The sequence below is a fragment of the Suncus etruscus genome, chromosome 3 (genome assembly GCF_024139225.1).
Source record: "Suncus etruscus isolate mSunEtr1 chromosome 3, mSunEtr1.pri.cur, whole genome shotgun sequence".
Classification (NCBI taxonomy): Eukaryota; Metazoa; Chordata; class Mammalia; order Eulipotyphla; family Soricidae; genus Suncus; species Suncus etruscus.
Window position 1 is genome coordinate 36,123,181 of NC_064850.1, and position 71,409 is coordinate 36,194,589.

The 71,409-nt window shown below is 45.8% G+C and overlaps 2 protein-coding genes and 1 non-coding gene across 3 annotated transcripts; 1 reads left to right on the forward strand and 2 right to left on the reverse strand.

The window, feature by feature from the left end:
* Nucleotides 1–548: 548 nt before the first annotated feature.
* On the reverse strand, nt 549–38,481 carry ATXN3 (ataxin 3). The gene is made up of 11 exons (XM_049769874.1): nt 38,432–38,481; nt 30,373–30,537; nt 30,070–30,114; nt 25,946–26,031; nt 25,007–25,073; nt 24,693–24,780; nt 17,272–17,404; nt 16,129–16,292; nt 13,608–13,704; nt 4,564–4,658; nt 549–876 (listed from the first exon to the last, which is right to left on the reverse strand). Exons 1-11 carry the CDS (start codon nt 38,453–38,455, stop codon nt 785–787), a joined length of 1,056 nt encoding a protein of 351 aa, XP_049625831.1. The 5' UTR covers nt 38,456–38,481; the 3' UTR covers nt 549–784.
* LOC126005549 (U6 spliceosomal RNA) lies at nt 6,868–6,974 on the forward strand. Its single transcript, XR_007494599.1, has one exon. It is a non-coding gene; the product is annotated as a U6 spliceosomal RNA (small nuclear RNA).
* A 13,908-nt stretch (nt 38,482–52,389) lies between the features above and the next one.
* Nucleotides 52,390–55,252, reverse strand: NDUFB1 (NADH:ubiquinone oxidoreductase subunit B1). The gene is made up of 2 exons (XM_049769914.1): nt 55,102–55,252; nt 52,390–52,503 (listed from the first exon to the last, which is right to left on the reverse strand). The coding sequence occupies exons 1-2, from the start codon at nt 55,236–55,238 to the stop codon at nt 52,467–52,469; spliced, it is 174 nt and encodes a 57-aa protein (XP_049625871.1). The 5' UTR covers nt 55,239–55,252; the 3' UTR covers nt 52,390–52,466.
* Between the last annotated feature and the right edge of the window lie 16,157 nt (nt 55,253–71,409).

Sequence of the window (71,409 nt, forward strand, 5' to 3'; positions counted from 1 at the left end):
GTTTGCCTTGCAAGCAGCCGATCCAGGACCAAAGGTGGTTGGTTCGAATCCTGGTGTCCCATATGGTCCCCCATGCCTGCCAGGAGCTATTTCTGAGCAGACAGCCAGGAGTAACTCCTGAGCACTGCCGGGTATGGCCCAAAAACCAAAAACCAAAAAAAAAAAAAAAAAAAAAAAAAAAAAAGGCTGTTGAAAAATAATGGTGAATAAGTAGCAGAGAAACTGTGATGAGAGAAAAGAACTCAAGAAAACACCCAAGGGCATGGTGCATACTTGGTAAGGACAAGTCTTCTGGCCTATTGCTACAACCAACACACAAGCTCTGTGTCCTAAAAGGTGAGTTAGGCTTAAAGAGACACTAGAGCAATCCCTCAAGGTGGAAATAAGCCAAAGTACCTACACAGAGGAAGAGAAATAGCATCATGTGTGGATAGAGTTTTGTGGCAAGAACCATTACTGGTCTGTAAAAAAGATCCAAGGAAAAAAATGTCCTTAAGTTTAGACATGTTAGATATTGCACACTCAAAAAACAAAAACATTTAGAAAACTATTTTCAATGTCTTTAATTGCTGAATGCCTCTTTGGCTAGTATTTGGAGGATCATTTTTTTTATCCTACAACTGATGTACTTTTCCGCTTTTGTCATATTTGTTTGCATACCAACAGTCTTATTTCCTCTGTTGACACTGTTCCCTTGACACGTTACCAAAATGGACCCGTTGCTACAGTCACACAGGAGAATGTTGGAAAGTATGAGTATCTAATAAGATTTTGAAAGGTACTATTATTCTCCTTCTGTTTTGAAATTATTTCTCACAGTTTCTAAAGACATGGTCACAGCTGCCTGAAGCATATCTTCTTCACTCATAGAATCAACTGTGGAAAAAGAAAACAAACAGTTCTTAGAAAGTTCTGGAAAACTCTCAGTAATCAAAAGATAAACCTTAGAAAATGTGTTTCTTTTTTGTCTTGTTTTGTTTGGGAGCCATACTTGGCAGTGTTCAGGTCTTACTCCTGGCTCTGCATTCAGGGATCTGTGCTGGCAAGGTAGAGAGACCATGTGGGATGTCATGCTGGGGACTGAACCTGGGTCATCCATTTGCAATGCAAATGCCCTCTCTACTATCAAACTCCAGGCTCTTAAAATGCTTTAAAAGGCTGATGTGCATATTGAGGCCCAGGGACTGGACAGTGCAGTGCTTTTAAGCACGGGACCAAGAGCACATCGAAGTCCAACTTGGTCCCGGCAGCATACTTTCTCTCAGGCACCATAGCATGATGATGTATTACTATTGGTGAGCACCACACCAACCTGGCACGCACTCCCAAAATGTGTGACTAGCACAAGTGAAGGAATGTACCCTTCGGGGAGCACCGAGGCCAGCATACAACTTCTGGTCATAGAAAACATAGAAGGGAAGGGCAGTGCGAGCAGAGAGAAGAGAATAATGATTTATTCACAGGAAGTTACAAAGAGAGTTGAAATGGAGGGGGCTGGAGAGATAGCATGAAGGTAGGGTATTTGCCTTGCATGCTGAAGGACAGTGGTTCGAATCCGGCATCCCATATGGTCCTCCGAGCCTGCCAGGAGTGATTTCTGAGCAAAGAGCCAGGAGTAACCCCTTAGCACTGCCAGGTGTGACCCAAAACACCAAAAACAAACAAACAAACAGAGTTCAAATGGGGGTCCTGAGTACATTTGGTGCCAAGTGTTAAACGTTTTGTTTTTTTAGGGGGGCCACATCTGGTGATGCTCAGGGGTTACTCCTGGCTATGCCACTCGGAAATCACTCCTGGCTTGGGGGACCATATGGGATACCAGGGGATGACCTGCGGTTCGTCCTAGGCTAGCGCAGGCAAGGCAGATAGATGCCTTACCGCTGGCACCACCACTCTGGCCCCACCAAGTGTTAAGTTAAACAACTACAGCTTCAAGGAAAATCTAGATAATGGGGCCAGAGAGATAGCACAGCAGTAGGGCATTTGCCTCGCATGCAGCCGATTCAGGATGGATGGTGGTTTGAATCCCGGCATTCCATATGGTCCTCCCAGCCTGCCAGGGGTGATTTCTGAGCGTAGAGCCAGGAGTAGCCCTTGAGCACTGCCAGGTATGACCCAAAAATCAAAAACCAAAAAAGAAAAAAAAAAGAAAAGAAAAGAAAAGAAAAAATCGCTCCTGGCAGGCTCAAGGGACCATATGGGATGCCAGGAATTGAACCAGGGTCCATCCTGTGTTGGCTGCATGCAAAGCAAACACCCTACCACTGTACTATTGCTCCAGCCCCTTTACCTGTTATTTAGCTATACGTTTAGCTGCACTGAACGTATGGTATATAGCATACATGTGTGCAAGTAGTATAGATTATAAAAAATACACTACAGTGTACTACGTATGACAATTGGGGCCTGAAGAATAGCAAAGATGTTAAGGCTCTTGGCTGAGGTCAGTTTAAATCCCAGGATCACATTTAGTCTCCCAAATACTGCAAGGATGGCCAGAGTGACAGCACAACAGAAGGTGTTTGCCTTGCATTCGGCCAACCTGGGACCGACCTCAGTTTGATTCCAGGCATCCCATATGGTCCCTTGTGCCTGCCAAGAGCATTTTCTGAGTATAGAGCCAGGATTAGCCCTGAGCATTGCCGGATGTGGCCCCAAAACAAAACAAACAAACAAACAAAACCAAAAATCAAACACTGCAAGGAGTGACCCCTGAGCACAGAGCCAGGAGCAGAATACTGAACAGAGCTGGGTGTGCAGTCTAAGTACTCAGCATGGCAGAGTTCCCACAGCATGTAGTACAGCGTCTGGAAAGCCCATATGTGGAGGTTCATTCTAGTCCCCACAAAGGCAGTCCAGGACAGTCAGCCCCGCTTCTCTTCCTCCCATCTTCCCTAACCATAGGAGGCCAATCATTTGCTCTCCCTCTCTATAAATCAAACTTAAAACTTCCCCTTCTCCAACGTTATACAAATAGAATGAGATCTTGATGAGGCTGGAGCAATGACACAGCACGTAGGGCATTTGCCTTGCAAGTAGCCGACCTGGGTTTGATCCCCAGCATCCCATATGGTCTCCTGAGCCTGCCAGGAGTGATTTTTGAGCACAGAGCCAGGAGTAACCCCTGAGCACCACTAGGTGTGGCCCAACTCCCCCCCCCCCAAATAAAATAAAATAAAACCAATAGAATGAGATCTTGGGAGATGTTTTTGGTTGGCTGGTTGGTTGGTTTTTCAGCTCATACCTAATGAGGCTTTGGGTGTTCCTCCCAGCTCTAGTGCAGGGGAACATGCCTGGAACCAAATGTCTACTTGCAAAGTCTGTGTACCAACTCCTGGAGCTCTCTCTCAGAGGCACACTTGTTCTTTAGAATTCTGACTGACTGAATGACAGGGCTGGAGGGATGGCACAGCAGTGGGGCATTTGCTCTGCTTGCTGCTGACCACTGACGGACCCGGGGTCAATTCCCAGCATTCCATATGGTCCCCCAGGTCTGCCAGGAGTGATTTTTGAGTGCAGAGCCAGGAGTGACCCATGTGCCATCGGGTGTGGCCCCCCCCCCACAAAATTAAAAATTTAAATTAAAAAATAAAAAATATTACTGAGGCAAGGGATTTACAACACCATTAAATTCTGCAATGCTCCATCACCACAGTTTCCATTAGAGACCCCGATCTGAACCCCAGTCCCCAGATTACAGTCAGCATCTGAGCACTGAGAGCCCTGGCTGCTGCTTCCTTCCTTTCCTGCACTTGGCTGCCATGCTGACTTCCAGTTGAGGTGCTCACCAGGGGTTTTTTGAGCACACCCAGCAGTGCTCAGGCTTCACCTCAGGAATTATTCCTGGCTGTCTTGGGAGATCAGATAGGATGCTGGAGATTAAACCTGGGTTGGTTGCACACAAAGCAAGTACCCTACCTGCTGTACTACTGCTCCGGCCCTAAACTGTTAATCATTTAAAAGTAAAAGATCCATTGAGTGCTGTTGTCTGCCTGCTCCTGACTCCAGAGAAATTTAATAGGTGGAAAATTCACTCATGGAGTTAGCCCAGGGGCTGGAGAGGCGGTACAGTGGGGAGAGCATTTGCCTTGCATGCAGTTGTCCTGGGTCCATTCCCTGGCATCCCATCTGGTGCCGAGTCCCCCCAGGAATGATCCCTGAGAACAGAACAAGGAGTAACTTCTGAGCACCACCAGTTGTGGCCCTCCCCCACCAAAGAAGAAGAAAACTAAAAAACAAAAAATGACATGAAGTCAGCACAAAGGCCAGCTATAAAACAGTGATTAAGGTGCTTGCCTTGCACATGGCCGACCTGGGTTTGATCCCCATATGGTCATGAGCCCCACCAGGAATGATTCCTGAGTACAGAACCAGTAGTAACCCGAGTATCACTGGGTCTGACCCCAAAACAGAAACAAAAGCAAAAGAAATCAGTACAATGAAAGAGGGAAGAAAATACCTGTATAGTCGAAAGCACACAGAGCTCAGCTTGTGTGAGATTAGAGGGTCTCACGCAGGTAGAGGGTCAGGTAGTATGTGTGATGCATGATTAGAGGAACATACCTAGATCACTGCCAACGGCATCAGAGCTAGTGGTCGGCCTTTCAGAAGGGTGAACTTGTTGCCTGGTAGGGTCCCGCTGCTGATGTTGCTGCTGCCTGAAACAGTCCAAGGACTACAGTGAAAATCCTGGAATCCACACAGAAAACTCCCAAAGTCCACCAGGTTTAAGGTTACTCACGTGGAGTAAAAAGTGCCACAAAGCAAAGGCACTGGCTCAAACCCACCACCCCAAACCAAGTTTCTGGGGCTGATGCCAGAGTCTGAAAGTTGCATGACTCTAACCCGGAAAAAAAAACTGAGCAATCCAACAAATTCAGATTGTTTTGTTTTGTTTTGTTTTCACCAAAAGGATTCACCAGTGGCTATTTTTCTACAAATGTATCAGCCTCTAGACTCCCCATCTTGCTGGAAACCACCGCAAATAAATCACTTTGAGAAAGATGAATATTCTTGCATTTCCCAGTGAGACAACACTCTCACTGTGGCCAGCTCAGGCGTCATCCAGAGTTTTACCTTTTCCCCATCTGTGATGTTCTGCAGTGCTCAGGCCCTCCTGCTGGCTAGAACTGAAATTCTCTCCCCACACTATCATCACCACACAGCAAACTACCAAGAGCATCAACCGTGGCTTCCCCTGTGTCTGCCTGTGCCAGTCAGTGGCTCTTACCAAACACTTGAGGAAACAACAGCTATTTTCAGTGATAGCTGCTGCTGCATGAAAGAAAGCCATCTCTCCCAAAGGAAAACACCTATACTTGGAATTGGCATAATTACTATAATGTAAATATGGAGAGGGTCCCTGGATCTGGAACATGGACACTGCATATTTAGACTTCAGGAAAATCTTTTTCGCATTATGTATTTTTGGTTTTGGCCATACCTGGTGATACTCAGGAATCACTCCTCGTGGTGCTTGGGGGATCATATGGGATGCCAGGGATAAAACCTGGGTCAGCTGTGTGTCAGGCAAGCTATTGCTCTGGCCCCCTTTCTAGGATTTTTTTTTTTTGATTTTTGGGTCACACCTGGCAGCTCTCAAGGGTTACTCCTGGCTCTATGCTCAGAAATCGCTCCTGGCAGGCTTGGGGGATCATATGGGATACTGAGATTTGAACCACCATCCTTCTGCATGCAAGGCAAATGCCTTATCTCCATGCTATCTCTCCGGCCCCTTTCTAGGAAATCTATCTGCAAGTTATTCCCCAATGTTTCAGCACTGCCAATTATTGAACAATCTGAGTTAAGGGTATAAGAAGTTCTAGTTGCAGGGATTTTTTGTTGTTGTTGTTGGTTTTTGTTTTTTCTTTTTGAGCCACATCCAGTGACACTCAGGGGTTACTCCTGGCTATGTGCTCAGAAATCGCTCCTGGCTTGGGGGACCATATGGGATGCCAGGGTATCGAACCACAGTCCATCCTAGGTTAGTGTGTGCAAGGCAAACGCCCTACTGCTTGCGCCACTGCTTTGGTCCCTCTAGTTGCAGTTTTAATGGAAAAGAAAAACAGATAACAGTCTGAATGAGAAGTCGTAACCTTTTTTTTTTTATCAACTAGGTTATTTGTACTAGATTAAGTAATTATACTTTTAGAAAACTTCCCAGGTTTTTTTTTTTCCTTCAGAGACATCCTTTTCTGCTCACAGGTCATGCATTCATCTATCTTTTTAAATTACTACTTTAGTTTCATTATAGTAAAGTTTATGGGACTGATGAACAAAACCACTGCAACCCTTGATCTCTAGGGTGCCAACGACCCTCTCCACCATCCCCATGTTACTCTTGTCTGGTCTTCTCCCATCACAGCCTGGTAAACCATTTTATGACCCAGGGCCAAGGGCTCATCATCCTCACAATATTGCCTATTGCCTTGTCCTGTCTCTACATCCCAGAGACAAATGTGATCATCCGTTATTTGTTCTCCTCCCTCTGATTTATTTACCATCATGAGATTCCCTCCATTGTCATCCATGTGGCAGCAAATGATTTGATCTTTTCCATTCGCCATATAGTATTCCATTGTGTATATATATATATAACAACTTGTTTATCTGTCTGCTCACTATTGTCAGACATTTAGGTTGCTGCCATATCCTGGCAATTGTACTAAGCACTGCAACAAACATAGGGAAAAACTGCAAGTGGCCAGAGAGATGGTGCAGGGAGTTAAAATGTTTGCCTTGAACGGGGCTGACCCTGGTGCTGAGTGTCACCAGGGTTCAGTCCTGAGCAGAGCCAGGAATAGCCTTTGAGCACCTCCAGATGAGACCCCCGTTTCATGCCACCACCCAATGTTGAAAGGAACAATAGTGCTTGCTTTGACAGCACATATACTAAAATTGGAACGATACAGAGAAGATTAGCATGGCCCCTGTGCAAGGATGACACGCAAATTCGTGAAGCGTTCCATATTTTTATGACTGTGAAAAAAAATAAAGAAAGGAACAATAATTTTAAGTTACCCAAACCCACAAATAATGCTAGCACATTTTTCTCGAAGGTGCCTCTTAAGTCTTCTGTTTTAAATGTGAACAGTCGAAGATAATAGAGGTAAGCTCTGAGGGCCCAGGTACCAGACTAGGCAGTGTATATGAGCCCAAGCACCACCAAGAGGAACCCCACTAGGTGTCGCCCAACTGCTCTCTCGCATAAAGGTGTTTCGGGTTTTTGTTTTTGTTTTGTTTTTTTTTGGCTTTTGGGCCACAGCCAGCGGTGGCGCTCAGGGGTTACCCCTGGCTCTGCTCTCAGAAATCACTCCTGGCAGGCTCAGAGAACCATATGGGATGCTGGGAATTGAACCCAGGTTCATCCTGGGTCAACTGCGTGCAAGGCAAATGCCCTACCCCTACAAAAATATATTTAACTTAAAGATGAGCAAAGGTAAGTAGAAAGCCTGTCTAGAGTACAGGCGGAGGTGGGGTGGTGAGGAAGGAGATTTGGGACATTGGTGATGGGAATGTTGCACTGGTGAAGGGGGGTGTTTTTTACATGACTAAAACCCAGGGGCTGAACTGATAGGACAGAGGCTAGGCAGAATGCTTGCCTTGCATGCTGCTGACCTCGATTCAATTCCTGATTTCCTATATGGCCTCCTGAGCCCTGCCAGGAGTGATCGTTGAGAAGCCAGGAGTAAGACCTGAGGATCACTAGGCATGGCCCCAAAACAACAAGGACCAGAGTATAGTATAGTGGGTATAATGTTTGCCTTGCTTGCATGTTGCTGACCGGGGCTCAATCCCCAGCATCCCATATGGTTCCAAGTCCACCAGGAGTGATTCCTGAATGCAAAGCCAGGAGAAAGCCTTGAGCATCACCAACACCGAAACAAAACAACAAAAACTAAATTTATAAAAAGTGATAACTGGGGGCCGAAGAGATAGCATGGAGATAGTTGCCTTTCATGCAGGAGGTCATTGGTTCGAATCCCGGTGTCCCATATGGTCCCCCGTGTCTTCCAGGAGCAATTTCTGAGCCTGGAGCCAGGAATAACCCCTGAGCACTGCCGGGTGTGACCCAAAAACCAAAAAAAAAAAAAAAAAAAAAAAAAAAAGTGATAACTGGGGCTGGAGAGATAGCGCAGCGGTAAGGCGTTTGCCTTAGACGCAGAAGGACGGTGGTTGGAATCCTGGTATTCCATATGGTCCCCCGAGCCTGCCAGGAGCAATTTCTGAGCATAGAGCCAGGGGTAACCCCTGAGCGCTGCTGGGTGTGACCCAAAAACCAAGGGAAAAAAAAGTGCTAACTGAGACATTTCCCAATCTTGAGAGCATTCTGGCCCTTTCATCAGTGATGCTACTCCACAGGGAACATTCCAGCAGGGTCATCACCAACTGCCAGTGTGTGCCCAAGCCCCAAGTACCAGAAGACACTGTGTAAGTGCTAACACTCTGTGCACCAGCTAAGCACTCCTGGAAGATTTTTGTTTGTAAAGAGCTGTTTTTTTTTTTTTTTTTTCTTTTTCTGTCTGAGACTTAAAAGGCAAACATGATGCATTGTCCTGCTGCTATTCTGGCAGGAAAACCAGGAGAGCCGGCCCAGGAGGCTGCCCTGGGTGTGGCAGTAAGGCCTGACTTCCTGTTCCCATGTGCTGGCTGCTTCCTGGTAGATGCTGCAGCAGAACATTCCTAATCTCGACACCCATGAATTCAACTGGAGTGACATAGTTCCTCCGACTGGCTCTCCTTGGTTACTCTGGAGCCTGCCTCAGAGCCCACACACCAGACAACTCTGTAATTCCTGCAGGTACTGCTTCTCTGCTTCAGGCACTGCCAGCAGTCTGCTTCTCAGACTAAAACCTGACATACAATGTTATGCCTCTTAAGTGGCAGTTAAGGTATCAATAACCACAAAATCCATGAAAGCAAAATGTGGTGAAAGCACATGAAAAGCACAATTGTATTCATTTGTTTCTTTCCTTGGGAGCCACACTGGCAGTGCTCTGGAATGGCGGGGAATCGAACCTAGGTCGATCATGTGCAAAGAAAGCATCTTACCCATGGTACTATCTCGTCAGATAGGAAACATCATTTTAGTAGTAGAGTTTACACCAGGGCCTAAGCAACTCCAGGAACAACCTACACATGGTACCATGAATAGCCCCTGAGTTCTGCCAGGTGAGATCCCAAAGCAAAAACTAAATCCGGACCATTTTGCCCAGAGCAGACACTAAGGAATCAACATGCACCGTGCATGGGCAGAGGTCCCTGCAGCTTTACAAGCACTAACTGATCTGACATTCAAGCCCAAGTAAGACAGACTGTAAGTAAGTAAGACTGTAAGTAAACTGTGACAAAGATAACGAGGTTGTCTTGCCTTTACAAGGTTGGGGTTTACTGTCTGGGCAGTCAGTGACAGATAAAACAAGTGTATAGACATGACTAAAGATCTTTCTTTTCTTTTTTCTTTTGCTTTTGGAGCCACACCTGGCAATGCTCAGGGAACAATAAGGAATGCTGGGATTGAATTAAGGTTGGCTGCGTGTGAGGCAAGTGCCCTCCCTCTGGTACTATCACTCCAGTCTCTGATTCTGAAGATATTTCACGATTTTTTATTTGTTTATTTGTTTGTTTTGGGCCACACCCGGTAGTGCTCAGAGGTTACTCCTGGCTCTGCACTGAGAGAGAGAAAGAGAGAGAGAGAGAGAGAGAGAGAGAGAGAGAGAGAGAGAGAGAGAGAGAGAGAGAGAGAGAGAGAGAGAATGATCCATTGAAGGTGATGTGATTAGTCAGAAATTTTGGTGAAAATCAATCCAGCTCTTTCCTTAGTGTGTTCTTCTTTGTCAATGGCTCCTATGAGATTGAAAATATGTGACACTAGTTTGAAAAAATCCACAAAATATCGGGAAGTTAGGACTTAATTTGTCATATCCCCAAATGACTCTAACCTCTAGTTCTCAACACCTACCAATATTTTTAGTCAAATGAAGAGGAAAAGTGTGGGGGCTGAAGAGACACCACAGCAGATAGGGCACTGATTTGGCACACATCATCCCATAAGGTTCCACCAAGCTAAGCCAGGACTAAGCCCTGAGCACTGTCACGCCAGGTACAAAAATTGAAAAGGAAAGAGTAAAAAGCCCCAAACTGGATACTACATAACACACCTTACCCCCTCCAAACTGCCCCATCGGAGGGTGGGGGACAGAGCCATGTGCCCCCATTTCACAATGGTGAAAAGACGAGAGATGCCCCTTCCAAGCCACATCTGTCTGGCACAGTGCAAATAGTGCCTCCATGTGGCATGTCACCACACCAGCCTTCCTGCTGCGAACACTTCACATTACCAAGTGTGCCAGTTTCCTTCCTTCTGCAGAAATCTCAGAAATTACCCTGGGAGGCTTGGTGGAACACTGGAATGCCAGGGATCAAACCTGGATTGACTGCATTCAAGGCAAGTGCCCTACCCACTATGGTATCTCTCCAGCCCCCAACTTTTTTTTGAGGAGGGGGGCCACATCTGACAGTGCTCAGAAGTGACCCCTGGCTCTGCACCCAGTAATCACTCCTGGAGGTGATCAGGGGACCATATGGGATTCTGGGGATTGAACCCAGGTCAGCTGTGTGCCAGGCAAATGCCCTCTCCAGTGTGCTATTGCTTTGGCCTCATGTGGCCGGCTTTAAAGAAAAGTAGGAAAAAAAACTAATGAGGAGTGTCAGAGTCTGTCTGTGTGACTAGAACAGAACAAGCACTAATTATCATGAGGAGAGATTTAGCCTTTCATTTTGATATTTCTTAAAATAAAATTTCCAGAGTGGCAGTTTTTTCTGATTAGTTTTATGTTAAACATTATTATTTCATAACATAGGATCATTAACGACTAGAATTATTATGGTTACTATTTGACAATACCATTTGGCCTTTTTTTTAAGCCTGTCTATTTTAGGCTCATCAAGCCCCTCTGCTTCCTTGAACAATCTTGTCTGCTTCCCTTTTAGTTTCTTTGCTTGGCAACATTTCCACTCTCATCTGGAACACATCTATCCCTCTTCTATCTTTCTCTCCCCTTACATTTTTCTAAATAATAAGTTTCAAATAACTTTCTAAATAGCTTCAAAACCATCTTGTTTCCCAACCCCCCCACAAAAAGGGCCCATCTATCTATTTTAGAGACATAATGAAGTTATTAGATAAAACAATAGGATGATTTTTTTTTTTTTTTGGTTTTTGGGCCACACCTGCCAGTGCTCAGGGTTACTCCTGGCAGGCTGGGGGACCATATGGGATGCTGGGGATCTAACCCCAGCCTGACCTGGGTAGGCCTCCTGCAAGGCAAACGCCCTACCTGCTGTGCTATCACTCTGGCCCCAAGCATTTGTTATAGTTAAGAGCAGCTCTGTGGGCCCGAAGAGATAGCACAGCGGTGTTTGCCTTGCAAGCAGCTGATCCAGGACCAAAGGTGGTTGGTTCGAATCCCAGTGTCCCATATGGTCCCCCGTGCCTGCCAGGAGCTATTTCTGAGCAGACAGCCAGGAGTAACCCCTGAGCACTGCCGGGTGTGGCCCAAAAACCAAAAAAAAAAAAAAAAAAAAGAGCAGCTCTATGATGGGAGAGCTCAAAAGCTGCAGGGGTCCCCACTGGAAAAAAACAAGATTCCTTGAGTCTGGGTAACAGATAAACAGGGATTCATTATCCTGATTCTTCTACTTACAAACTTTAAATGTATCATAAATTAAAAAATCTAGAAGTTAGTTTTAGAATTGAGAAGGAAAGTGAAAAGCACTAATAGGTAGGTACTCTTGAAATTTTCTATAACTACATCCATTAATCTATCACTGAATAAAGACTAGAAATATCTCACATTAAGAGGATGTCAGTTGATCAGAACTTTCCTTCACATACTTCTGAGTTGTGACTTTAAAAAACAAACAAACAGAAAACAGGAGAAATATTAGCTTCACAACACCAGCACAGGTAAAGCGCTCAAATATTTCTGATACACTAATGCACTGTCAGCTAGGACTGCATGATGCTTCTGTCTTGGTTTTGGTGATGCTGAACCCTGAGAGCTTGTGCTCCTCAACCTTGAGCAGATGCAGTGAACTAGCATGTAAGATTCAGCGGGAAGCCTGCACATTTGTTAGAGACTCTGGGACCTTTCGAGGTGGCATCAATTTTTAGCATTAAAGAGCGATAAAGGGAACACTGTTTGGGCAGGACAATTTCAAGAAAGGCTATTTTAATAGGGTGGGGTTTCTTCTGGGAGTACCCCTATCCAGCCAGGTCCGCAGAGTGAGATCTACAGAGCTGACAGCACAGGTTTCAGGTCTGCCCCATGTCTCTGATGCCTCTTATACCACCCAATGCCCCCAAAGTCAACGTAAGCAGAGCATTTCCCACCACTTCCATTGTGGAGCAGTCCCGGCTGCAAACTCAGTCTTGTTAGGCAAGTGACCAAGAAGTACCTTGGATCACTGGGGCTCTGCTTTTTGCCTTGGTCTAAAATGCTATTATCCACTTGAAAACTGAAAATGTCAGAGGATCCCTTCAACTTATTTCATCTAATTCACTAGTATGGGGACAAAGTTTTTCTCCTAAAACTGATTTTCTTTTTTTTTGGGGGGGGGGGGGGTCCCACACCCGTTTGATGCTCAGGGGTTACTCTTGGCTAAGCGCTCAGAAATTGCCCCTGGCTTGGGGGGACCATACGGGACACCAGGGGAGATTGAACTGCGGTCCTTCCTTGACTAGCGCTTGCAAGGCAGACACCTTACCTCTAGCGTCACCTCTCTGGCCCCTAAATCTGATTTTCATTCTAATCTTTAAAAAAAAAAAATCCAAATGTTCAATGGATATTTATTTATTTATTTATTTTATTATTATTTTTTGGGGGGTTTTTGGGCCACACCCGGCGTTGCTCAGGGGTTACTTCTGGCTGTCTGCTCAGAAATAGCTCCTGGCAGGCACAGGGACCATATGGGACACCGGGATTCGAACCAACCACCTTTGGTCCTGGATCGGCTGCTTGCAAGGCAAACGCCGCTATGCTATCTCTCCAGGCCCGGATATTTATTTATTTATTTATTTATTTATTTATTTATTTATTTTGTGGTTTTTGGGTCACACCCGGCAGTGCTCAGGGGTTATTCCTGGCTCCAGGCTCAGAAATTGCTCCTGGCAGGCACGGGGGACCATATGGGATGCCGGGATTCGAACCGATGACCTCCTGCATGAAAGGCAAACACCTTACCTCCATGCTATCTCTCCGGCCCCTTCAATGGATATTTAAAAAGGAGAGAAACCTCAAAAGAAATATCTTAAGTCTAAGCTGTAAATTTACAAATAGACAAAATAACCAAAGTCAATACCAAACACATAGTTTTTTTTTGTTTGTTTGTTTGGTTTGGTTTTTGGGTCACACCCGGTGATGCTCAGGGGTTACTCCTGGCTCTGTGCTCAGAAATCGCTCCTGGCTCGCTCAGGGGATCATATGGGTTGCCAGGATTTGAACCACCATCTGTCCTGTATTGGCTGTGTACAAGGCAAAAGCCCTACCTCTGTGCTATCTCTCCGGCCCAAACACATAGTTTTAATATTGTACCAACTACTTTACTTTTCAAAGTAGGCTTCTCTTCTTTTCCGTAGCTCTTCTGAAGTGAGATGTGGTCCTGAAGTATGTGGAACATCTTGGCATAGATTTCTAGAACTACCTGAAAGCAAAAGAAAATGACAAGGAGTACCATCATTTAGTTTCCAATTTAAGTATCGATAACTTGTATTTACTTGAACCATCTTCTAAAATGTTTTCCTCTTAGAAATATTCTGTTCTGGGGCTGGAGCAATAGCACACCTTGTAGGGCATTTGCTTTGCATGTGGCTGACCCGGGATTAATCTCTAGCATCCCATATAGGTCCCCTAAAATCCAGCCAGGATTAACCCTGAATGTTGCCCCAAACCAAACAAACAAAAAATTCATATTTGGTGGGTGATACAACAATTGAAGGTTTCTAGAGGCAAGAGAAAGTGAGAAATAGAGACTGAGACAGAGAAAGAGAGCTTGGTGGGTTGAGGAAACCTGGCCTCTGCACAAGCCCTGTTGGATGTGACCCTCAAAGAATAAATAACAGGGGTTGGAATGATAGCACAGAGGGAAAAGTGTTCATTTTGTATGCGGCTGATCCAAGTTGAATCCCCGGCATACCATATGATCCCCCGAGCCTGTCAGGAGTAACCCTTGAGTGCCACCAGGTATGGCCCAAAACCAAACAAAACAAAGTAATAAACAACAACCAAAAACTCACAAATATTTCCAGCTTCTCGATTAAGAACGGCACCAGCCAGATCCTAAACAAAGTGTGAAATACAATGGGAAGAGTAGTAAAATACCTGCACAGAATGAACAGAGGAATTGCTCTCTGCTGGTTCGGGGGTGAACTCATCAGAAAGCAGACCCTGAAAATTCAAGACCCCGAATCTGATCCCCACTACCACTTGGGTGGCCGCCAGAGCATTCCCAGGTGAGGGCCAGGCGTGGATCATACAGTCCACAGTGCTTTTCTCTGGGAAAAGCACGGGGTCCTCGACACCACTGGGAAGGACCTTGGAGAAACAACCACTACCTCTGCAACCTGGAGCTCATCCAAGCTGACTTGTCAATAAATAAAATTGGGAGCTGGAGCACCAGGATAGTAGGGAGGGTAATTGCCTTGCATGTGGCTGACTTGAGTTGATACCCTGGTATTCCCTGACTGCCACCAGGAATAATTCCTGAGTACAGAGCCAGGAGCAAACCCTGAACATCACCTTAGTGTGGCCAAAGCGACCCCTCCTCGAAAGCTGCTGGTAACAGAGTTTCACGCATTCAATGCACCAACTCCAAACTCACTACCAGAGAGCACGCCCGCCCCATGAGCAAGTTTCCTTCCTCAGGAACATTTACCCCTGCCAAGGCTCCCTAACAGAGCACTCACTTCTCTGCTAATGAGCTCAAAAGGCAGGCCCAGACCAGAGATGAGGAGTACAGGGGACTCAGGTGCTTACTTTGCATGCAGCCCTTCTAATTCTAGTTGGAATCCCTGATACTATGTAATGTTCCTGAAACTCCTCCAGGGGTCACTCCAGAGCTGAGCCAGAATTAGTCCCTAAACTCCCAAGCTCCCCACTCCCTTCTCCCCAACAAATGAAGCAGTCAGTCAGTAATTGCCAGAAGGTTGTAAGATCAATATGCTATCTTAGTGAGATTTTCCTTTATGCCCAAGAGTTTTTCTGGGCCAGGGAGTGAGTGTGGCAGGAGGTGGTCTGGCAAACACCTCCAGGAAACAGCCCTCTAGTACTTGACCCCCCCAAAATGCCACCAGGTATGGCCACATCCACTCAAATAAAGAAAACTTGTCTATATTCAGCAGACCTGGGTTCAATCCCCCAGCACTGAGCACCACCAGATGTGATCCCTGAGCACAATGTCAGGAATAAGCACTGTCAGGTAACCACAAAATTAAAAAAATAATTTAAAAATCGACAGCACACACACACACACTCACACACACACAGAGCTGTTGTTGTTGTTTTTTAAAGAGATAACTAGAAAACATATTGGTGCTTTGGACAAAGTTTAACTGACCCCTATAAATATTAAGCTTAGTTTTCTGTTGCTAGTACACAAATGCAGTTACCAGAAATAAAAATATATTTCGGACCAGTATAAAAGGTTTTAAAGTCGTTTAAATTCAGAACAGTTTAAAAGAAAGTTGAGGGATTGAGAGATAGTACATTGGGTAGGACATTTGCCTGCATGCAGCCGACCCAAGTTCAATCCCCAGTATCCTATACAGTCCCCCAAACACTGCCAGGAGAGCTTCTTTAGCAGAGAACCAGGAGTAACCCCTGAGCTTTGCCAGGTGTGGCCCCAAAACAAAAGAATGCTGGTCATGGGCTTGAACATACAGTCCAGTTGGAAACTGGCATGCACAAGACCTGGTTTCCATCACTGTCACTGCAGGGCAAAAATATGCATGTTGACTGTCCACAGCCATGGTGTCCACAGTGATGTTCAAAGGATGACATGAAGGAGAACAAAAAGTGGGATGACCCCATGGTCCCATGGCCACTCCAGTCCCTGCCGGCATGTCCCAACCTTGCATGCTGAGCTGAATAGCCCTGCGGAGATCTGCTTCTTCATCTTCCAGGTCAATCTCTTGGCGACTTAGTGCTAGAGCCTTCTGCAGGTCTTCCTCCTCTTCATCTGCCACTGTATCTTCATTATTTTCTGAGACTCGTTCAAGATCAGTCTTCTGGAATCTAAAGAACAAAGGCGCTGACAGCAATTGCTAGCCAATCTTTTTCTTTCTTTTTGTTTGTGGGCAACACCGGGAAATGTAAGATAAGTGCTCTACTCACTGCACTACCCTCCTTACCTTCATCGCCCATAAGATATAACAGATGGAGGTACCTGAGAGATAGTACAGCGGTTAAAGTGCTGGCTTTGTATGAAATCGACCTAGATTGGTACCCAGTACTGCATATAATCCCCAAAACACTGCCACGAGTGATCTCTGAGCATCAAACTAGGAGTAAGCCCAAACACTGCTGTCTCCTCACCCAAAGATATAATGGTATGGTATTTATTTTATTTTAATTTTTAATTTTTTGGTTTTTGGGTCACACTCGGCAGCACTCAGGGGTTACTCCTGGCTCTACACTCAGAAATCTCTCCTGGCAGGCTCAGGGAACCATATGGGATGCCGGGATTTGAACCACCATCCTTCTGCATACAAGGCAAATGCCTTACCTCCATGCCATCTCTCCAGCCCCCTTTTTTTTACTTTATTTTATTGATTGATTGGTTTTAGGGCCACACCCAGTAGTGCTCAGGAGTTACTCCAGGCTCTGCACTCAGAAATTGCCCCTGGCAGGCTGGGGGACCACATGGGATGCTGGGATTTGAACCACTATACATCCTGGATCGACTGCATGCAAGGCAAAAGTCCTACTGCTCTGCTATCTCTCTGGTCCCTGTGATGGTATCTATAAACCATGAATTTCATCTAAGTCAAATGGTTTCACATCTTTGGGGGAAAATAAAGCCTAATAATACACTATATTGTGACTCCAAATAAAGTAAATCAAGGAATAGATTGAAGTTTGAGAAATACATTTTGTGTAAATATAGAAAAAAATTTACCACTAAAAGGACCATGACCTGAATCAAAGTGTGAATGGCGGTGCTATATGACAACACTCTGTCCGTCCATCTGTCTGTGTGTGGGCTTCAGTTTACCTCTGTTCCTTCATCTGTGCTAATTCTTCTCCAATCAATTTTGGTCTCTGCATCTGCTGGACCCTGACCATCTGTAGAAGTTGGTCAGCTTCACAATCTGGCAGATCACCCTTAACAACAAATATAGAATAACCTGCAAGAAAGAAAAAGCACAGTAATGCAAAACTGCTCTGAACTGGGACAACAGGCAGTAATAGCACAGCAGATACTGCTGACCTGGGTCAGAACCTCGATATTCCACAGGGTGCCCTGAGTCTGTCAAGAGTGATCCCTGGGCCCGGAGAGATAGCACAGCGGTGTTTGCTTTGCAAGCAGCTGATCCAGGACCAAAGGTGGTTGGTTCGAATCCCGGTGTCCCATATGGTCCCCCGTGCCTACCAGGAGCTATTTCTGAGCAGACAGCCAGGAGTAAACCCTGAGCACTGCCGGGTGTGGCCCAAAAACCAAAAAAAAAAAAAAAAAAAAAAAAAAGTGATCCCTGAGGACAGAGCCAATGGTGAGTCCTGAGTACCACTGGGTGTGGCCTCCAAACTAAAAACAAACAAACAAAAAAACTCCTCTGCAGAGCTGGCAGAGTGTGGAGCACCCACCCCTGGGATCAAATGATCCTGACAATGGCTCGGGCTTTGAGCTTCGTTTTCTTCACCTGCAAAATGAGAACAGTTGTCTCCTAAAGAGACTCAGTGGGAAGGAAGGAAATCATGTCCAATAAGGCCCCTGCTAAAACAGCACGTCGGGCAGCAGCTACTCAGAGCAAAAGCAGGCTGAGTTCTAGCCACAGATGACACTTGTCCCATCCTCAGAGGCTGTATGGGGACACTTTCAGATCATGCGTGAGAGGAGTTAAAGCACACACAGACACATACCTCTAACTGATCACAGGAGATGAAAAACCTATACCCCAAATCTAGGTAAAGAATTTAGACTGATTTGGCAGATGTGGTCCAGGGGCCTGAGCTATTGCAACTAAGGTATTTGCCTTGCTTGCAGTCAACTTGGGTTTTGATCTCTGGTAACCCCTATGGTTGACTGAGTCTGCCAGCAGTGACCCCTCAGTGCAGAACAAGGAGTAAGCCTTTACCATAGCTGGGTGTGACCCCCCCAAAGCCAAAAGAAAAATAAAACAAAATAAAACTGGGATCCAGAAAGTGGAGCTTTCCACCAGGACAAATCACACAAAAACGAAACATATCTAAGCTAGTCTAATCAATTTACATATTCCTGCCAATATTTTTTTCTTAAACCTTGGTGCTCACAAATATCCTTAGTGAGTATTATCAGCTCATGAAAAAATCAAAGATCACATGGACTTGAGACAGTAAAACACTCCCCAGTGGGGAGTGACCCCTGAGCACCACACTGAGAGGAGTCCCTGAAACAACACCAGATGCAATCTGATCAAAAAAAAAAAATCGGACAAGATAACGCAGCACATTTAATTCATATTTTCCCTTTCCAAGGACAGATGCGTCAAGTCAGGGATGGAGCATGTCATAGTCAAACTGTTTCCAGATAGATCCTAGAGTAAACACCAGCTCCCAAATGAAGGGCAGGCACTCCTGCTCAGGAATACAGTCAAATTCAGGTGACAGCACAAATTTTCTTTCTTCCACTTTTTATTTTTGTGTGGGTGGGGGGGAGGTCCATACATGGCAGTGCTCAGGGTTACTCCTGGCTCTGCACACAGGAACTACTTCTGGCAGTGCTAGGAGAACCATATGGGATGCTGGGGATTGAATCTGGGTCAGCTGTGTGCAAGGCAAATGTCCTCCCAACTGTATTATTTCTCTAGCCCCTTGGTGTAGATTTCCAAATTGCTTCTAATTTCTTTCTTTTTTGGGGGGGAGGGGAGGCCACATCCGGAGGCGCTCAAGGCATTATTCCTTGTTCTACACTCAGGAATCGCTCCTGGCAGGCTTGAGGGACCATATGGGATGTCAGGAATTGAACCCGGGTCCTTCCTGGGTTGGCCACGTGTAAGGCAAACACCCTACTGCTGTGCTATCTCTCCAGACCCAATTACTTCTAAGCTCCCTGCCATCATCTGTATTGCAGTGCCAGGGATCAAAAGCCCAGGTCTTCCTGCACTGCCCAGGGAGCTCTATATCACAGCTTTTCATTCAGGATGCCAGAAGCCATTAGAGCAGGGGTCTCAAACTCAATTTACCTGGGGACTGCAGGAGGCAAAGATGGAGTGAAGCAGGGCTGCATAAGGGATTTCACAAAAAAAAAAAAAAAAAGAAAAAAAGTCCTCAAATGTCATTATTAATAATTTTAATTATTTCTTCTGAACATGAATAGAACACTGAGTGAAGATCATGAACAGTTCTTCTGAACATGTATCTTTTGCCTATTCTTTGCTGCCAGAGACTTGACAGAGCTTCTTCTCACAAATCTGAAACATATTTGGCTTTAGGGAGGAAGCAGTTGAAACCCTCAGTATGGCTTGAAGATGATCATCCTTAAGTCTAGACCTGTACTTTGACTTATTGAAGTTCAATGTGGAGAATAACTCTTCACACAAATATGTGTTTCCAAAAAGGCACATGGTGCGCTTGAACATTCAAGAAAGCTCAGGGAAGCTGGGGGGCAATTCTCTCAAAAATTGCCCATGCATGCCTGCTTTTCCACTAATCTCCCTGAACTTGGCTTTGAGATCAGAGTTGCATTGCAGGTCAATGAACTCCATTTGAAGAAGCACAGGAGGGGCATCTTGCACATCAAAGGAAAAGGGGTCCACAAAAATTTGGAAAGTGGCTCTGTGCTTTTTATCTTATATTTTTTTTTGGTTTTTGGGCCACACCTGTTTGACGCTCAGGGGTTACTCCTGGCTATGTGCTCAGAAATCGCCCCTGGCTTGGGGGACCATATGGGATGCCAGGGGATCTAACCATGGTCCTTCCTTGGCTAGCGCTTGCAAGGCAGACACCTTACCTCTAGCGCCACCTTCCCGGCCTGGCTCTGTGCTTTTCAAAGTCTGCAAATCTGTGATCAAATTCCTTCTCTAGCTTAAAAATAGCATCAGCATATTTCTCACCACTGAATGGTATGCCTGCATCCACAAGTTCCTTGCATGCTGGGAAATGGCAAAGATTTGTCTGAGAGAGCTGGGATTTCCATAAAACAAGTTTTGTGGAGAATGCTCTCACATTGTCATAGACAGCACTGATAAGCTGCCCCGGGCCTTGTAACATCTTGTTTAGTACATTCAGCTTATGTGTGATGTCAACAAGAAAAGGTAAGTCCATGAGCCATTTGTGATCAACTCAGAAACAGCATTCCCATCCTTCTCCAGGAAGGCTTTCACTTCTTCTCTCAACTCAAAAAATCTTTCCAGGACATTTCCCCTGCTGAGCCAATGTACCTTGGTGAAATAGAGCACATCTCCATATTTTGACTCCATTTCCTCTAAAAAAAACACGGAACCTCCTGTGTTTTAAGCCCCTGGATCTGATTTGGTTGATGTATTTCACAACAACAGATATCACATTGTCACACAGCAGGCATTTACTGCAAAGGGCCTACTGATGGATAATGCAGTGAAGAGCAATGGCATTCTCTACACCCTCCTCTTCAAGTTTTTTTTGAACAAGTGCCACCAGTCCATTTTTCCTCTCTGTCATCAATGGTGCTCCATCGGTTATTATTCCAACAAACCTTATCCATGGCAAACCTGCATTCTCAATGGCTTCACACAGATGCCAAAATATCTCATTAGCAGTGGTCTGGCTATGCATTGGAATTATTGTGAGCAGCTCCTCTGTCAATTCAAAATTGCAATCAACACCACAGACATAAATTGTGAGCTGTGCAGTGTCTGTTATACCTGTGCCCTCATCAAGAGCAACTGAGTATGCATCAAAACATTTGGCTTTCTCACACAGTTGATGATAAATGTCACTTGACATGTCAGAAATGTGCTCTGCCGGGCCCGGAGAGATAGCACAGTGGCATTTGCCTTGCAAGCAGCCGATCCAGGACCAAAGGTGGTTGGTTCGAATCCAGGTGTCCCATATGGTCCCCCGTGCCTGCCAGGAGCTAGTTCTGAGCAGACAGCCAGGAGTAACCCCTGAGCAATGCCGGGTGTGGCCCCAAAACAAAAACTAACACACAAACAAAAGAAATGTGCTCTGCCACAGTGTTGGCAGAAAGGCTGATTTTGCTAAACTGACCTTTCTTTTCCGGACAGATAATACTTGCAGCCTGTAACATGCATTTTTTAACAAACTCTCCTTCTGTAAATGGTTTCCCTGCCTTAGCTATCATCTCACTAACCATGTAACTAGCTTCAACTGATGCAACATTCTCTTTGGTTGCTTTCTTGAAGAAATCTTGTTGCCTCATTAGACATGCTTTAAGACTGGAAACCCACTTGGCTCTCTCATTTCCTTGATATTTTGCACATTCCTCAGCATGTTTAGTTGAATAATGGCGTTTCAAGTTGTATTCCTTGTGCACTGCAACTTTCTCTGAGCAAATAAGACATATGGTAATGCCCCTGTGCTCAACAAAGAAATACTGTGTCTCCCACTTTTCCTGAAATTGTGCTCGTCATCAATCTTTCTCTTCACTGCAGGCTTTGATGAAATCATGATGAAGGTATGACAAAATCTAATTCTGTAATAAACTTCTCTCCCATCTCTCCCTTAGGCCTCCGATAATGCAAGGGACAGCAGGCAGGAGCAGCGGAAATGACGTCTGCGCTAGGCGCAAAGTATTTGCGATTATTTGCTTACCGAATATTCGCAATAAAAAATCGCATTAGTAAGAAAAAAAATCGCATTAAACATTTGCATACCCTGAACGAAACTGCTCGGGGTATGCAAATGTTTAATGCAATTTTTTTCTTACTAATGAGATTTTTATTGCGATTATTTGGTAAGCGAATAATCACAAATACTGCGATATTTGAAGGTTGGCCGCAGGCCACAAAATGTAGTACGGAGGGCCGCAAACGGCCCGTGGGCTTTGAGTTTGAGACACTTGCATTAGAGTGAGGACGAAGGCATCCAATGAGAGTTGACTTTTGCAAGTGCTCTAGGTCACTTTACTGGTATAATACACAGGAACTAAAGGCAAACAGAGGGTTGTGAAGGGTAATTCAAAAACCTAGAAGGTCCCATGGGAGAAAGGGTCAGTCTTCTGTAGCATTCACCATGTGACAAGCTTAGTGAAATAATGAACCTAGGTATTGGTTATCAATAGCTAATAGAACCGACAAAAGACACCCCAACATTAAGTGTCAAACCAGGGGAAGAGACTTCTGCCAGAACCTCCCCACAATCCACCTGAATTCTACCATGTCTCTGGACCTAAGGACTAGCCTACTGGGGTTCCCAGGACCCAGAGAAAAATAAGATGTAGGCAGAAAATCACAGAATGTGGGAAACAAAATGACCCTTTGTTTAAAAATGAAAAAAGAAAGAAGCCAGGGCTGCAGAGATAGCATGGAGGTAAAGCGTTGCCTTGCATGCAGAAGGACAGTGATTCGAATCGAACTAGTACAACAGGTAAGGTACCTGTCTTGCACACTCAGCTGACCTGGATTCAACCCTTAGCATCCCATATGGCCCCCGAGCACTGCTAGGAGTGATTCCTGACTGCTGAGCCAGGAGTAACCCCTGAGTATCTCTGGATGTGGCCTAACAACCAACCAACAAATATATGTAAAGAAAGTAAAACCTATATTATTAGACTTAAAACATATATCAATATAGGGCATAAACTTTTCACATCTAAGAGGTCTTGGTTCAACCCTGGTATCTCCCTCAAAGGCCTACCAATCTACTGCAATTAATTAACTTTTTTTTCTATCTAAACTGCTGAAAACAATTAAAAATGGGGTCAGGGCTGGAGAGGTAGCACAGAGGTAAGGGCGTTTGCCTTGCACGTGCAGTCAACCCTGGATGGATTCCGGTTCGATTCCCGGCATCCCAGATGGTCTCCCGAGCCTGCCAGGAGCAATTTCTGAGCACAGAGCCAGGAGTAATCCCTGAGCACCACCGGGTGTGACCCAGAAACTAAAAAAAAAGAAGGGTTCAAAGAGTTAGTTAAGGGGTTAAAGCACTTGCCTTGCATCTGAATCCCTGACCATGTGGTCCCCCAAGCACAGCCAGGCGTCACTTCAGAAACAGAGCCAGAAATAACCCGAGTACCACTGGGAGTGGCCCAAACCACACCCTACCCCAAATATAAACAAAAGAAAAAAAAGCAAAAGAAAAGCTGTCTAGGATTTCTCCCAAAATAAATAGAGGAAGGACATGGGTGGGGTGTTGCAGAATAAGAACTGGCATGGAGACGAATGCTGAAGCCGGAAATGTTGTCTACAAGAGGGATCATCCCAATTTTCACCCCAACTTTTATATTGATGTGAAATTTTCTTTTCTTTTTTTTTTTTTTTTTTTTTTGTTTTTTTTTGGGTTACACCTGGCAGCGCTCAGGTGTTACTCCTGGCTCTACACTCAGAAATCCCCCCTGGCAGGCACAGGGGACCATATGGGATGCCGTGATTTGAACCACCGTCCTTCTGCATGCAAGGCAAACGCTTTACCTCCATGCTATTTCTGCAGCCCCTGATGTGAAATTTTCAGCACATTTTACTTAGGTCTCTTTTAGAGGATCTAAATCAACTGTACACTCAAATAAAGTACATAAAAGGTCCTGGCACTGGTGGCATCTCCACTGGAGACAGAGGGACTTTATCGACACTGGGATGTGTTCAAGGAAAAGGACAATCCACAAGGGACGTGACTAAAGAGAACACACGGCGGAGGAGAGCTGCAATTTCCAGAGACGCTCTTTGGAATTGACAAACACATTCCCTGAACTGGAGAAGTATAGGACAGCAGGTAAGGCAATTAATTGCTTTGTATGCAGTTGACTTGGGTTGACTCGCATCCCATATGGCCCGCCAAGTCTGCCAGGAATGACCTCTGAACACAGAGCCAGAAGTAACCCAAGTTTTGCTAGTGCAACCCAAAAACAAACAAAAGAGTTTCCTTAGGATCCAGGATGTAGCTCAACAGCAGATACTATTATGCCTTGTGTGCAGGAGATCAAGATGGGAGAGGGAGAGGGAGAGGGAGGGATTAAGGTAGGGAGGGAGAGGGAGAAGAGGAGATAGAAAAACATGTTCATGGAGCTGGAGGGAGACTACAGAAAGTAGGACTCTTCCTTTGCACAGCCTGCATAGATTTGATCCTGGATACCACGTACGGTGTATAAGTACCATAAGTACACCCAAGTATAGCCCCAAAACAACAACAAAAGCAAGCAAACAAAAAAGGACTCATTTGTCTGATGGCAAGATAATGCATAAAAGAGGAAAAATACTTTCACCAACAGTCTATAAATAGACTTGTATCTAATGAGCTTATTTTGACCACTTCTAAAGGTAACATTATAAAAATGTCAGTATTTACCTTCCTGTTGTAACTGAGCCAAGAAAAGTGCAAGGTATGTATCTGATATTAGTTCTGGACCCGTCAAGAGAGAATTCAAGTTGAACCACTGGAAAAAAGGGTCAATATTTGTTAGTGCACATGATAACCACCAAGCTTCACATGTCAAAAATGGGGCATTAACACAGCTCATAATCTAGCTGAACAATCAGAGGTGCTTAGGGCTCAGCCTAGTTCATTGCTCTGGGCTAGTGGTTGCTTTTTCCTTAAGGCAATGACTTCTTAGGTTTTAGTTGTAAAAAGGGGAGAGGGGGAAAAAGGAGGAGAAACATTACCTGTTTTCCTAACTTTCTAACTGTAAACCAGTGCTCTTTATAATTGCATATAAATGACTTTTCATTTCTAGAAAAAAGAGAAAAACACAATATTAAATCATTCCTTTATTGGCTAGGAAGCATTATCCAAAACTTAGAAAACTCGAACCTGAGGTTTTTAGTTAAGTATCACTGATTTTTTTTTGAGTGAGGAGGTTGATTTTCTTTTTCGGCAGTGTCAAAATGGAACCCAGCATCTCACTCATGCGAGGCCAGGGCTCTCCTTCTGAGCCCTGTCTGTGACACTACAGAAAGCATTTGTATTGATTTCACTTTGTTTATCCATGTTTGGTTAAGACCCAGCTGCTTAGGGGCTGCCACTTCCAGCTCTGTGCTCAGGGAGCCGCATGCAATTAGGGAGTTGGGGTGACTGAACCTCAACCTCCCACCTGTCAAACACGTGCTCAACTGCATCGAACCATCTCTCCAGTACCCCACTAAATATTTATCTCCTGCTAAATAAAAGTCACAGAACTGGAATGTCACCACAGATGGGGGACATGGAGCGAGAACAATGCAGGAGGCAAAGCAGGAGACGCTACAGAAGAGGCAGCTACCAGGCAAGTGTGTGTGTGTGTGTGTGTGTGTGTGTGTGTGTGTGTGTGTGTGTGTGTGTGTGTGTGTGTGTGTGTGTGTGTCCCAGGTCAGGGGTGGGGGCACCCAGGACCCCCCCCAAATGGGAGCAGGAACCTCAGAGGTCAGGTGTGTGTATGTGTATGTATGTGTGTGTGTACCAGGTCAGGGGTGGGGAGGCCATGAGCCCCCAAATGGCAGCAGGAACCTCAGAAGGGACACACCAGGGAATAGGACAGCAAAAGCTGTCAAAATAGAGCGATTTCTTTCTAGAAGACAAATCAATTTCAGAGACAGAAATGAAAGAAGGGAAAAGGGAAATCTTACATTGGATCAATCCTGAGCCTCTGATACTCTGGACTGTTGAACAGGATAAGTTCTAAACCCCAAACTTTCAAGGCATTGCTTATAACCTGTTTAAAAAACAAACAACAAACAAAACAAAAATCATAACTTCTCATGAACAAAATAATTTGATTTCAAATTTAAGTATAAGCCATTACAAGCCATATCAACTGCATTTTTAATCAACATTTCTTCAGAAAGCTATGATTTTTTTAAAGTGAACCTATGTATACGCATGCCGAAGACTCCATAATTAACATGTAACTATAGCAGTGAGAGAGCACTGTTTGTAGTAAGTAGGTTTCTGGAATGCTCCAGAGAATCAGACAAGTCCCAGATAAAAATGCCTAAAATGTATATTCTGCCCAGAAAGTGCTACCCTTAAAATTACTTCAATAATTACAGCTGCTAATTTGGCTGCTAAGTATTCCTCTTTTAGAAAATTCATATCTGGGGGCTGGAGAGATAGCATGGAGGTAAGGCGTTTGCCTTTCATGCAAGAGGTCATCGGTTCGAATCCCAGCGTCCCATATGGTCCCCCGTGCCTGCCAGGAGCAATTTCTGAGCATGGAGCCAGGAGTAACCCCTGAGCACTGCCGGGAGTGACCCAAAAACCACAAAAAAAAAAAAAAAAAAAAAAAAAGAAAATTCATATCTGGAGCTGGAGAAAGAACTCAAATAGCAGGCATGCATACTTTGCATGTGGAAGGCCTGGACTCAATCCTGTCACCTCAGAGGTTTCCAGAGCACTGCTTGAAGACCCTGTGCACCACTGTGATGCTCAAATATACCATAGGTGAAAAGTGACAATCAAGTATTATATCAACAACAAAGTTATATCCATATAATACCAACTGTATGTGCATTAAAATGAACTCTGTCTGGGGAATTAAACTTCTATTATCATGGTACCATTATCAAGTTGCATTAACTTCTTTTTTCATTTATTTATTTTTTGTTTTGGGGCCATACCCAGAGGTGCTCAGGGGTTACTCCTGACTCTGCACTCAGAAATCACTCCTAGCAGGCTCAGGGGACCATATAGGATACTGGTGATTAAAGCCGTGTTAACCCTGGGTCGGCTGTAAGCAAAGCAAGAACCCTACTGTTCTGCTATTACTCCAGCCCCCAAAGTTCTATTAACTTCTAAGGAAAAAAAAAAGATCAATCTGATTATTTCAAATTTAAAAACAAAACAAAATAGGGGCTGGAACAATAGTACAGCAGAGAGAATGCTTGCCTTGCACGCAGCTGACCTGGATTCCATCCCTGGCATCCCATATATCCCAGAGCACCATCGGGAATGACCTTTGAGCTCAGAGCCAGGTGTAACAAACCCTGAGCACTGCTCCCCTCAAAAAAATCAAACAAAATTCCCCAAACCCACCAGCTTAATTGGTAAAAAGGAAACTCCTGAAGTCATGTTCTACCCTCCAAACCAATTAACATAAACAGCAAATGAATCAGGAATCAGAGAAGTGCAAGCAATGTAGGGGACAATGGTGGCACCCAGACACCTAGCAGCAAGTGACAAGTACAGAGCAAACCCAAGAGCTGGTCCCTCCTGCAGTCATGGTGACATGGGTCAGTCTACTCCACAGAAATGTTGGCTAAGGAGTCCAGGAAGGTAGGGAAAAGGGAACCTACACAAAGACATCTGCAGAAACAGGTCCCCAAGCAGTGGGCTTAAACAACTCTGCAGATACATCACAAGGACCAGGAATCTGAGGCCCATAAAAATGAACTTCGTGTGTGTGTGTGTGTGTGTGTGTGTGTGTGTGTGTGTGTGTGTGTGTGTGTGTGTGTGTGTGTGTTTAGGGTTATATTAACTCTGCAGATACATCACAAGGACCAGGAATCTGAGGCCCATAAAAATGAACTGTGTGTGTGTGTGTGTGTTTAGGGTTATATTTTCTCCTAGACTGGTTGATGATGGATCCTCAAAGAACTCCCAGAGTGGGAATGTGTGTGTGTCTGTGTGTCTATGTGTCTGTGTGTGTGTCTCTGTGTGTGTGTGTGTTTAGGGTTATATTTTCTCCTAGACTGGTTGATGATGGATCCTCAAAGAGCTCCCAGAGTGGGAAAGAGATTCCCATTCCCCTATCCCCTAGGATGGGGAAGCAATCCTGGTAATATTTATCCATGGCAAATAATCCACACAGTCAACAGGGTAAAAAGGTGAGAAGGTTGGATGCAGTATCCTTTGTCAGCTTGCTAGCAGCTCAAAATAACCAGAGCCCTCCAGCTCACTCTCCCGAAGACCCTGACCTCCTAGTTCGACACCTATTTGTTAGGATCTCAATAGCGCCCTCCAACTGAAAGGTCGTAGGTGGGAAAGCAGGCAGGGAAACTGATATACAACATACCGTATTTTCTGGCGTATAAGACGACTTTTGAAACAAAAAAAAGTTAACTAAAAACCGAGGGTTGTCTTATACCGAGTATATCCCGAAAAATGTTTCAATATGCCAGTAAACGAAAATTTTCTGGATATTGCCACAAAACGAATTTTCCAACTCGATCCTGTACCAATCACTACAAGGCTGCTCGGACCGCCTCTCTAACTCAGCCAATCCAAGCAGGCTTTTTTGTTTTGTTTTGTTTTGTTTTGTTTTGTTTTGTTTTGTTTTGTTTTTGTTTTTGGGCCACACCCGGTGACGCTCAGGGGTTACTCCTGGCTATGCGCTCAGAAGTCGCTCCTGGCTTGGGGGACCATATGGGATGCCGGGGGGATCGAACCGCGGTCCTTCCAAGGCTAGCGCAGGTAAGGCAGGCACCTTACCTCCAGCGCCACCGCCCGGCCCCCAAGCAGGCTTTTTATGCATGCAAATTAGACAATGTTCTGGACCCTAATCTACACTGTCAAAAGCCTGCTCAGATTGGCCAGAGTCAGAGAGGAAGTCTATTACAGTATGACCTTTGAACCTTTGCTTGTTGTGATTGGCTCACTGTGGTACATACAGTTGCAGCACAGGAACGTTCTGTCTGATTCAGCAAATATAGGCCTAAACCTATGTTTTCACTGCAAAAGTAGGGGTTCGTCTTATACGCCCAGCCATTTTATACGCTGGCAAATACGGTATGTGTATATGTGTATGTGTGTGTGCACGTGTACGCACCCTGCAGAATGTAAAGTAAGCATAAACTTTTTCCCAAAAAACTGCAAAAGTGGGGGCCGGTGAGATAGCATGGAGGTAAGGCATTTGCCTTCCATGCAGAAGGATGGTGGTTCAAATCCTGGCATCCCGTATGGTCCCCGGTGCCTGCCAGGGGGGATTTCTGAGTGTAGAGCCAGGAGTAAACCCTAAACGCTGCCGGGTGTGACCCAAAAATAAAAAAATAAATAAAAAAGAAAAACTGCAAAAGTTACAGATCACAATAAAAGAACACAATTCTGGTAGACTGCTTAAATAAATGGGAAGATGGCAAGAGGTGGCATTTCTTCACACATGAGACAGTATATCTAAAACGTCTTTTTTGTTTTGTTTTGGTTTGGTTTGGTTTTGGTTTTTGGGTCACACCCGGCAGTGTTCAGGGGTTACTCCTGGCGCTATGCTCAGAAATCGTCCCTGGCAGGCACAGGGGACCATATGGGATGCCAGGATTCGAACCACTGTCCTTCTGCATGCCTTACCTCCCTGCTATCTCTCCGGTCCCATAAATCTGAAACATCTTGATTTATTGGAATGAAGGTCATCAGCATTCAGGTGCAAATGAAAGTTCTTTTATTGATTTTTTTGGACCACACCCAGTGGTAACTTAGGAGTGATGTGATGCTCTTGAGATGCTGGAGGGACTATATGTGGTGCAGGGGATGGGAGGGGGCAGCAGGATGCAAGGCCAAGTGCCTTAATCAGTACTCTCTCTCCCTAAATAACCCTCTTGTCAAATGCCCTCCTCTCAAATAAAGGTTCTATAATCCTACTTTTTTACATTGATTTGTACTAACTATACAGAGCCATAAGCTCGCATCCCAGATGCAGTCTACCGGAGGAATTCCTGCTAAGGCCCAAAGCGACAAAAGGCCCCTGGAAAGATACTCACATCTGCCCTTCAGCAGTACTGGGGACATACACAACAACTGGGACACACAAGCGACTACTTACTTGAATAGAAAAAAATCCACTGTCATCCATATTCCCAGAAGGCTGCTGCTTATTGAAGAGGTGGTTGAGCCAGGGCGGAGGGCAGAAGAGAAAAGGGGGGGGGGGGGGAAACCGTCATTAGGGTTGATATTTAAAACAACATAGCAAAGCTTTTCCACTTACAAAGGCAAAGACAGAGCTATAATTAAGTCAGATCTCTAGAGGAAGAACAGTTTGTCCTTTCTAAACAGCAACCATGGTCAACAACAACAAAAAAATATCCAAATCAACACAACCACGCTTATCGAGTCAAGAAACCAGTACCTGTAAAAACGTGCGGTAGTCTTCACTAGTGATGCCTCCTTCTGCCATCCGCATTCTCTCTTCTTCATCCAATTGCTGTGCAATTGAAGATAATTCCACAGGGCTAAAATATTCTCCTTGCAATAGATTATTCAAGCAATGCTGAGCACAGAGTGAGCCTTCTTGCTAATATTTCCAAAAAAAGGGGAGAAAAATCCAATGTGGTTTGTTAAACAGATTTGTACAGTCACTTCCCCTAATGAAAAATTTAATTATTAACTTAGAAAAATAAGCCCTTTCTGTTTTAGACAGGCATCATTAACAAAGGCACATGCATTTTCATTTATTAATGTGTATTTTAAAATTCCAGCATTAATGATGCGATGACTAATTAGTTATATAACTGAAAAATATGACTTGTAGAAAACGTCATCTATCAAAAGGACCATATTTCATATCTCACTAAAAATTATTCTATATAAAAATAGGTAGCCTTTCTCATGTCAGTGCCTGAAAGAAGCTGTCTTTGAATATTCCATGGTCAATTACTGTTGAAAATTAATTATCTGAAAAATTAATACAGGAGCACCAAAGAGATAGCATACTGGGAGGACATTTGCTTTGCATGTGGCCAACCTGGGATGGATGAGAGTTTGATTCTTGGCACCCTATATGGTCCCCAGAGCCTGCTAGGAGCGATTTCTGAGCACTGAGCCAGGAGTAACCCTTGAGTGCCGACAGGTATGGCCCAAAAAGCAATAAAAATTTAATACAGGCAAGAAATATCAGGATCAGAACTTAGTCCTCTACTAAGGTCTACTAAGGTTTTTCCCCACTGACTGGGGAGATTTTTTTTTTTTTTTTTTTTTTTGGTTTTCAGTTTTTGGGTCACAATCAGCAGTGCTCAGGGGTTACTCCTGGCTGTCTGCTCAGAAATAGCTCCTGGCAGGCACAGGGGACCATATGGGACACCGGGATTCGAACCAACCACCTTTGGTCCTGGATTGGCTGCTTGCAAGGCAAACGCCGCTGTGCTATCTCTCCAGGCCCGACTGGGGAGACTTTTATTTTTTTGTTTTTTGGCCACACCTGGTGACGCTCTGGGGTTACTTCGAAATTGTTCATAGCTTTGGGGACCATATGGGATGCCAGGGATCGAACCGTGGTCCATCCTAGGCTAGAGAGTGCAAGGCAGACGCCCTTCCGCCACCACTCTGGCGCCTGGGGAGTTTTTTTTAACCCTTCTACTTTCCAATTAAGCTTTCTGTTAAGAGAAAGAAATATTATACTACCCAGTGCAATAGTACAGATGGGAGGGCACTAGCCTTGCATAAAGCAGACCGTGTCTAATTCCCAGTAACTCATATGGTCCCCCAACCCTTGCCATGAGTAACAAGTGAGCACAGAAGCATGAGTAAACTGTGGCAGTAAGTAAACACAGGTATAGCTCCAAAACAAAAAGGAAAGAAGGGAGGGAGGGAGAGAGAGAGGGAGGGAGGGAGGGAGGGAGGGAGGGAGGGAGGGAGGGAGGGAGGGAGGGAGGGAGGGAGGAAGGAAGATGAAATAAAAAGTAGTATTTCATAGAGGTCCCACAAACCCCTTCCAGAAGTGGTTGGTGGGACCATGAGGTTCCAGAGTCAAAGCCAGGGTTCCCTACATAAAACATGTGCTGCAGCCTTTTGAACTTCATGCCCCTTTTCATTTGGGGTTGAAAGCAAGGCAGGGATGGGACTAGGTCCTCCACAGCAAGGCAGATATTTTCCACTGAGTCACATGGCCTGAACCCCAGGTAGGAAGTACTGTGGATTGAAGCTTAAAGTTTAAGTCTCAGAGCAGAGATTCTCTCCAGGGAACCCCACAATGCAAGCACACAAGTGGAAACAGGGGCAAAATGCGAGGAGCAAAACTGCTCAGACTGAAAGAGAGAAGTAGAATGCCTGTTGTGAATACAGACAGGGGTGGGGGGGCATTGGTGGTGGGAATGTTGCGCTGGTGAAGGGGGTGTGTATTCTATTTATAACTGAAACCCAACTACAAACAAGCTTGTAATGGTGCTTAAATACAGATTTATTTAAAAAATAAAATAAAAAATAAAAAGTTTGAAAACTTTTTAAAACCATACAAACAAACAATAAACTGCTCAGACTGTAGCTGCTTTGTGGATAAGTGAGTAAGTGGAACCACATAAGCTCTGTTCCTCTGGAAAGAGAGGCTTTCAGAGTAAGGGTTGGGTAAAGCACAATTTTGGGGATCCAGGATTTGGGGTGTGTGGAGCTGTGTGGCACCCCAAAACTAAACCCAGACTGAGCTGAATGAGCAACCTGCATTTAAGAGAATGCATTTCTGGGCAGGAGTGATAAACAGACCATTTGCCTGGCATGTGGCCAACCTGGGTTTGATTCCCAGTATCCAATAGGGTCCCCCAAGCACTGCCGGGAGTGATTCCTGGATGCAGGGCCAGAAATAACACTTGGGCATTGGCAGCATGGTCTAAAACCAGAAAAAAGAAAAGGAAAAAACTAAAATGCAAGACCCAGAGTGATAGCACAGCAAGTAGGGTGTTTGCCTTTACACAGCTAACCTGGAACTGACCTGGGTTCAGTCCCCAGCATTCCATATACTTCCCTGAACCTGCGAGGTGTGATTTCTAAGTTAAGAGCCAGAAGTAACCCCTGAGCACCACTGGGTATGGTCCCCTGCCTCCCCCCTCCAAAAAAAAAAAAAAAAAAAATTAAAGGGGCCAGGGGCCAGAGTGATAGCACAGTGGTAAGGCATTTGCCTTGCATGCAGCCAACCTGGGACAGACCGGGGTTTGATCCCTGGCATCCCATGTGGGTCCCTGAACCTGCCAGGAGGGATTTATGAGCAGAGCCAGGAGTAACAGCGGGAGTGCCGCAGGGTGTGGCCTAAAAACAAAACAAAACAAAATATGAAGGGGCCAGAGCAATAGCACAGCAGGTAGGGGAGTTGCCTTGCACACAGAAAGGTATGATGAATAATCCTTGAGTGCCACTGGGTGTGGCCATAAAACAAAACAAAACAAAAAAGGAAAATGACCGTCAGACCTCTTCCTTCTGGGCTATTCACCTGCTAGATCAAGTCCAGAGCACTGGAACCTTGTGATTTCAAGAATCCCCTTTACAGTGCTGGGTTCCGGGTGAGCAAAGCACAGCTTCAGCTTCACCACGGTATTTTTTCAAGCTCCAGAGGCAGGCAAGGGAAATTGAGCAAGTGGTGGAACACACACTGGGCAGGCTGGGAACAGCCTTACCCACACTCCCACATGCCCCTAAGCACCACAGGGTGTGGCCCATAAAAATGAAGACAGAGGATAACATCAGCCAAAGCGCTCATTTCCTTGCCCTGACATTCTGAGGACCATCCGAAAACTAGTTAATCTTCCTGAGAAGCTGCTGATGCCAACAGAAAAGGACCCACGATCAATGCTCCTTCTGCTCCCCAGCTCAGCAATAAAGGGCCCAGTGCTAACCACAAGGCTGCATAAATACAGAAAGGGCTGCCTGCCACCCAAGGGTGATGTTCTCCCACTAACAAGTGCCAAGTAGCTCTCAGTAGCCAGATTCTGGGGGAGATGCTTAGTCTGTCCTCACACCAAAGAGGACAGACTGGAGTCTGGAAGGAAGTAACAGGTCCAGGTATTATCAGGCAGAGACGTGACTCTGACCCACAGAAGCTTCATGTCTGGGCCACTACCATACCTCATGCCACTTAGGTAGACTCTGGTTATTGTTACACCTCACAAATCTGAAGGATTGCTACCAGAGTTGAGGCTCAACAACGTTCAGATCATTCCCCAATTAAAAAATGTATAACCCAACGTTGTTTTGGGGGAGGGAAGGCTTACCCAGAGGTACTTAGGGTTTACTCCAGACTCTGCACAAGAAATTAGTTTCTACTGGCAATGATGTTTGGGGGACCATATGGGATGCTGGGGACTGAGCCCAGCCCTATGCAAGGCAAGTGCTCTAAAAGCCCTTAGAGCACAAAATCTGGTTCCCCAATTTTTTTTAAGGTTTTGGGGCCATATCCGGTGGTGGTCAGGGGTTATTTGTAGCTGTGCTCAGGAATCACTCCTGACAGGCCCAAGAGATCATATAGGATATGGGGTATTGAACCAGGATTGGCCACGTGCAAGGCAAACACCCTACCTACAATGCTATTGCTCCGGCCCCTCACAAAAGACTTTATAAAAACTTTCCTTCTATCAGAGTCTGCCAGAGAAGTAGAATTGGCCAGGGGTGTTGGGGGAACACAGCAGGGAAGTTGGGGACATTGGTGGTGAGACATGTACAATGGTGAAGGGATGAGTGTTGGAACATTGTATGACTGATATTCAACCATTCAACTATATTAAAATTGTTAAGTCTATCACAGAAATTCTTTTTTTTTTTTTTTTTCAAAAACAGAACTTTTTTCTACTTGTAATCAATCCCATCCTCTTGTGGATGGGGTGGTTTTAAGCCACTTGTGCTTGAAACAAGTGCTTGCTTATTTGTTTTGTTTGGGGGGTATACCCACTGGTGATCAGGACTTATTCTAAACTCTGGGCTCAGAGATTGATCATTCTAGCTGGGGCTTAAAGGGACAATATGGGGTGCTAGGGATCAAACCCAGGTCAGCAGCATGCAAGGCAGAAGTCTGATCCACTGGACTATCTCTCTGGCCCATGGCTTACTCCTTCCTGGTTCTGTACAGGGGGATCATATCTGGTGTCAATGATTGAACCTGAGTACACAGAACACAAGGCAACAGGCACCTTTAACCCCTATACTACCTTTCAAATCCTTGTGATCTCTTTGGCTGAAGAATTGTTACACAACCCTGGAGATTACATTCATACACACACACACACACACACACACACACACACACACAATATACAAATATATATACATTATTTACTGACAATAAAAAATTTATTTTAGGGGCCATAGCAGTGGTGCTAGAGCAGGGGTCTCAAACTCACGGCCTGCGGGCCGTTTACGGCCCTCCATACAACATTTTGTGGCCCGCGGCCGGCTTTCAAATATTGCAGTATTCGCGATTATTCACTTATTGAATAATCGCAATAAAAAATCTCATTAGTAAGAAAAAAATCGCATTAAACATTTGCATACCCTGTGCAGTTCCCCGAGCAGTTCCGTTCGGGGTATGCAAATGTTTAATGCGATTTTTTTTCTTACTAATGCGATTTTTTATTGCGAATATTCGGTAAGCAAAATCCCTTATGCGGCCCTGACTAATCCCGACTGCCTCCTGCAGCCCCCAGGTAAATTGAGTTTGAGACCCCTGCGCTAGAGGTAAGGCATCGCCTTGCAAGCGCTAGCCTAGGACGGACCACGGTTCGATCCCCCAGCATCCTATATGGTCCCCCCAAGCCAGGCATGACTTCTGAGAACACAGCCAGGAGTAGTGACCCCTGAGCGTCAACGGACGTAGCCCAAAATCAAAGCAAAAAATTATTTTAAAACAAGTCTTTTTGGTCTGGGAGCCACATCTGGCAGTGCTTGGGGCTTACTCCTGGCTCTGCACTCAGCAATCACTCCTGGTATTGCTTGGGGGACCGATGCCAGAGACTGAACCTGAGTTGACCACATGCAAGGCAAGCACCCTACCCACTGTGCTATGGCTCCGGCCTCATGGCTCTGCACTACTGCTACATCAGTAATAGGGAGCACTACTGATGGTGCTGGAGCATATAAGGAGCAAAGAGTTGGGCATCGAACCTGGTTTGTCAGGATACAAGGTAAGTGTCCTAATTGCTGTACTATAGCACTAGACTCAATTTTGTTTATTTGTTTTTTGTTTTTTGGGGGCCACACCCGTTTGATGCTCAGGGGTTACTTCTGGCTAAGTGCTCAGAAATCACCTCTGGCTTGGGGGGACCATATGGGACGCCGGGGGGATCGAACCAAATAGTCCTGTCCTTGGTTAGGGCGTGCATGGCAAATGCCTTTTTCCACCTTCACCACTACTCTGGCCCGATACTTGAGGTAAAGATTTTGAAGCTCTGCGTGCATGCTGGGAACCGACTTAGACACCAGCAACTGATACTTTCTTACTTAATAAAGAGTACTCAAAGTAACGACTCTGAAAAGGAAAACCAACAGTATTGTTACAGTTACTCATTAAAGCCACAGTCGCGTTTTCCAAACCCAGGACCCAGTCAGGATAGAAGGACCCTAGGGGAGGCTAAAGTGAGTGAGCTGGATATCGGCCTACTGGGGCAAACACTCCTGAACACAGTGTCCTGTGCCCACAACTGGCCCTGATGCTATGCAGATGGTTTCCATATTTCTGAAATATGGAGCTGAAGCACTTTCAAAGCCTTGGTTTGCTAAGCACAGTGGAGTTACATAGTTGAGTAGAATAACTGTATTCCTGACGTAGCATTAAACCGACCTGCCACTTCTGCCACTTCTGCCATTTGTTTTAGGCAAGCAGCACCCAGATACCTATGGCCCCTGAAATCTGTTTTTAATATTAGGTAACAATCAATAGGGACTAAGAATATATTGACTGGGGCTGTCCAGACAGCTAGTTGAGCTGTCTCAACTACGGACACCCCAAACTGTTGAATTCTGGCATGGACTGTGTTCTCCTGAGCATATGGGAGAGCAAACCCCTCTGCACTGACTTGGTGTAGTTCTTGGACACCGCTGAAGTGGTCCGTGTTTCAAGAATGATGGCTTTTTGAAAAGTAACGTAATAAAAATATGTGGTGTGTGTGTGTGTGTGTGTGTGTGTGTGTGTGTGTGTGTGTGTGGTCTCCTTATTCAATATCCTTAAGTCTGTCCAAAAACCATAAATATCCATCAAAAAGCCAGAGAGATAGCACAAGAGCTGCAAATTTGTCTTGTACATGGCCGACTGGGCTTCAATTCCAACTCCGCCAGCTCTACAAAGAGTGAACCCTAAACACAGAGCCAGGAATAAGTCCTAAGAACAGGCTAGGTGTGGCCCACATTCCACCCCATCCCGCCAAAAAACTAACTTAAAACTGCTTAGGGCCTCCTACTACATTAAAAAAAAAAAAAAAAAAAAGACTGATCTCTAATGCCCCAATTTTGTTTCCTATAAAGGAAACCATCCCGTCTAACAACCTGCTTCGAGGTCCAAAGAGTCCCTTGTGCCTTTAGAAAGCCTCATTTAGGCAAATTTGGAAAGGACCAACTAGAAGAACTGGACCAAAGGCAAAAATCCCTTTTGCTCCTTTCCCAACACGAAACCATTAGGAAACCAGGTACCAAGAGCCAGAATTGTTGGGGGGAAGATTTCAGACACACCCAAGTGGCTCGAATGATGCCAGGGGGATGAGGAAGAAAAGACCGCCACGATCTTCAGGTAAGTGCTAGGAGGAGGAAAAACTCAGGGGCCCCAAAACAGGGGAGACCCCAAGATGCGTATCCGTCTTGGCCCTCTTGGAAGAAAAGTGGGCCCCCAATAGCCATAATAGAAACCAACCTTGGCACAAATTCCCCCTTCCAACTTCACTTCCCCAAAGTCTCAGGCCTTCCCTCCCGGGGACGTGCCTACCCGCCCCCCCATACCCTCTATGTTCCCCGATCTAGGGAAAGGAGAAACACCCCCAAATCCAAGTGCAGGGGTGGTGGGTGGGGGGAAAGATTCCAATACAACACAAAACTGGGGGAGCCCAGGCCAAGAAAAAAAAAGTTCATTGTGCCAGGGAGGAAGGAAGTGGATGCATCTGGGCTGGATCCAGGTGGCTGTTGCCTAGGGGTGTCTGTCTCCCTGAAACGTAGAGAAAATGGGGAAGCAGGGGATCCCCGAAAAAAGTGCAGGGGAAGCGCCTGAGCCCAGATGCGCTGGGTTGGGACCTACCCAAGCAACCTTCTCAGTGGCAGGAACCTGCTCTGGAGGTGCAGGATGCCCGGAGACATCTGGGCTCCGGGGTCCAAAGTCGGGGTACCGGGGAATCTCCTCCCTCCCGGCCCAGCGAGTTGAGCAAAAGGGGGCGACCCACTCGGGGCCTAGCGCCCGGGGGCGGGCGGTGACACCCACCCCACCCACGCCCCGCCGCGGCTCTGCGGACACTCACTTTCTCGTGGAAGATGGACTCCATGTTTATTTGTCTGGAGCCAACGGCCCCCCGCGCCCCGCCGCCCCCCTGCAGCTCCGCCCCCCGCTTCCCTTCCCTTCCCACCCCGCCGCCCTCCGCCCCCCGCCCCCGCCCCGCCCCGCCCCGCCTCTGACCATGTGCCGCGCGCCGACCAATCAGGGTCGAGATCGCGCGTCACGTGCCCCGCCTCGAGCGCGAGGGGACGTCCGGGCGGGCCATGCGGGGCCACGTGACCTCCCGAGCGCGTCCTCGCAGCTCTTCTTAGTCTCCCGCCGCCTGGTGCTGGTGGGAGGGGGAAGAGAGGCTGGGAGCGCTGCAGCGCCCCCTGCCGGTGGGAGGATCTTCTTCGCTTTTCATTCTTTTTACAAGAACTTTTTTTTTTCTCCAAATTTTGGGCCACATATAGGAGGCCGGAAGATCGAATCCGGGTTCGCTCTAGGCAAGGCAAGGCCTGCCCGCAGTGCTGTCTGTTCAGTCCATATAAAGACTTAAAGTTCTCAGGAATCTGGATTAGGATTACACCGGTGGGATTTGTTTCTTGTTTTGCTTTAAGGCCGTACTCTCTGGTGCCAAGACTTACTCCTGGTAGTGCTCGGGAAGCCCTTTTGGGATGTTGAGAATCGAACCCTGTTTTATCCTACCTGCTGGGCTATCGATCTGGTCCTGGGCCAGCAGGTTTTGATGTTCTCTTTGTTTTCTTTCTTTCTTTCTTTCTTTCTTTCTTTCTTTCTTTCTTTCTTTCTTTCTTTCTTTCTTTCTTTCTTTCTTTCTTTCTTTCTTTCTTTCTTTCTTTCTTCCTTCCTTCCTTCCTTCCTTCCTTCCTTCCTTCCTTCCTTCCTTCTTTCTTTCTTTCTTTCTTTCTTGTTTGGGGGCCACACCCGGCTGCGCTCAGGGGTTACTCCTGGCTCAGAAATCGCTTCTGGCAGGCTCGAGGGACCATATGGGATGCTGGGAATCAAACCCAAGTCTGACTCTGGTGGGCCGAGTGCAAAGCAACACCCCACCGCTGTGCTATTGCTCCAGCTCCTCCATTTTACTTTAGAATGATCATCTCTGCATATAATTTTTATAAAATATTTCTGGATGATGGAGAGATTACAAGGGGCAGGGTGCTTGCCTTGTACCTGGCATACGTGGGTTCAATTCTTGGCACTGTATATAGTGCACCCTGAGCATAGCCAGGAGTGACCCCTGATCACTCCTCCTAAGACATGGGGACAGAAAAAGCTTCATTGCATCCCTCCAGTACCTAGTGGATAAAATGAATTAATGTTTATGAAGGGCTTGTGTAGACGCTTCCTAGTGCTTTGCATATAGGAATGATGCTAATATAGTAAACTTGGGCATGAATTTTACTATCCCTGTTTTGCACAGGAGGGAACAAGGGATGGAGAGCTTCTTCACAATGCAGTGTTGGGACTGGAGCCACAGTACAGTGGTTAGGACGCTTGCCTTATACCAGGCTGACTCATATTTGATTCGTGGTATCCCATATAGTGCCCATATGAAACGAGAAGAGGGTAGGCAGGCTTTTGCTCTTTGAAATCAGGAGGAGGTAGGCTAGATTTTTCCTTGGAGGGGAGGTGGTTTGAAATTTACTCCTGGCTCTATTCAGAGGTCACTCTTGGAGAATTGGGGTATCATAATTGCTGACTGGGTAAGCTTCGAACAATGCATGCAACCTACCCATTGTATTATCTCATAGGTCCCCAGGAAGAAGATGTTAAATATATGCATAGATGATCATTATAAAGTGAGAGGCACAGATAGGCTGTCTGCCTTGCATGTGGCTGACCCAGGTTTGACCTCTGGCATCCCATATGGTCCCCACCAAGAGTGATCCCTGAGCATTGCTAGGTATGACCTAAAATTTAAAAAAAAAATAAGGTGAAAATAAAAATAACATAAATTTAGGTCATAGAGAAGAAAGGTGAGGCAGGGAAAGTGGCAAACCACGGTGTTCTTGAGGAAAGAAATTGTAAGGTAGACTGCCAAGAAGTCCAGTTGCATAAAGACTCAGAAAAGCCCACTGAGTTGCCATGGAAACCACTGGTGACTGGTGAGTGCAGGTTCATAGGGCCAGAAGGGGCACAGGAGACAAGGAAATGAGCATGTGATCAGGTGACCCACACCAAATTGGTCTCCCCTGCCTGTAACTCCCAGTCCTGTGTTGAGAAACCAGCTCATAGGAATTGGGAAACTAAATCATGGCCCCATGAAATGGAAAATAAAAAGGAAAGCTCATTCTTTGTTCTGTGTGGAGAGGCCATTCTCAGTGATACTCAGACCTTACTCCTGGCTCTGTGAGCAGGAATCACTTCTGGTAGGGCTCAGGGGACCATATAGGGTGTTGGGGATCAAACCTAGGCCAGTCATTGTGCTAAGCAAGCTCCTTCCTTACTGGCTGTACTATTTCCCCTGCCCCTAATATGCTCATTTTATTTTTCTGATTTAAAAAAAAATTTTTTTTCTGGAAGTGTTCTGGGGTTACTCCTGGCTCTGTGCTCAGAAATCACTCCTGGAAGGTTTGGGGGACCATATGGAATGCCAGGGATTGAACCAGGTCCATCCCAGGTTGGCTGCATGCAAGGCAAACGCCCTACTGCTGTGCTAACATTCTGGTCCTTTTTTCTGATTTCTTTTTGGGGGGAACACCCAATGACACTCAGAAGTTACTCCTGGCTATGCACTCAGAAATTGCTCCTGACTTGGGGGACCATATGGGACACCGGGGGAATCAAACAGTCCGTAATAGGTCAGCAAGGCAAATGTCCTACCGCTCTGGCCCCCTTTTTTCTGATTTTTAAAAAATGTATCTGATGGTACCAGAGCAATAGCACTTGTTTTGCATTTGGCTGATCAGGATTCAATCCTTGAATCCCACACGGTTCCCTGAGCACTGCCAAGAGTGATTCCTGAGCACAGAACCAGGAATAATCCTGAGCTCTGCCAGATGTGGCCAAATAAATAAATAAATGATTAAAATGTATTTGTTGTGGGTAATTTATGTGAAGTGGAAAGAGAAGCAGCAGCCTTAAGAGGGGAGTCTAGGGCTTTTCTCTCTCTACCCAACTGGGACAGTGCCTGGGAAAATGTAAGCCAGGTAATAGTCTGCTCTGAGCTCCTACATGGAACTAACCTCAGGGCTCACCTACCCACTAGGTCAGGTGCTCGTCAAACTGCACTAGTTCTGCCAGGCCTGGAAAAGGATGCTCAGGGAGCCATGGGACCCAGACTAGAGAGAGTAATTGCTATTGGTAGGAAAGTCGCCCTAAATCTATAGGTTTTTCAGAAACATCACCTTCCCTCATAGATAATGAGGACAGACAGAGACAGAGAGACAGAAACAGAAGCATGGGCTTTCTCAGAGCTGAGGATAGACATCCCAGATGAAATGGGGCCACCCCACCCCCTAAGAGGAAGAAACCACTGCTTGCTTTGGCAGAGTTGGTTTTATAGGTTTTCTCCCCATTGCCCTATATAAGGTTTGCTATGGAGACAAGAGCCCATTGCTGTGGTTATCTAAGGGAAGGCTTTGAAACTATTGTCCGCCTTCATGTCCTTACCATGACCCTTTGTTCCTGCTGGAGCATTTCTGGGGGTGGATTGGGGAGGGTGTCCAGCATTCTCTGGGCCAGCACTGATATCCTTTAGTTTTCCTTAATGATTGTTTTGTTTTTTTTTTAGTTTTCCTTAATTTTATGGAGTTTGAGCTCCTGTGTCCACAGTGGTCTGGCCATAATGAGTTTTGGCTTGTTTGTTTGATTTGGGGTCATACTAGAGGCACTCAGGGCTTATTTATGGCTCTGCACTTAGGAATTAATCTTGCAGGGTCCTAGCACAGCAGCAGGGCATTTGCTTTGCACACAGCTAACCCCAGATGAACCCCAGTTCAATTCCCAGCATTCCAGGATGCCTGCCAGGAGCAATTTCTGAGCCAGGAATAACCCCTGAATGCCACTGGGTGTGTCTCCCCCACAAATAAATAAATCTTGTAAACTTGGGGGAACTATATGGGATGCCAGGGATTGAACCTGGTTTTTGCCACATGCATGTGCAAGGCAACCTGCCTTACCCACTGTGCGATTGCTCCAGTCCCAGTTATTGTAAGTCTAGTGACAAAATAACTTATTTTGTGTGTGTTTTATTTTTGTATTTGGGCTATACCAGAGGTGCTCAGGCTCAGGTGTTAGTCCTGACTCTCTACTCAGAAATTACTTCTAGCAGTTCTCAGGAAACAATATGGGATGTTGGGGATTGAACCCAATTTGGCTGCGTACAAGGCAAATGCTTTTACCCACTGTGCTATCCCTCCAGCCCTCAGACTAACTTCTTTTTTTTTTCAGACTAACTTCTTTAAATCACATCTCATTTCTTGAGAACTCAATGCCTATCCTCACCATCCATCTACCTATTTTTTTTCCATCTACCTATTTTTTTTTTTTTTTTTTTTTTTTTTTTTTTGGTTTTTGGGCCACACCCGGTGACGCTCAGGGGTTACTCCTGGCTATGCGCTCAGAAGTCGCTCCTGGCTTGGGGGACCATATGGGATGCCGGGGGATCGAACCGCGGTCCGTCCTAGGCTAGCGCAGGTAAGGCAGGCACCTTACCTTTAGCGCCACCGCCCGGCCCCCCATCTACCTATTTGATATTGCTATTCATATTTTTATTTAATTGGGATGGTTGGGTCACACCTACCAATACTCAATACTCAGGATGACTCCCGCTCTGTGACCATATATACTAGTGACAGAACTGAAGTTACCACCTGCAAGGCAAATGCCACAACACCTGTACTAACTCTCTGGCTAGATTGCAGGTTTGGGTTTTCGTTTTTGTGCCACACTCGGCAGTGCTCAGGGGTTATTCCTGGCTCTGTGCTCAGAAATCACTCTTGGCAGGTTTGGGGGACCATGTGGGATGCCAGCAATTAAACCCAGGCCCATCCGAGGTCAGCCGCGTGCAAGGAAAACACCCTACCACTGTGCTATCACTGCGGCCCCAGGATTGCAGGTTTTATGTGCTGGATTCTAGGATCTAGCCCTAGTGCTTGGGACAGCCCTCAGCACTGAATCGGGAGTAGCTCTTGAATATTACTGGACATGGCTGGCTTCCAAATTGTTGTAACATGAAAGAAGTATCCCCACTAAAAGAGGTGGAGTCCTCAGGATGTTTGCTAAAAATGTTGCAGGTTGCCAATTCCTAGTTGTTTCACCAACTATATCCCAGGCAATTACGCTTAGTCCACCTCAGGTTGGAAAATGCCTGATGTGGATTTGAGCAGATCAAGTGAGTATGTGACATAGACTCCCACATTTGTGCTCCACGAAGCAGCTGTCAAGCAGTACTTCAGCTTCACTTGAATTCCCAGGCCAGGACTTACTGCTCACCTGTGCTCTTGGAGAGCTACAGACTCAGGCCAGAGTGAGGAATTGATCTTTGCTGGAAAAGGCAAGTCAGTCCTCATTTCTGCCAAAGCTTTCCAAGAACATCAACTTCCCTTGTAGGAAGTATTTTAAGAGATGAAATAGTGAAGGAAGACCATTTTAGAGAAATGTAAGGGGAGAAAGAGATACTGTTGGACATGGGCTTCTCCAGAGGGGAAAAAGCCTTGAATAGCTTTGGGTAGAAAGTTCTATATTGATTTTCCCTAAATTGCCTTGGCTTGGAGTTCTCTGCATATTGTTGCTGTCTGTCACAGGGAAAAGCTTTGGACTTTAGATGGTCTCGTCATATTTTTTTGCTAGTTTTCAGTTGCTGGGTGATACCAGGCCGTGCTCAGGTCCCACTCCTGGCAGGTTCAGGATTATATGAGGTGCCAGGAATCAAACCCAGGTTGACTATCTTGCTGTACAATGTCTCCAGCACCCCTACCCCATATTCTTATTAGAAGATACAGGATTCCGGGCCCGGAGAGATAGCACAGCGGCATTTGCCTTGCAAGCAGCCAATCCAGGACCAAAGGTGGTTGGTTCGAATCCCGGTGTCCCATATGGTCCCCGTGCCTGCCAGGAGCTATTTCTGAGCAGACAGCTAGGAGTAACCCCTGAGCACTGCTGGGTGTGGCCCAAAAAACTAAAAACAAAAAACAAAAACAAAACATTATTAAAAAAAAAAAAGAAGATACAGTATTCCCTAGCACCTTCTCCTTGGGAGGGACCACTTTTATCTGGGTGTTTCTACATCTGCATCTCAGGGGATGTGGTCTTTACACCTTTGAGCCACTCAATGCTAGGCAATGTCTGTGTTTTATTATTTCCATAAAAACTTATCACCAGGGCCCGGAGAGATAGCACAGCGGCGTTTGCCTTGCAAGCAGCCAATCCAGGACCAAAGGTGGTTGGTTCGAATCCCGGTGTCCCATATGGTTCCTCGTGCCTGCCGGGAGCTACTTCTGAGCAGACAGCCAGCAGTAACCCCTGAGCATGCCGGGTGTGACCCAAAAAACCAAAAACCAAAAAAAAAAAAAACTTATCACCGGGCACTCCCCTGAATCTATTTGTGGGAACTGCAACCATACACATACAAACAACAGAAAAAGCAGACCTTAGTTGATCTTTAGAATGATCTATGTTCCCCTGAGCATCAACAAGAATGATCCCTGATCCCTGTGTACAGAGCCAGGAGTAACCCTGAACATAACTAGGTACAGGGCAAAGATAAGGAAAATAACTAAACAAAACAAAGACAAATGAACTAAACAAACCCAAACTGAATAAAAAACAAAAAAAAAATGAAAACACAGATTTTTTGTTTTGGGTTAACACCCAGCAGTGCTCTGGGCTAATTTCAGGCTCTGATAGTGCTCAATATCTGTGATCAAACAGTGGCTGGCCACCTACAAGGCCAAGGGGTAGACCCTTGATTAGCAATGAATTAGTAATGAATTGTACATTGTCTTTGCAGATGTTGGTCTCCAAGATAAAGAAGGAAGCTCAGGCCTCACCCAAAGCCAAAGACTGGCTTTGAAGCTCAAGAAACAAGGCCAGAGATAGGACTGCAGGCAATGGCCAACCCAGATTTCTTTCTTGGTACACATAGGGTCCCCTAGCACCACCAGGGACACCACTGGCTATTAGTGTTAGGTCAAACCTTACTTTATTCCTATACAAAGACTTCTACCCTTGCTCCCTCTGCCCTCCAACCAAGGGTTTTGAAATGTAAAACTTCACCTAGACTGCATTAGCTCCATTTAGGTACTTTGGTCTGTTACTGGACCCTCCTCTGGCTTGGGAGTAGATTAAAGGGAATAAAAATAGTTGGTTTTGTCAATTTTGTCTCTTGAATAAATTCTTACAATAAAAAAAATTGTTGGTTTTGGTGGGCTCCCTCTCTCCACGAGGTTGAAAACTCACCAGACCAAACTCTCAAGCTAAGCCTGGTTTATTTCCTGCAGCAATCCCTATTCAATACACATTTTCCTGGGTTGGATTACCATGTGGTGTCCCACAGAAAGGAAGCTAAAGAGAGAATGCCCAGAGATGGCTGGAGGGTAACCAGCCACCCCTGATAAAATGCCACAGCACTTCTTGTGGAGACACCAAAGTCCAACAACCACCAGATCAAACAGCCCAGCGCTCTCACTCCTGCACTCTCTCTTCAACCTTCACATTGTCTCTGATGTCTATGGTGTAGACTTTTGGGGGGATTTTGGTTTGGGGGCTACAGCAGATGCTCAGGGAGCACTTATGGCAGTAATCAAGGCACCCTCTGTGGTGCTGGCAATCCACCAGTCATGAGCAAGACAAGAGCCCTTGTGCTTCCCCTATCTATCTGGTCCTACCTTGTAGACATGAGCTATAATAATGTCCCATCATAGTATGAATTTGAGACACTTAATTTCAAACCTCTGTATATATACAACAGCACTCCTAATTCCAGAGTTCTGGTGCCATCTGGATACTTCGGTGAAGAGCCAGGTGAATTTATTTGGTCAGTTTGTATTTCATCCATGGGATGGTTGGGAGCAGGAGATAACAGCAGCAAAACGAAGTGTGCAGGGGTCAGGGTGAAAGTACAGAGGGTAGGGGCATTTGCTTTGCGCATTGCTGACCTGGTTCCATCTGTGGCATCCCATATGGTCCTGTATCCCACCAGGAGTGATTCCCTGGGTCCAGAGCCATGAATGAGCCCTTAGCATAGCTGGGAATGGGTCAAACAAAACAAAACAGAAGAAAGCGTCCAACCAGTGTGTCTCTTTTTCCAAGATCACCTACACCCAGACAGGCTGCAGGATCAAGTGAGGCCTTGGATGCCCAAAGGGCGAAGTACAGACAGGATACACAGGCCCAGAGAGATGGTCAGTACAGGCAGGGCTCACAGGCCTAGAGAGATGACAGAATACAGGCAGATTCAGACAGAACCCAGGAACTGACAAGGTGTCGAATACAGGAGTCTCTCCCCAGTTCACAGTGGTTATGACCAGAGACCAGGAAAGCCAGGAAAACAGGATTCCCCAGTGCCAAGATTCTGGACTAGAAAAGTGAACACTGGATAGAGACTATAGAGACAAAAGCAGGTCATCAGATACTAGAGGTGAGTAGATGGTGAGGAACAGGATTTAGGACATCATACACTGAACAGGGCAATGTTAAACATTAAGGGGATGTTGTAATCAGGGTAAAGGAGAGGTCTGGATACAGGAAGAACTTGGACCATCTGTATGTTTGTTTTGGGGGCCACACCCAGCAGTACTCAGGGATTACTCCTGGCACTGTGCTCAAAAATTGCTCTTGGCAGGCTCAGGCAGTATATGGGATGCTGGGATCAAACCTGGGTTGGATATGTGCAAGGCAAACTCCCTCATTGCTATGCGATTGTTCCATCTATTTGTTTGTTTGTTTGTTTTTTGGCCACACTCGTTCAGGGGTTACTCCTGGCTCTGTGCTCAGAAATAGCACCTGGCAGGCTCGAGGGACCATATGGGATGCCAGGGTTGAACCCAGGTCTGTCCCAGGTCATCTGCTGGCAAATGCCCTACCACTTGAACCATCTATTTAACAGTACAATCAACTCAAACTCCTCTTGGGAGTTTTTGGGGCCATACCTGGTGGTGTTGAGGGGTTATTTCTGACTCTGCACCCAGGAATTATTTCTGGTAGGTTCTTGGGGTCAATATAGGAAGATGGGGACTGAGCCTGTGATGGCTGCATGTAAGGCAATCACCCTACCCATTATAGTACTGTTCCAGCCCTGACTTTAACTTCTTTTCTTTTCTTTTTTTTTTCTTTTTTTGTGGTTTTTGGGTCACACCCGGCAGTGCTCAGGGGTTATTTCTGGCTCCACGCTCAGAAATTGCTCTTGGCAGGCACAGAGGACCATATGGGGCGCCGGGATTCGAACTGATGACCTCCTGCATGAAAGGCAAACGCCTTACCTCCATGCTATCTCTCCGGCCCCTTTTTTTTGCTATTTCAGGCCACACCCGTTTGATGCTCAGGGGTTACTCCTGGCTAAGTGCTCAGAAATTGTCCCTGGCTTGGGGGGACCATATGGGACGCCAGGGGATCGAACCGAGGTCCAGATCTTTCCTTGGCTAGCACTTGCAAGGCAGACACCTTACCTCTAATGCCACCTCGCTGGCCCTGACTTTAACTTCTTTTTTTTTTTTTTTTTTTTGGTTTTTGGTTTTTGGGCCACACCCAGTAACGCTCAGGAGTTACTCCTGGCTATGCGCTCAGAAGTTGCTCCTGGCTTGGGGGACCATATGGGACACCGGGGGATCGAACCTCGGTCCGTCCAAGGCTAGCGCAGGCAAGGCAGGCACCTTACCTTTAGCGCCACCGCCGGGCCCCGACTTTAACTTCTTAACCTCTGAGTTTTTTATGTGAATCTTGTACAAGTCTCAAAAAAAAAAACCCACTTTGTACTAATAATCTAATCACCAAGAAAACTCTTCTAGTCATTTCTCCAGTCTCTAGCATATGTGTGTGTGGGGTCGTTTAGGGGTCACATCCAGTGATGATGAGAACTTACTCCTGGCTTGGTGCTCAGGAATCACTCCTGGCAAGCTCAGGGGATCATATGGGATGCCAGGAATGAACCCCCATCAGTCACATGAAAGGCAAACACTGTAATTGCTATACTATTATTCCAATTCCTATCATGTGCTTTTTATTGGATTCTTTCTGCCCCCTCCCCACCCTTTTTATTGAATTCTTGATACTTTGAAATCTGTCTATGTTAAATGAACAGACATATGGGCCTGGGTTTTCATTTTACAGTGAGTGCTCTACAGTGGGGAAGAGTAGCCAAGGCCCCATCGTGCTGGGTGGGGACAGTCAAGAGGTATGGTATTTTTTAATTTTTTGATGTTAGGGCCATGCCTGGTAGTTCTTAGGGGACTATTATGTGATGCCAGAGATTGAACCAGGGTTAGTAGCCTGCAATCTTTTGAAAATAACGAAACTTAAGATTTCCTAGGGCCAAAGTGATAGCATAGGAGGTACAGCAGGTACAGCAGGTAGGGCTTGCCTTGCTTGTGTCTGACCTGGGTTTGAGCCCAGGGATCCTTGTAAGGTCTTCTGAGTCAGACAAGAATAATCCCTGAGTACAAAACCAGGTATAATCCTTGAGCACTGCAGGGTTTTGTCCTGAAACAAAACACAAGAGAGCCAAGCAATGAAATAACCAAGGGCCTGGAGACCACAAATCCTGAGCTCTCTGGAGTGCAGAAATTGAATCTGGGACCACCAAGATGCTAAAATCCAAGAACCCACCAAGGGTGGACCCTCAGAAAAGAAGCTACAGAGGAATCTGAGATCATGAAAAGACCATCAATTATGACAAGGCCCAGATTAATATATTTTGATGTGTGTGTATCCACTCCCAAGGGTGCTCAGGAATTACTCCTGGCTCTGTACTCAGGGACCATACTCCTGAGGGAATGGATCCAGACAAGCGCTTAACCCCCTGGACTATCTTGCCAGCCTTGGAATAACTTAAGCTATGAGTTTACATATTCAAAACATATTCTGTCTTGGTGGTACATATGCTTTGCTAATGGAGCTCTATATTTTTTTGAGCTTTTTTTTTTTTTTCGGGCCACACCATTTGATGCTCAGGGGTTACTCCTGGCTAAGCGCTCAGAAATTGCCCCTGGCTTGGGGGGACCATATGGGAGGCCGGGGGATCGAACCACTGTCCTTCCTTGGCTAGCGCTTGCAAAGCAGACACCTTACCTCTAGCGCCACCTCGCCAGCCCCTGGAGCTATATATTTTGGAGGTTGGGGGCATACCTGGCAGAGCTCGAAGATCATTCCTAGCATTGCTGGGGAGTCATGCAGTAATTGAACCCACACCTGCCTAGTGCAAGGCAAATGCTCTCTAGCCATTGTACAATGGCTGCAGTTGTATTTTTATTTTCCATTTTTTCCATATACATCTATTTTATATTATGGTTTGAGCCTCACATGTTGAAGACAAGTGCTCTGTTGCTGAAGTGCATCCAAGGTCTCTTCCCCTTTATTGTGCAGGACACTCAGGATTGTTTGTGGGTCATCTAGGGTTTACATCTAGGGTTCTAGCGTCTACTCACCAAGGAGCACTTGCCAACCTTAAATTAGTGAATCATCTCTGGGCTCTGAGTGTTCATTTTTTTTTTTTTTTTTTTGGTTTTTGGGCCACACCCAGTAACGCTCAGGGGTTACTCCTGGCTATGCGCTCAGAAGTTGTTCCTGGCTTGGGGGACCATATGGGACACCGGGGGATCGAACCGTGGTCCATCCAAGGCTAGCGCAGGCAAGGCAGGCACCACCGCCTGGCCCCGAGTGTTCATTTCTTGTTTGGGTTTTTTATTTATTTATTTTTGGATTTTTGGCCACACCCAGTGACACTCAGGGGTTACTCCTAGCTAAGCGCTCAGAAATTGCCCCTGGCTTGGGGGATCATATGGGACACCCATGAATCGAACCATGGTTCGATTGTGGTTGGTTCTAGGTTAGCTGCCGGCAAGGCAAACACCTTACCACTTGTGCCACCGCAGTGCTCAGGGATTATTCCTGGCTCTGCACTCAAGGATCACTCCTATCAGGAAACAAACCTAGGTTGGCTGTGTGTAAAGTAAAGGCCTTAAAGGCGCTGTACCATCTCTCTGGCCTCTTTAATTTGAATAAAGTACAATTTCTTGATGTTGGTTGTTTTTTTCTGAGGGGGGCGCGGCATCTTCCTGGTGATTCCTGGCCAAATGGTGAGAGTTGGAGCACAACAGGACTGCTCTGAGTGTCTCCAGGGAAGTGCCCAGTGACCTTGGGGGCATCACAGGTGGTGATGGGGGACTAAACCAGGTCACATACTATAAACTGTATTATCTTCTCTAGGCCCTAATTATTTATTTTCAAAGTGGTACACCGCTTCTGTGATTTATATTTTAAGAAATGTTTGTAAAACAAAACTATAATTTTTATTTTTTTACTTTGGGGGGGTTTTGGGTCACACCCAGTGATGCTCAGGGATCACTCCTGGCTATGCACTCAGAAATTGCTCCTCGCTTGGGGGACCATATGGGATGCCAGGGATTGAACTGTGGTCTGTCACTACAATTTTTAGCTATTAATTTTTCACTAAAGAATATTCTAACATAGGAGCTAGAGCAGGAAGGACACTTGTTTTGCATGAGGCCAACACGAATTTGACCCCCATATGGTCCACATATGGTCCCCAAACACTGCCAGGAGTGATTGCGGAGCATGGAGCTAGGAGTAATCACTGAGTATCACTGGGTGTGATCTCAAGGGAATAGTATAATATAAAAACAAAATAAGAGATATATTAACATAAAAAGTAAAGAAAAATTAGAAACAAAAACAAAAAAAAAGAAAAATTAGAATACTATTTTAAGTTCCCTCAAGGTATGGCTTGAAAATTTTTCTAAGAATTGGGCTTGAAGGGCTGGAGCGATAGTACAGCGGTTAGGGTAATTGTCCTGCATGTGGTGGACCCAGGTTCAATCCCCGGCATCCCATATGGCCTCCTGAGCACTGCCAGGAATGATTCCTAAGCATAGAGCCCAAAGTAACCCTTGAGCATTGCCAGGTGTGGCCCATAAACAAAACAAGGTTTGGGTTTGGGCAAGGGTGATAACAAGGGGCTAGGGCTATTGCCTTGTAAATGCCCAACTCACATTCAATTCCCAGCACCACATGAACTCAAGAGCATGTAGTTCTAGGGGTCCCCAAGCATCACCAGGGTAATCCTGGTAGTATCTGGCACCACAGGGCCATAATCTCCAGGAAGAGCTATCTCCCCCTCACCCCTAAAAAAGGTTTTTAAGGCAGGAGATGTGACTCAAGAGGACAGTACATGAACTGTGTATGTGAGGCCTTGTGTTAGATCCCCACCAGCTCCCTACCACACACATTCCTCCACTCCTCACCAGCCCCCAAACTCACCCCCCCCCACACACACACACTGTGTATTGGGGACTGAGAGATAGTACAGTGGGTTGCCTACTTGCCTTGCTCAGATGCTGGCACTAGATATGTTTCCCCAAGCCCTGCCAGGAGTGATCTCTGTACACAGATTTAGAAGTAAGCCCTGAAACCTGCCAAAACCCAAAAACAAACAAAGAAAAATACCATGTACAGTTCTAACTTCAAAACAAAAAAAAATTTGGGGCTGGAGAGATAGAATGGAGGTAAGATGTTTGCCTTGCATGCAGAAGGTTGGTGGTTCAAATCCCAGCATCCCATATGGTTCCCTGAGCCTGCCAGTGTGATTTCTGAGCATAGAGCCAGGAGTAACCCCTGAGCACTGCTGGGTGTGACCCAGAAACCAAAATAAATAAATAAATAAATAAATAAATAAAAAATAAGAAAAATAAATAAACACATGTGAATTCAGTATCAATAGACACAAGCTGGTACTCAATAACTATTGTTATGCTAAGTATGTTCATTACTTTAAAAGGTGAAAGTGTATTCCAACACAAAATAAATCACTTCAAATTTTATAGTGAATGTGTTTTAATTTATCTCGGTGTTCTCATTGTGCACATACTGTAGTTCAGCTACAGCCTTTACTTCCAGGTATATTCTTCATTGGGCCTCAATTCCCTGTGAGCAAAGAAAAAGAAAAGAAAACCCAGTAAATTAACATTTTCATGAAGAGATGAAAAGGTACAAGAGGAAGAATTCAATAATTTTCTAGTCTCTTCAGTGGAACCCCTTAAAGCTCTTATATTGGATTCAACAAATTTCATCTGTTCACTCATTATTTTAAATGTGTATTATCGGGACCAGAGAGATAGCACAGCAGTGTTTGCCTTGCAAGCAGCCGACCCAGGACCTAAGGTGGTTGGTTCGAATCCTCGCATCTCATAGGGTCCCCTGTGCCTGCCAGGAGCTATTTCTGAGCAGATAGCCAGGAGTAAACCCTGAGCACTGCCGGGTGTGGCCCCAAAACCAAAAAAAAAACCACCCATGTATTATTAGGGCCAGAGAAATAGCAAAAAGGTAGGGCGTTTGCCTTTCATGCAGAAGGATAGTGGTTTGAATCCCGGCATTCCATATGGTCCCCTGAGCCTGCCAGGTGTGACCCAAAAACCAAAAATCAAAACAAACAAACAAACAAACAACCCCCCATGTATTATCTCTTTAAATCCTCTTTTCTGATTTCAAGAGCTGTCATTTTTTTCCCTGAGAACTAGAACACTGGAAAGGTGCTTGCCTTGATTGAACTAGTGGACCTGGATTACATCCAGCACCACATATGATCCCCAAGCACCATCAGAAGTGACCCCTAAGCACAGAACCAAGGGTATGCCCTGAGCATAGCTGGGTGTGTTCAATTTCCAGCCTATCCCCCCGGAATTTCTTAGTTTACCTAGAACCATATGGGATACTGAGGATTGAACCAAGGTCCTTCCTGGGTCAGCTGCATGCAAGGCAAATGCCCTACTGCTGTGTTACTGCTCCGGCCCTCCTAAGAAGGGTTTTATATATGGATTTATAAAAAATGGGCTTTATAAATGGGATGTGTATATATATATATATATATCTATATATATATATATATATTTGGGGGGGGGATAGTTGGGTCAAACCTGGCAGTATTCAGGATTACTCCTGGCTCTGTGCCTAGAAATTATTACTGGCAGTCTCAGGGGACCATATAGGATGCCAGAGATCAAATCCAGGTTGGCCACAAGCAAGGCCTACTTGCTATGGTCCGATCTTGGGTTATTTTATATATATATATATATATATATATTTTTTTTTTATATAAAATGGGTTTTGTTTTTGTTTTGGGGTCACACTGGCAGCGCTCAGGATTTTTTTTTTTGGTTTTGGGGTCACACCCAGCAGCACTCAAGGGTTAGTCCTGGCTCTATGCTCAGAAATTGCCCCCGGCAGGCTTGGAAACCATATGGGATGACGGAATTCAAATCAACGTCCTTCTGTATGCAAGGCAAACGCTTTACTGCTGTGCTACCTCTCCGGCCCTGCGCTCAGGGTTTACTCCTGGCTATGCACTCATAAATTGCTCCTAGCTGGCTCGGGGACCATATGGGATGCCAGGATTAGAACTTCTGTCCGTCCCGTCCCAAGGTAAACTATGCTATCTCTTCAGCCCCTAAAGTGAGTCTTTTATATATAAAAAAAAATGCACTTAAAACTTGAAAGAGAAAGAAAGGGTGAGGGGACACAGAGCAATAGTATAATGGGTAGCTCCACCAGAAGTGAGCCCTGAGCTGCAGGTGTGTCCCCCCAAACAAAAACAAAAACAGAGACCAAAAAAAGGCATGCTCAAAACAATAGCTTGTCAATGAAGTAAATTTGTTTATATTCTAATCATGTTTTATCCAAGAATAAAATGTTAAAACAAGGGGTCTGAAGGAGATAGTACAAGAGATAGGACATTTGCCTTGCATGCGGCAGACCAGGTTTCAATCCCCAGCATCCCATATGGTCCTTGGAGCCTGCCAGGAGTGATTTCCGAAAGCAGAACCAAGAGTAACCCCTGAGCACTACCAGGTGTGCCCCATCCCCCCCACAAAAAGTATCACTTAATACTGTCTTAGTCCTCAATTAAAAATTATCCTTTTGCTTATCATCATCATCATCATTATTTATTTATTTATTTATTTATTTATTTATTTATTTATTTATGGCTAAACTAGATACTGTATGCTCAGGAGTGGGGACATATGGCATGCTGGGATCGAACCTGGACTGGCCACATGTAAGGATGCAAGGCAGGGGCTGGCGTGATAGCACATTTGCCTTGTACGCAGCTGACCTGGGTTCAATCCCAGCATCCCATATGGTCCCCTAAATCTGCCAAGAGTGATTTCTGAGTGCAGTGCCAGAAGTAAACCTCTGAGACTCACTGGGTTTGGCCCAGATTAAAAAAAAAAAAAAAGGGATGCAAAACAAGTACCTTATCCATTTATTGTATTATCTTTCTAGTCTTGATTTTGCTTATTTTTGAGACATGATATTAACCTGGCTGATTGCTTAAAAAAAATCGTGCACAGGACTGGAGAGATAAGACAGTGAGTATGTGCTTGCCTCGCATGTAGCTGACCTAGATTTGATCCCTAACACTGCATATGATTCCTCCAATCCACCAGGAGTGATCCTTGGGTACCACTGGGGACAGCACCCACGTCAAATTAAGCAAGCAGTAATAATAAACATGCCCAAACTCACCTTCTATACAACATACTCTTGTTCCGGAAGGCGGTGTACTTCTCGTCATTCTTTCTGTCCAGATAGCAACCGAAGACAAAGCCCGCAGGGACAAGTATGTGCACCCAGTGATCCCGTACAAGCTGGAGTACATTCATCGTGAAAACTTGGAAGGAACAAATGAGAAAAAAAAATCACATGTGTTATCTTTTAAGGTACACTTGAAATACAAAAATAGCCTTGCCTGCACAAGAAAGGTTATAAAAGAACAGTAAATTCTTGGGGCCAGAGCAGTGGCACAAGCAGTAGGGCATCTGCCTTGCACGCACTAATCTAAGATGGACCACAGTTTGATCCTCCAGCATCCCATATAGTTCCCCAAGCCAGGAGCAATTTCTGAGCACATAGCCAGGAATAACCCCTAAGCGTCACCGGTATGGCCCAAAAAGCAAAACAAACAAACAAAAGAATAGTAAATTCTTGTTATTTGCTTGGAAGCAGAACATAATACACAGTTTCATACCTTCCAATCCACACCTGAAATTCAACCCACTCCACAGATAAGCTATGTGCTACTCTGTAATTCGGCCTTTGTGGTTGTACTGTTCAGGGTTATTCCCAAGCAATGCAGCAGCAAAATAATGTGTTTACTATCTATAATGCGTAAATAGTCTAAGTAATCTAGAGGCTATTTACAGGTTTCAGGAAGATGGGGCCCGAGTGCAGTACAGTGGGTAGCGTGCTTGCCTTGCATTTGCTGACCAGTGCTCAATTCCGGGCACCCCACCTGGTCCCCTGAGCACAACCAGGAGTGATTTCTGAGTGCAGAGGCAGGAGTAAGCCCTAAGCATTGTCAGGTATGGCCTCAAAACAGAAATAAGTCAAGTTTTCAAAAAAAGAAAAAGCATGGGTTATATGCAGATATGATACTGTTTTCCTTTTATTTAGGAGCCACCCTAGTAAGGCCCAGGGGTTAATCCTGGCTTGGTGCTTGGGGTTCCTTCTTGGCAGTGTTCAGAGGACCACATGGTGCTGAGGACTGAACTTGGACCCCAGCCTGTGCACTTGCCCTTTGGGCTATTTCCCTGTCCCAATATTTTACTATTTTAGACAAAGGGTCTCAACATTCCTGAACTTTGTTACCCAAGGGGTTTCTGGAACTAGTTCCTTGAGGGTATTAAGGGAGGTTTGCAATTAAAATCTACTTGAAAAGATCAATGACAAATAACAAGAATTACAATGTACTAGGGCTGTGGATATGGCTTGCTGCGGGAGCACAGGCTTTGCAAGTATAGGTTCAATCCCTGGCAAAAAAAAAAAAAAGTGATATTTGCTCTAAAGTCAATTTATTAAAATCTGTGCATAGGGGGGCATGAGGAGCATTGGACTGTACCTGGCAGTGCTCAGAAGCTATTCCAGGGGCCGGAGAGATAGCATGGAGGTAAGGCGTTTGCCTTTCATGCAGAAGGCTGGTGGTTCAAATCCTGGCATCCCATATGGTCCCCTGTGCCTGCCAGGAGCGATTTCTGAGCATAGTGCCAGGAGTAACCCCTGAGCGCTGCCGGGTGTGCCCCCAAAAACAAACAAACAAACAAACAAACAAAAAGAAGCTATTCCAGACTCTTTCTGCTTGGGTCATTCATGGCACTGCTGAGGTTCTAACCAGTCAACTGTGTACGAGTCAAGCACATTATCACCTCTACTCAGTCTTTCCAGTCCCGACATGTTTTTGTCTGTCTCTACCAGTGATTCTAATCTAATGCAGCTCAGGAAGACAAATATATAAGAAAAATTGGAGAGGGAGCATGGGGGGTGGGGCTTAAGGTCACACCCAGGTGTACTTAGAACTCAACTCACTCTGGGATCTGTCCTCAGGGATCAGTTCTGATAAGACTCAGGGAACCACAAGGGGTGCTTAGAGCTCGAACCCAGGTTCAACCTTTGGGGAAGGGCAGGAGGGTAGTGGAAGGAGCCAAGTCTAAAATCCTAAACAGGAGAAGTAAAGTCAGTGGCCACAATGCCCCCCCCCCCCATTCTTGCACATGAAGGAGGGTCTCTGCTATTTTCTCTTGTCTGTGAACACTTCGTTCCACCTAAGATTTACACTCACTTAAATAGAAAGTTAAATTATTTTCAGTCTGAAAATGTCTACCTAGGGATGAAATCAAAGCACATCTATGGAATGACGAGACAGAACAGAGGTTACAGCACTTGGCTGGCATGCAGCTGACCCTAGTTTGATCCCATGCACCCCAAAAGTGATGGATCTCTGAGCCTGGAACCAGGAATAAGCCCTGAGCACTGCAGGGTGTGGCCTAACACCCCCCCCCCCCCAAAAAAAAAAAAAAACCCAGTAGTCAAACCTACATCTGCTGACATGTATACCTGAAATAGAAAAAAATCATACAATGGCTGAGAAGATATACAACACTGGAGAAAGAGAATGTACTTAATTAGCCTACACTGTGCGGGGGTAACACAGACTGGATTCCTTGCCACTGGTTCTTGCATTCCGAGTTGAATTCTTTATTTCCCAGACTTGAATCACTCACAGCTCAAGGCACTAGGCTGGGAGGAACACAGGCATGGAGCTGGAAGTGAGCCAATTAGTCTAAACTGCTTTTCAGAAAGTACCTTCCACACAGCGTGTAGCATGAAATAATTAACGATGGGGCTGGATGGCGATGGATGGAGGCCTTTGTGCTTAGGCCCCAGCCACGTGGCTTTATCCCCATCCAGCTGGCGGATTTCAGGCCCAGGTAATCGGCGTAATTAAGACTCACTCACAGGCGTTAGGAAGCAACTTTATTCAAGCCCTAGCCACCACATGTGTGTGGCCTATTCATAACTTTTCAAGCACAGCAATATTTTGCTAGCCCTGCATCTTATTTCCTGTTAGCCATCTTCCCTTTGGGCTCCATGCTGGTCAAAGACCAGAACACAGAAACCCAGAAGCCAGAGCGCACAGCAGCGCAGAAAGGGCCAAGAGCCAAAAAGGGCCGAATTCCCTTGGTCCAAGCCTTATCTACCTTTTCCCAGACCCCTCCCAGGAATGGGAGGGTCTAGCAGGTAAGGTTACGCCTACTATCCGGTTTTAATGCAACAACAGCGGGTTCCAATCAGAACATCAATGATGTGGAAAAGAAGTGACAGTTATCTTGTGCCTGATTTCAAAGGGAAGGCTTTTAGTTTTTCCTTGTTGGGTATGATAGCTGGGGGCTTCTGGTTAACAGAAAGCAACTGCAGGAGAACCAGTCCTTAGTGGAATCATGCCACTGTGTTATTTGTGTGTGTGTGTGTGTGTGTGTGTGTGTGTGTGTGTGTGTGTGTGTGTGTGTGTGTGTGTGTGTGTGTGTGTGTGTGTATAGGTCAGAGAAGGAACCACTAGGTCAATGATAGAGAGAAGTAATCACTCTGGCGGAGAACTAGGTGCTGAGAGGCCAAGTGATCTATCTGCAAGATAAACCTGTCAGTAACAGTATTGTAAACCATTGTGCCTCATAGGGGAAAGAAAAAAGGGCTTCCCATCAAGACAGGCTGGGGGACAGGAGGGAAACTGAGGACACTGGTAAAAGAGAAGTGAACACATGTAAACGGATTGGTGTTGGAACATTGTACTAATGCCTGAAATTTTTGAGTAAAACCTTGTATCTCATTTGAGTCAAAAATATTTTTAACTTTAATTTTAAAAATTATTTTATTTAAATACTCTGGTTATGGGGCCAAAATGGTGGTGCAAACGGTAGGGTGTTGCCTTGCACGCGCTGACCTAGGACGAACTGCTGTTCGATCCCCAGTCATCCCATATGATCCCCCAAGCCAGGAGCGATTTCTGAGCACATAGCCAGGAGTAACCCGAGTATCACCAGGTGTGGCCCAAAAAACAAAATAAATAAATACCAGTTACAAATTATTCATGATTGAATTTCAGTCATATAATGACCAACACCCTTCATTCCACCAAGTGTCCCCAAGTTCCTTCTTATCCTCTGTCCTGCCCCATCTAAAGAAAATACTGGCTGCTGATACTTCCCAGGTAGCCGAGACTGGGTTCATCATACCTCTATGACACTCTCAGAAAGTGGGGTGTAGGCAGGCAGATTCCCTTTCTGCATGAACTACAGCAACCCAGCTCCGCAACTTAACTGTATCAAATTGCCAAGCCACCAAATTTGTTTCAGATCTATAAATCCTGGAACACTTGGAGCTGTGTGAATCTCAATATTTTATAATAGCATCAGCCCCGTAGTATTATGGGAAATCCGATGGGAAAGTTCCATAGAAATCTCCCAAGCTCAGCGAGCCTAAACATTAGCTCAGAAGCTCAACTAGCACCAACCACAGCGACTTCATAGTGGCACCAACCACTTCGACAATGACTTGAGTAATACCATAGAGAGAAGAATCATTTCAAATTGATCCTTAATGTTCTACATTTTGATCATTCTATTTACCTTGGTGTTGTAAGAAATAACATGAAATCAAATAAACTTGCTTGTGTCTGCATGCAGGCAGGTTAGGGTGGTGGGTGGGAAATTGGGGACACTGGTGGTGGGTTTGGTGTTTTAAAGTTAAATGCTGGAAACAACTGCATTATGAACCACTTGGTAATAGCAGTATTATAATAAAAATTAGGAAAATATTTTAAATAAAGTTAATAATAAGGTGTTTAAAACATGTAATTTCCAATTTAATAGTTTTAAGTTTTTGTTTATCACCTACAGCTGAAATTCTCTAACTTGACTGTACAACAAAGTAACTGGGATGACGTTGGAGCAGCAGCTCAGTGGGTATAGACCTGCATGTACCTGACGTAGTTCAATCTTCATTACCCAGCACTGTTCCTCCAAGCCTGACCACGAGTGATCCATGAGTACACGCTGGCTTTGGGACTCGGGGCAGAGCAACAGCTTATCAGGTAGGGCATTTGCCTTGCACGTGGGTGATCTGGGTTCAATCCCTAATATCCAATATGGTTCCTTGAGCCTGCCAGGAGTAATTTCTGAGCACAGAGCCAGGAGATAACTACTAGATAATGAACATAGGGAACAGTGCCAATGATGGGATTTGTCTTGTGTACTTTATATTTTCCTGCAGTGGATGACTGCATATATTTTGGGGGAGAGGAAAGCATACCCAACAGTGCACGAGACTTACACCTGGCTCTGCACTCAGGAATCACTCCTAGCAGTGCTGAAGGGTCCAGAGGGAGTGTAGGGGATTGAATCTTGTTCAGCTACATGAAAGGGGTCTATCCACTGTACTATCTCTCTAACCCCCCAGGATTAAGATCTATGGTCCCTAGAAAGAGAATGATTCCCTGGAGAATTGATACCAAGGTGAGCATCAATAGGCTTTTTAGTTCCTGGTCAGGAGTTCCAAACTATGAGTGTAGTTTGAGGTAGGAGTGAGTTGTCTGAAAAGCAAAGTGCAGAAAGAACAGGTTCTGTAGAGCAAGCCTGGTTTTGGATGTGGAATGGCAGCTGCGCGGGTGAAATAGAGGCATTTTCTTTGTAGAAACACTTAAGACAGTAATTGCAGGAAGCAGCCATATCTGCACCGGGCCAGCTACACCAACTCACTTTGTTCTCAAAAGAGATATAAACCAAACCATGAAATAAAAATCATGGATACACCAGCCACACAGCTGAAAGCTAGGAATCTCGGGAGAAGAAGACTGGCCAAGTCCTCCGTCCTGCTGAAGCCATGCCTACTGCATCCATCACCATAATCACTGTTCTGCCTATAGCCCTACTTCACTACTACTCTAGGATACTCTGCAGAGACATCAATCTGACCAAACCCCAGATATGCCTGTATTTGGGCTCTTGTCATCAGGACTGTTTTGAAGTGATTGCTGGAAATGCTCTTCCCCTCACACACACCTTCTTGTATATCTAGGAGACTTGGCAGTCGCAACCACAACCACAAAAGCCAGTTATCAGCAATAGTGATTTAAATTCCTGGACCACATGGCTGCATTTGTGGACAAGACAAAATGAAATTGTTTAATTTTATTTGCTTAATACTGTCATCACCAAAATAGCAAACCAGTTTAGATGCCAGTGTGTAGCTGAAGTCACTTAATGTTCAGAAACAAATGAAATAACAGAATGGTCAGCTAGCAACAAGAGCTTCTAAATCTCTTGACAATGACTTAATTTCCTTATTGGAGATAAAATAATTTTCACAAATTTGCTTTTTTCCCCCTCCCCGCCTTTTTGTCTTTTTTCCTCTTTTTTTGGTTTTTGGGCCACACCTGGTGATGCTCAGGGGTTACTCCTGGCAATGTGCTCAGAAATTGCCCCTGGCTTGGGGGACCATATGGGACTCTGGGGGATCAAACCGAGGTCGGTCCTAGGTTAGTGCTTGCAAGGCAAATGCTCTACTGCTTGCACCACTGCTCCGGCCCCTCTAGTGTTGCTCAGTGTTGCTCAGGGGTTACTCCTGGCTGTCTGCTCAGAAATAGCTCCTGGCAGGCACGGGGGACCATATGGGACACCGGGATTCGAACCAACCACCTTTGGTCCTGGATTGGCTGCTTGCAAGGCAAACACCGATGTGCTATCTCTCCAGGTCCTCTAATCTTTCCCTTAAGTAATTTTCTCTTGCTTATCTGGAAACAAATGAATTACAATCAACTAAATCAACTATGAGTAACATGTTCTTTAGTTTTTTTGTTTTTAGTTTTTGGGTCACACCCAGCAGCACTCAGGGGTTACTCCTGATTCTATGCTCAGAAATCGTTCCTGGCAAGCTGGGGGGGGGACCATACGGGACACCAGGATTCGAACTACCGACCTTCTGCATGCAAGGCAAATGCCTTACCTCCATGCTATCTCTCCGGCCCCAGAAACATGCTCTTTTAATAAAGCAAATTAATAGTTTTTAAGAAAAGAAAGTAATTGGGGCCCGAGAGGTAAGGTGTCCGCCTTGCAAGCACTAGCCAAGGAAGGACCACGGTTTGATCCCCCGGTGTCCCATATGGTCCCCACAAGCCAGGGGCGATTTCTGATAGCTTAGCCAGCCAGGAGTAACCCCTGAGCATCAAATGGGTGTGGCCCAAAAAACCAAAAAGAAAAAAAAAAAAAGAAAAGAAAGTAATTGCTTTCTTTCAGACTGGGGAGTAACTTACAAGTATTTTAACACAGGGGTTGAAGCAGTAATACAGAGGTATACTTTGCATGAAACCCTAAGAACAAAGGTGGGAGTAACTCCTGAGCACAGCTGGATGTGTACCAAAACAACTCCCCCCCCTCAAAAAATACCCAAACAACACAACAAAAATTTGGGGGTGTGTGCAGTCTTTTTTTTTTTTTTTTTTTTTTTTTGGTTTTTGGGTCATACCCAGCGGTGCTCAGCGATTTCTCCTGGTTCTATGCTCAGAAGTCGCTCCTGGCAAGCTCAGGGGCCATATGGAATGCTGAAATTCGAACCACTGTCCTTTTGCATGCAAGACAAATGCCCTACCTCCACACTATCTCTCCAGCCCCAGAAGGGGAGTCTTATATAACTGATGGATTCAAGGAGGTATGTGTTCTTTCACAATAAAATGATCCAATACATATGTTCAACCCCTCCAACTCCCCTCTCCACCAACACCCACCTTTAGAAAATTAGTTGACTGGGGCTCCAGGCACAACTTTTGGGGGACCAAACTGGGAAGTGCTCAGGGTCCAACCCTCAGGAATTGCTCCTGGTGGTGTTCAGAAGACCATATGGGATGCCAGGGATCAAACTCAGGTTGACTATATGCAAGGGAAGCTCCCTACCCACTGTACTAGTGCTCTAGTCCAGAAAAGGCTCTTGATTTATTTTTTTGGTGGGGAATCTGGGGGCCCACATCTGGAATGTTCAGGGTCTACTCCTGGCTCAAATATCTAGTCCATCCAAGGTGGTACAGAAGGAAACTATGTACTAGAGGTCGAACCCAGGCCTCCTGCATGCAAAGCCTGTGCTCATTCCACTGAAATCCATTTATATCTCCCCAACTTAAGACTCTTCATGTTCTCCTAGTCATCAACTCATTAATCCTATTAAGAAATATAATATCTTTGATATAGTAGGCACTTTCATTTTAAAAAATATGAAAATTCAGGTTCCATTAACTTGTGGTGGGTCACCAATGCAGTATTCGGCAGAATTGGAATGAACTATACTCAGGCATTAGGGTAACTGATCCAACCTCCTTCTGGCTTACTATGACTTAATATCACTTTTCCTTTCACACTTCATTTCTTCTGAACTTGTAATTAAAAAAAATAAAGTCAAGTCTAATGTGTATGTCTCTAAGTCATTCAGAATCCATATTGGAAAAATAAAGGTGACCAGACATTCATATCATGGGACTCTAAAGCAAAACAGAGTCCCGATGATGTTTTAAAAAAACTTAATTTCCGGCCTGGAACTACTTTTTGGTGCTTTTGTTTTCAGGCCACACATGCCGATGCTCAGGGCTTACTCCTGATTGCACTGAGGGACCACTTCTGGGAGAACCTAAGCAGTGCTGAGGATCAAATTGAGGTTGACCAAATGCAAGCCCAACACCCCAGTACTATTTCTTTGACCCGAAACTATAATATCCTTATCCTTTTCTTAGGACAGGAAGGGGAGCTTCCAAACTGTGTTGTGTGTGTGTGTGTGTGTGTGTGTGTGTGTGTGTGTGTCTGGGGCTTTTTCCGGATACACTTGAAGGGGAGCTTCCAAACTGTGTTGTGTGTGTGTGTGTGTGTGTGTGTGTGTGTGTGTGTGTGTGTGTGTGTGTGTGTGTTTGGGGCTTTTTCCGGATACACTTGACCAACCAACGTGGCCAAAAGGTCCAATGTTCGAACCTAGGGATTCTGAGGGGCCTTGGATGGAACTTGGGACCTGCATCCCCGAGCTTCCACTGCGATGACCTATGTTCTCCAGGAACCCAAGCTTGTGCTAAATGCTACATGAAACATGCTTTGAAAGTGCCTATATTGTGGCCTAAGAGAAAGTCACCACTTGTTCAGCCTTCAGTCTCCGGGTTCCAGCTACTTTCCTCTGTGATCCGCCCTGGGGAGCATCTTAGCATCTTCAAGACAACCTCGGGGGAACTCCACCCCAAAGCCAGGGGAAGGGCAGGCGACGCTGTTGGGCCCTAGATTTGTCCCCATTTTCCCGTCCTCTTTGCAACGCAGAGAAGCCGCTGGAGGCCGTGCCGCTGCAAATCGGGGGAAGCCTGGACCTTCTAGCACCCCTCACCAAAGATCATCCTAAAAGTGGCCCCGCTCGGTCCGTCCACCCAGCACCCCAGACACACCTGCAGCCAACGACGACCCCAACCTGGACCAAGGGCAGCGACCAGCCCAGCCAGCAGTGCCGCCGGAAGTAGCGGGTCCCGGGCGCCACCATTCGCTGAATGCGTGCGGGGAGGGGCAACTAGGGGGAACTAATTCCCTTTTTCCTGCAAAAAACTTGAGTATGACTTTATTCTTCTCTTTATTGTAGATTTTCTAACATTTCTATAAATAATGGGGAGCCAGAGGTGAGACTTGTCTGGTATGTGTGCCTCCTCGATTGCTCCGAGCCCGTCTAGCACCCCGCGCTTGGCACATGGTATCGTCCGAGCTGGACCCGTCCCCAGAGCCATTTCCGCTTCCGGTGCCAAGATGGCGGCCCCCACCGAGGCTCTTCCTCCGGCCGCTCTTCCCGCGGCCCGCTGAGCCCCGCTGCGCGCCTTTGCCGCTCTCGAACCCGGGATCCGAATAGGGGTTGGGAAGGGCAGTGGACGGCGCGTTAGGGGAGGCCTACCGAGGCAAGTGAGGGCTGAAGGAAGGACGTGATGGGCCCGTGGTGGCGTGGGGGAGGAAGGGGGCGTCCCAGGCCTTCCGCCAAGTCCCCATCTGGTCTCTTTCCCTGCACGTTGGCTGCAGGAGCTTCGCGAGGGATCGACTCCAGTGACTCCTGCCCGGCTCGGACCCCGCGCCACCCACTCCGAGGCTCTCCTGCTCTGAGTCTGGGCGCTGCTGAGCGGCTACATCTGACCCCCCTTGGGTGCCTTCTTGTGTCTTTTCTCCATCTCATTCCCACCCACCCACCCTCGTCTCTGCAGGCCCTGCGGGCTTTTTGGCCTGTCTGGTGGTGGTTTCGGGGTGGGAGATCCGAGGCCACGGGGCGCTGAGCATGAAGTCGACGTGCTTTTTTTTCTTGCATCGGCCCGGAAGATCTGGATGATGCCTCTGTCTTCGGTTCTCACTCCTGCCAGCTCCTCCTAGCGCCCCGGACTAGCCCTCACTCTGGCTGCTGCTCTGGCCTCCTGTGATCAGGCGAACCCCAAATGCTTCACTGCTCGCCCTCTAATTATTATTATTATTATTAATTATTTTTGGTTTTGGGTCACACCCGGCAGCGCTCAGGGGTTACTCCTGGCTCTACGCTCAGAAATCTCTCCTGGCAGGCTCGAGGGACCATATGGGATGCCGGGATTCGAACCACCACTCTTATGCATGCAAGGCAAACGCCCTACCGTTGTGTTATCTCTCGCCCCCCCCCTTCTTTTTTTTTTTTTTTTTTTTTTGGTTTTTGGGCCACACCCGGCGGTGCTCAGGGGTGACTCCTGGCTGTCTGCTCAGAAATAGCTCCTCGCAGGCACGGGGGACCATATGGGACACCGGGATTCGAACCAACCACCTTTGGTCCTGGATTGGCTGCTTGCAAGGCAAACGCCACAGTGCTATCTCTCTGGGCCCTTTTTTTTTTTTTTTTTTTTAATTTTGAAAATAATTTCACACTCCCCAGCTGCTGCTGGCAAACCTGTCTTCCCCAGAGTGACTCGACCCAGAAGGACATTTCCGTCCTTCTGAGCTTTGGTGTGTGTCCCTGAAGACTTGGCGTCAACTCCTTGAGTTGACATCTACAGGCATGGGCACCACCACCACCACCATAGAGCCAGTCCGGGTTGGAGGACATCATGGTGAAAGGGGTCATGACTCGAGTCCCTGCAGTGAAGGGGTCTGCCCGGGTCCCACAGCCTTTTCCCCAGTTTGCAACTCACCTTGCTTTGCAGGGGGTGGGGACAGAAGCCCTTTAACTCAATCAGCAGCCACCCGACCAATCCGACTTAGGCGCTTTTGGCATAAAAATAACTGCTGGTTGACTCGCGACAGTTTTGTAAGGGAGCAGTTGCGTGAGCTGGTTACAAGGGTTAAGTGACCTGGATTAGGCTCTGGAAGCTCTCAGGGTGGCCAGCAGCATTGGGTGAGAAGCTGGGAAGAGCCGGAACCTGCACAAGCAGGGTGGGGTGAATCCAAGGTATCTGTCAGGGTTACTTAGGTAGGAACTGGATGTGCCAGGTTTTATTTTAGCCACTAGTTAGCAGAAGCCAATGGATGCTTTTTGAGGAAAGTGGCATAAGAACCTGCATTTTTTGTTTTTGTTTTGGGGTCACACCTGCTGGTGCTCTGGTCACTCCTGGCTCTGTACTCAGGAATCACTTGGGTGCTCAGGGGATGATATGGGTGCTGGGAATAAAATCCAGGTCAGCCTGTGCAAGGCAAGCATCTTACCATTGTACTATTGCTCTGGCCTCTATTTTTATTTGTTTTGGGGCCACATCTGTAGGTTCTCAGGGGTTACTCCTGGCTCTGCTCTCAGCTGCTCTCAGAAATTACTCCTGGCAGGCGTGGGGGGTTGGGAGGAACATATGGGATGGAACACAGATTGGCTACATGCAAGGTAAACGCCCTACCCACTGTGCTATTGCTCTGGCCACTGGCTCCTATTTTTATTGCTTTTGGGGCCATACCCAGCTGTGCTCAGGGCTTACTCCCATCTCTGTGCTGAGGAATCATATGGAGTCCCATATGAGGTGCCAGATAATCAAATCTGGGTGGTTGCATGCAAGGCCAATACCCGCTCAGTCCTAACATACGCACTTCTAGGGTGGTCCCTGGCAGGTGGACAGGAACAACTTGGAGCAAGGAAACTAGGTGAGAGGAAGTGGCAGCCATTCAGGTAAGGTGGTGGATGAGGCTTCTGAAGTAGGATTGTCGTAGGAGTATCAGGCCATGAACTCACAGTAAGGCGGCAGCATTGTTGGCAATGCCAATAGAATCAAGCCCAAGTCTTTGTGTGCCAAACCAGGACAGTGCCAGCCAGTTCTTTAGGAGGGTCTGAGTACACTAGTGCCCAGGTTGGGTCTGCTTTCACAGGGGCCATTATCTCCTGTTGTGCACGGGACAGCATGGTTAGAGTTGAAAGGTGCAGGAAGTAGAGACCCACAGGGGTAATTCAAGGCTTTTTGTTTTTGTTTTTGTTTTTGGGCCACACCCGGCAATGCTCAGGGGCCACTCCTGGCTGTCTGCTCAGAAATAGGTCCTGGCAGGCACAGAGGACCATATGGGACACCGGGATTCGAACCAACCACCTTTGGTCCTGGATCGGCTGCTTGCAAGGCAAACGCCGCTGTGCTATCTCTCCGGGCCCAATCCAAGTCTTTTTTTAGGCAAGAGGATGTGGAAAAAACACATTGTTTTTTTGGCCACACCCAGCAGTGCTTAGGGTTTACTCCTGGCTCTGTTGCATTCAGGAATCATTTCTGGCAGGGCTTGGTTTTTTGGTTTTTGGGCAACATCCAGTGACGCTCAGAAATCGCTCCTGGCAGGCTTGGGGGACCATATGGAATGCTGCGTGCAAGGCAAACTCCCTATCGCTGTGCTATTGCACCAGCTCCTCTAGCAAGTCTTGGGGAACTGGAGATTGAACCTTGGTCACCTGCATGTAAGGCAAACGACCTACCCACCGTACCCTCACTCCAGCCCCACCCCTCCGCAAATAACACTTTTTTTGGGGGGGGGGGCCATACTGGTGATGCTCAGAAAACACTCCTGACTTGGACCATATGGGACACCGGGGGATTGAACCACAGTCAGTCTTAGGTTAGAATATGCAAGGCAAACACCCTACTGCTTGCACCACTGCTCCGGCCCCACAAATAACAATTTTTTTTTTTTTTGGCCACACCCAGTGACACTCAAAGGTTACTCCCTGGCTATAGCTCAGAAATCGCTCCTTGCCTAGGAAACCATATGGGATGCCAGGGAATTGAACCATGGTCCGTCCTAGGCTATTGCACACGGGGCAGATGGCTTACACCCTGCACCACCGCTCCAGCCCCAGAAATAACATTTTTAAAGTAACCATCACATCTGTGAACTGTAATACCCTGGCTATTGGGTAAAAGTCTCTTAAAATAGAGTCACAGGGTGGAATGATAGTACAGTGGGCAAAGCCTGATTCAAATCTCAGCACCTAATATGGTCTCTTGCCTGAGCCCTTAGCCATGAGTAAGCCTTGAATCTAGGTGTCTCCCCTCCCCACATCGGTGTCACCTGTACAGTTTTCCAGCATGACCCTAAAACACTTAAACATTTATTCCTGGTGGTGCTCAGGTGGATTGAACTCACTAAGCTATTGTTCTAGCCTAGTTTATTTTTCTTTTCTTTTTTTTGGGGGGGGGGGTTGGGTCACACCTGGTGATGCTCAGGGGTTACTCCTGGCTATGTTCTCAGAAATCGCTTCTGGCTTGGGACTCTGGGGGATCAAACATCTGTTTGTCCTGGGTCAGCCGAGTTTAAGCCTTACTCCTGCACCACTGCTCCGGCCCCACCAGCTCAGTTTCTTATTCTTCCAGCAGTAAGATGCCATGAGGGTTTTTATTTTGTTTTGTTTTTTGGGCCACACCCACTGGTGCTCAGGCATTACTCCTGTGTCTGTGCTCAGAAATTACTACCAGCAGATTTGGGAACTATATTGGATAATGGGGATTGAACCAGGTTGGACATGTGCAAGGTAAACACCCCACCCACTATGACCACCAGGGATTTTTGAGCATGGGCAAATAGATACAGGGTGTTTCAAAAGAGTAACCTGGAAGCCAGGTTTAGGTTTTAGTGAAGAGAGGAAAGGCAGAGAAATAGAAAAGTCTAAATGTATAGTAAGGAGGTATTCCATTAAGTTGCTGGCAGTTGGGGTGGAAAGAGGCTGGTGGATGTTCTGGGAGGAAAGTAACATGAATCTGTGTTAGACTGGTCAAGAAGAAGACAGGAGTCAGGCACTTAGCATTCCTAGGCTCATCTGTTTAGATGATAGTTAATGAGTCCATGTAATAAAGTCCATTGGAGGCTAAAGAAATCAAGTTTCAGAATAGAATTCACAGTGTCAAAAAGGGAAAAGTGAGAGGTTAGTTAGCTGTGTACATCCCATTTTATCTCCCTGCTTTTCTAATCAATCATACAGATCAGTTCATTTTCCGAAACCTCAGAATGATCTGTATCTTATTGATAATGGATCTTAATAGAAGAAGTAGGTTGAAACTTTCCAAATCTTTTTGAGCTAATCCTTTTCTGTTCACAGGACCTTTGCATTATTTTTCTTCTCCTTCCTTCCCTTTGGGGGATTTTTTTGCTGTAGTTGTTTGCTCTGTGGGGAAGTTGCAGACTGGTTTCAGTGTTGGAGCACATTTTTGGTCGGGGTGTGGGTGGGAGATTGATTACCTGTTAGGGCCTCCATGGTCACAATGATCTTGGCACTGGAATTGTCCTTGGCATGTGGGTTGCTGTAGGGAATTGAGCACTGGCTGGCCTCATCCTTCATGGCATCATGTGATCATGGTGCCACAGGAATTACCATTTATTCTCTCCTTCCTAAATTCCATTCATTATATGAAATTTTGAGATTTCTTTTGCTTTACTTTTCTGGGCTGCTGGCTACAGAGCCAAGAAGATTGTGCAGCATCAAAGGGTTCTGTTTTTGTTTATTTATTTATTTACTTATTTATATTTTTGGTTTGGGGGCCATACCTGGCAGTGCTCAGGCATTACTTCTGGCTCTGCACTCAAATCAACTCCTGGCAGGTTCCAGGGACCCTATGGAATGCTGGGAATTGAACCCAGGTGGACTATATGCAGGGCAAATAAATGCTCTACCCTTAGTGCCACAGGTTTTTTTTTTTTTTTAAATTAACTCAGGCCTCCTGCATGCATCTGTGCTTGGCAGTTGCTCATCCCAGTGAACTATCTCTCCAGCTCAGTTTTGAATATTTTTTCTCTTTCTTTCTTTTTTTTTTTTTTTTTTTTTTTTTTTTTTTTTTTGGTTTTTGGCCCACACCCAGCGTTGCTCAGGAGTTACTCCTGGCTGTCTGCTCAGAAATAGCTCCTGGCAGGCACGGGGGACCATACGGGACACCGGGATTCGAACCAACCACCTTTGGTCCTGGATCAGCTGCTTTCAAAGCAAACGCCGCTGTGCTATCTCTCTGGGCCCATTTTTTTCTCTTTCTGCCCATTCTAATAAAATAATTTAAGATTTCTCCCGTTTTATGACTCCAGTAGCTTATGTCAGTTCTTAGCTATCAGTTTAGGTTTGGAGCCACAGCCATTGGTGCTTAGGGCCTATTCCCAGTATTGCTTGTGGACCATGTGAACTGGGAATTGAATTTGGGACTCCAATAATCATAGTTCACACAGCAGCCCGTTGAGCCATTTTCTCAGCCCCAGCTAATGTCATTTAAAAAAAATATCTTACTTCCTTGGGAACAGAGCAATAGTACGGGGTAGGGCGTTTGCCTTGCACATGGTTAATCTAGGTTTGATCCCCAGCATCTCATATGGTCCCCTAAGCCTGCCAGGAGTGTTTTCTGAGTGCAGAGCCAGGAGTAACTCCTGAGCACTGCTGGGTCTGGGCCCCCCATTTTTTTTTCCTGAACTGCATATATTGGTTATAACCAATATAGTGTATTACTTACTTCTGTCTTTTTTTTTTTGTCTTTTATCTTTTTTTTGTTATCTTACTCCTTGTTTTATGCAAGATTAAGCTCAAGTGGTCACTTTTTTTTTTTAAAGATACTATCCATTATATAACCGAATTACTTATGGTGTTCATCTTAGGCAAAACACAAAACCTAAGTGCTATCATTGAGAAATGGAAGTTAAGTGCATAGCATAACAGTGTTTGCCTCACAAGCAGCTTACCAAGGACCTAAGGTAATTGGTTCAAATCTTGGCATCCCATATGGTCCCCCGAGCCTGCCCAGGAGCTATTTCTGAGCAGATAGCCAGGAGTAACCCCTGAACGTCACTGGGTGTGCTCCAGGTGTGGCCCAAAAACTAAAAAAAAAGAAAAGAAAAGGAAGTTAAAGGTTTGAGAGAGCTCAGTGAGCCAAGTGCAGACTTCTCATGCAAGAGACCTGGGTTTGAGCCCCAGCACTGTTTGATCTCCCTGAGAACTGCCTGTCAAGAGCAGCCCCTGAGCACTACTAGGTGTGGTCCCTAGTTCCCCAGCCCCCAAAATCATAGTACCTTCATG

What these genes read in the sequence shown, in the direction of transcription:
- ATXN3 (XM_049769874.1), bottom strand. Translation starts at nt 38,455, where the DNA reads ATGGAGTCCATCTTCCACGAGAAA. An exon ending in AGGCTCAGGATTGATCCAAT is followed by an intron (nt 25,074 to 25,945) that starts GTAAGATTTCCC and finishes TCTTTTTTCTAG; the next exon opens with AAATGAAAAGTCATTTATAT. An exon ending in TATTCAGCTCAGCATGCAAG is followed by an intron (nt 13,705 to 16,128) that starts GTTGGGACATGC and finishes TTTTGCTTTCAG; the next exon opens with GTAGTTCTAGAAATCTATGC.
- NDUFB1 (XM_049769914.1), bottom strand. Translation starts at nt 55,238, where the DNA reads ATGAATGTACTCCAGCTTGTACGGGATCACTGGGTGCACATACTTGTC. An exon ending in AAGAGTATGTTGTATAGAAG is followed by an intron (nt 52,504 to 55,101) that starts GTGAGTTTGGGC and finishes CTTTGCTCACAG; the next exon opens with GGAATTGAGGCCCAATGAAG.